Here is a 72,089-nt window from a genome sequence, read left to right on the forward strand (position 1 = left end):
AGAACCTGTCACCCCCTGTGCCAGAGTGAAGGCCGCCCGACCCCACTAGAGACCCTCTATTCATTCTCTATGGGCGGCGGACTCATCTCAGGAGCGCGCGCGCTGTCCCGGGACTGGCAGGAAAGGGGTAAGTATAAGGGTCTCTAGCGGTGGAGGTGACAGGTCTCCTTTAAGGCATTGCCCCGCTTCTTGTTGTGTTAGGCAGGTGAGATTTATGGGAGGATTTACATTATACCTAGTCATGCTCCTTTAGTGAGTAAGCCCAACTATGTGCCCCCATATCGTACTAAGCCCCCTTTATGTCTCCAAATAGTGTTAGGCCTCTCTACACTGCCTTCACATAGTATTATGCCCCTTGTTACAGCAATAATATTAGGCCTCCCTGTTCAGCCCCAATATAGTACTAAGCCTTTCTGTGTAGTTTTCATTAAGTATTAGGTCCATTTGTGCAGCCCATATATAGTAATAGGCCCCTCCGTGTATGACCCATATAGTAAATATCCCCTCTGTGAAGCTCCAATACAGTATTAGACTCCTCTGTACAGCCCCCATAAAGTAGATAGCTCCACCTCTGTGGGGCTATATAGTAAAAGGCCCCTGTTTACAGACCCCATATAGCTAATGGCCCCTTGTGCGCATCCCCCATATAGTAGACGACCCCTATCTCTGTAGTGCTTCTTATAGTAGATACCCCCTCTATGTAGTACCTCTTACAGTATATGCTGCCCTCTGTGTAGTTCCCCTACAGTAGATGATCCCCCATGTGCGTCCTCTACAGTGGAGGGCCTTCCTCTGTGTAGTACCCCATAGTAGATACTCCCTTTTGTGCATCCCCCTCCCTCTGTCTTCTGGCACTGTCTATGTTGCACATTTTTATTGGTTTTTGTATATTTTAAATATAAATTAATAAAAGTGAACTTTTATTTTTTTGCATGTGTCTAAAATATTACCTGAAATGACAGTAACACTTCAACCACTCCCCTTTAAGTACTCCAAACGTGGCTGCTATTGACCGTGACATCTTGGGGGGACAAACAGCTGGGTATTAAGCTTTTTCCCTCCCTTGTATATATATTATATATTAGGAAGGGGTTACAGGGGTTATCCAGCGCTACAAAAACATGGCCACTTTCCCCCTACTGTTGTCTCCAGTTTGGGTGGGGTTTTGAAACTCCATTCCATTGAAGTAAATGGAGCTTCATTGCAAACTGCACCTGAACTTGAGACAACAGTAGGGGGAAAAGTGGCCATGTTTTTGTAGCGCTGGATAACCCTTTTAATACTGTATAAGCCTAGACTGGTCTGTGTGTCCTAATGAAAAAATGATAATAAAGAAAAAATGAATATTCAAGAACAATATCTCAGGCACTTCTGAGTTAACAAGCTATTGCCAACTACAAATCCACATAGGCCAGTCCCTCAGGAAAGAAATATGCAAGGCTGAAGTATATGTAATTATTATTACTATGTGTATGAAATCTTACCGATTATTATGGTTGGTCACGAGCAGAAGGGGCTGTGTAATCACTATCATTACATTCCCAATGTGACTAATATCCCACAGGACATAACCTTTTCCTTATACATATAGTTTGCTGTTTTATGGGAGTTTATTAACCTTTTGCTCTAAAAATGTTATTTATGTGATTGTACAAATGAATTCTGTATATTGTACATCAGTGCTATATCATATCAGTAAATATATATAAAAGAAAGTGAAGGCATTGCCTGTCCCGGTAAAGCTTTGGCACTATAACCAGGGACATATAAGGGAGGACTTGAAATTCTCCTCCCTACTGGATTCACCTATGTCTTTGTCTATGACACTGTAAAATAAAGCCAAAACATGTATGTAAAATAGGCATAAAAAGCGGTCTCTTGTTAATTTAATAATGTGTTCTATTAAAGTTTATGGAAAAGTGGCCATCGGTGCAGTCATTGCTGGGATTATGGGCCTGTTTTATACACTGGTAAACACTGGTGGCTGCTTTTTCATAGACTTTAAAAGAACACAAAATAGGATAAACTAAAAAGTCTATTTTTTTGCTTTTTTTGGCTTCCATTTTATGAACCTAACTTTATAATGAAACTAACAGTCTAAGGCTATGTTCACACAACGTATGTTTTCGTAAAAGTACGGCCGTTGTTGCTATCGGCAACAACGGCCGTACTTTGTACGAAAACATACGTTGCCTTGCCTTCCATGGGATGCTGGCCGGAGTGTATACACATAGTATACGCTGTGGCCGAGATCTCTCGCGGCACTGCAAAGAACTGACATGTCGCTATAACGGAACGGCCGGTCTCTTACAGAATGTGAACATGGCCTTAATAAGTAGGGACTAGAGATGAGCGAAGCGAATCTGGCAAACCAAATTCACTGCAAATCGGGGCGTGAATTTGCTTCGTTCTACAAAGTGAATTCCCGCCAATTCGTTAAGGAAATTCACAAAAAAACAAAATGGCGGCCGCACATGATGTCTGGAGCATCACTGGGCGGAAGAAAGGGATTAACCATAATACCTAGCACCGTCCAATCAGCTGCAGGCCCTCTGTGATATCAGCACCTCCCCGTTATATAAGAAGGTTCAGTAACAGAGGTGGCCAGTTGGCTGTGAGTGGAGGAGAGAGCAGGATGGCAACAGGCAGTTAGAGCAGAGCAGGGAGAGACTAACAGAGCGATATAGGGACAGAGAGGAGAGGAAAGGCGAGGATAGGATAGGTGTCCTGTTTACCAAGTTATTCAGTCCATATTATTTACTCACTGGGTACTGTAAGCTCCTATAGAGTTATACCAATTTACTGGCATCAGTGAATGGAGCGTGCACCTTCTGCAATGAAATCTGCTAAACTCAAGTGTAAAGGTTTACCTGTGAATGTCAACAAACTGATTCTCCTCTTTGCGTTTATGCAGATACTTCTTTTGGAAGTTGTCTTCAAGGTGGTTGGAACTGTCGTGGTTATCACATCTTATAGACATGTTACTTAATGTCTAATGTCATGTTGGTCGAGAGCCGGTACAATAATTGGCAATTTTTTTTCTATTCAAGGAAGATTCAATAATTGTTCATATATTTTGTATTATACAAAATGAAGCAACTAATTAAATAGTTTTTATTAAAAATGTCCTCTCAATCTGTTGCTATACAGTCTGTGCAATTTTTTTTCAGGGGCATAGCTAAATTCTGTGGACATCTTAATGGCAACACCGAGTATATAGCTATTTATCTGCCTTCTAATATTCTCAAGATGGGTTCCTCTCCTCTAGTACCCCAAAAAGAGGTGATAGGCACATTTTTTTTTATACTCCAGGTAAGCAGTGATTTATGTGGGTGTTGAAGAACCCACTATATTACCCCACATACCCAAGGGTGCAGTGCAGATACACCAGCGGAGGTCCACTGATCTCACAGGTTCGAGTTTGCAGGCACAGATGCTCACGTCACAAAGAAGATGTACAAGAGAATACACGTTTCAAAGTGTTACCTCTATTGATGAACCTGACGAAGAGGTAACACCTTGAAATGTGTTGTCCGTTCAATAAATTGCTTGTTACTTCTACTATGACTCACATCTTCATGATGTGAGCATCTGACTCAAGCTGTATCAGCACCTGCAAACCGAAACCTGTGACATCAGTGGACCTCCGCAGGTGTATCAACACTGCAATCTTCTTCTTCGTGACCCAGTGATTTAGAGGGCGGCGGACGGTTAACAACTCCATACCTGAGGCACTTTGTGTTACCATTTGTGGAGCATGACCGCACCAGGTGAGCGGTATAATATCTCACCAATGCCTGTGACTCTACCCAAGGGTATTTCACAAGACGCTACCTTTTAGCCTTAAGGACCAGGGCCAGTCACTGACAATAGAAATTCTGCCAGTAAGTACAGCACAAGGCTAATGCTGGCATCATTGGGGCAATAAGGCAATAACAAAAAAAAAATCCTTAACCCCTAGACGACCCAGGACATAGAGTTACGTCATGGAAGTCTGTCACCAGACGACCCTGGACGTAACTCTACGTCCTGGGTGTTTCTCCGGATATGAAGCACGCTCTGGAGCGGAGCACGCTTCACAGCAGGTGGGGGCCGGCTGCAATCTGCAGCCGGGACCTCAACGGTAATGACACGCTGCAGCGATCGCGCTTCCGCATGTCATTAACCCCTTAAACGCGACCGCGGCGTTTAAGTGTAAGTGACAGGAAAAGTCCCCTGTCACTTACCGATCGGGACCCCCGATCGTTAAAATAGACCTCCGGAGGTCTCTCACCTTCCTCTTTGCGGTCCGATCAGCGATCTGCTGCACTAAGCCTGCACAGGCAGGCTCAATGAGCAGAGCGCCGATAACACTAATCAATGCTATGCCTATGGCATAGCAATGGTCAGTGTAGAAATCAAAGTATTGAATGTAAAAGTCCCTCAAAGGGACTTCAAATGTGTAAAAAAAGTTAAAAACACTATTACACTACCCCAAAATCCCTCCCCCAATAAAAGTTGAAATCACCCCCCTTTCCCATTATATAAATAAAACATATAAAAAGAAATAAACATATAATATACCGTAGGGTGCGTAATTGTCCGATCTATTAAAGTAGATCGGCTGTAGGTATGTAAGTTAACCCCCCCGGCAGCCAGAGCATACATTACCTGCTCCACACTCTGGCTTGCTTTGGGGGCTCCCAGCTGGACGTCCCGCTCAGCTCAGCGCACTGATTGGCTGAGTGGGATGACCAGATACCAGGAACCCCCGAAGCAAGCCGAAGCGCGGAGCAGGTAACGTATGCTCCGGCCGCCGGGGGGGGGGGGGGGTTAACTTACATACCTACAGCGGGATGTCAATCCCGCTCTGAGTATGTATTCTAATAGGGATGCACTGACACTGGATCCGCAGCGGATTTTGTTTAGAATCCGCAGCGTGAAATCCCCTGCGGATCGGGTGCGTGTGAAGGCACCATAAAGAATTAATCTAGAGGTATAATGAGCCTTTTGGTCCTACAGGTGCTTGAGGAAAGTATTCACCATTAGGTCATATAAAAGGGAAATTAGAAACTTTCTAATTAGGAAAACAATCAACGGTCAGCAGATTTCAATGAAGGGAGACACCTAGTGGACAAGATGTTTTTCTGGGATAAAGAGTCATTTTGAGTAAATGAAGTGATTTACAAATATGTTAGAAATCACATTGGCTATTGAATGGAGGAAAGTTGCTTAAAACAACATAAGATGGCATTAAAGTAGACTCTATCCTCATTGAGCAAAGGAATAATTGACCACCGTGCTAATAGTAGACCTAGGTATAAACTTTATATTTGAGCTTCGGAATACATTGAAATCCAAATTTATCCACACGTGCTGAAGGAAACAGTATAAATACAGCTACATCTGCCACTGGCAGCCCATGAAAACTGAAACCACGTCCTGGCATTAGTCAGGATAAAGCTGCCAAATGAAATTTAAGAACAAACAAGAACAATTGGCCACATCTTTGGAAAACCCACCAGCTCTTACATCTCAAGGTTTGTTCTTTGTCTTATTTTTGCACATCATTGATAATGTATAATTATTACATTATAGCTCATTGTATATATTATTTATTGTGTAGATGACCGCTCACAGGACACAACCCCATCGGTATACTTTTCCGAGGTATATTCTTATTATGTTGATGATTTGTCATGGAGTGTGTGAGCTCTCGCCGCCTTCTTGCCGACTTGGGATACTGAATCCTCAAAGACTCTTTTCCACAAAGGGAGATCTACTTGTTGGCGGGATTTTTGACATGCATATTTTTTATTCAAATGAAGCTCTGAACTTTACAATCCCACCTTATCAGCAAGTATGCCAGCTAAGGTAAGTGACCTTCTTACATTGCTATTACCTTCTGATAATACAGGTCAACCGAAATTCATTGTGATGTCTGTACATATCTGCATATATCAGAACCTGAGAATTATAGACACAGATAAGTGGTGCTGCTCCCTTTCAATAGTAGTACTGTATCACAGAATATGTTTAACACAGAAATCCAGATTTACAATTTTACTATTTAAAAAAAAAAATTAGGGCTGGCTTTTTCCTCCAAATTATGTCCCATGTTTTGCTGCCACCATTTGTGACACTTTGAAACCCAAACTGCAAAAAAGTTAAAGTTTTTAACAAAACAGATTTATTATTAAGAAATATAAGAAAAGAAAAATTACCTGTAATTTAAAAAAAAAAATGTTAAAGTGGTCAAAAAAATTAAAAAAAAAGTAGAAAAATCAAATTTTTTTATTATATATTTTTTCTGTTTTGATTTCCTTTTCTTTCTTTTACAGTTTATTTTTCTCCCTAAAAGGTTGTTGTTATTTTATTTTAGAGATTTTTTAAATATTTTTACAATTTTCATTTTTGGGGTTTTAAATTTTCCTATTCACATTCACATTTGCAGAGAAGTCATAGCTTTTTTTTTTTTTTATTTTTGCAGGACCAATTTCACTTATACATAGAAAATATATTTTGAATCCAAAAATCTTTTTTCTTTAGGTCAATACCATTACAATACCAATTTTTTTATGAAATAGTTTTAAAACGGTAACACTTTTCTTTCCATTTAATTTTTTATTTGAAAAAAATGGAAAAAGGGAGGTGAATAGAATTTTTACTATAGAGAGGCGTCTTTTTATATTTAAAAAATCTTTTAAATTCTTTTTAGAGCTACTGCTTGATTGTTCCATCAGATCTGTAGCAATATAGTGGTCTTGGCAGCCAGGGAGCCCTAGGGCAGAACCCGGGCTGCCTTAAAAATGGATCAGCTCCCGACGATCTTGTCTCCGGAAGTTGATCCATCCCAGTATACCACAAATGTTGCATCTTTACTGTGTTTAAAGACTGCTATCAGTTTTGACAGAGGCATATGCTATCAGTTTTGACAGAGGCATATAAAGGAGAAGTCCTTTTTTTTCAAATGCAGGGGGGAACAAAAAAAAAAAAAAACCCTCACCTCTCCCCCTGCCTCTCCAGTGATGGATTGCCCCTCCGGGACCTTCTCCCAGCCGACGTCATAACCTGGTTGATTGACTGTCTGCTCAGCCAATCAGTGACTGGGGCGGGACACCACTGCAGTCGTTGATTGGCTGAGCGGGCAATCCATCAGCCAGGAAGGCATTTTCCCTCTCGTTGTGACATAATCAGGACTCTGGGGAAAATGCCTTCCGGCATGGCGTGGGCACATGGAGAGGAAAGTTAGTGTTCTGTAATAACTCCCAGCTGCCCCAAGATAAAAATGGCCAGACTCCTTTAAACAATTAATAGCCTGCACAGAGACGTTGCTTCATGCTGGCTATTAGCCTTGGTTATCTGCTGCTGAAAGCAATGTATTGAGGAGCCAGGACCCCAAGACCTGCTTCATACACCCCTAATGGCTCCATGATGTACTGGTGCATCATGGTGACCTAAAGGGTTAATAGTTTACTAAAAACCTGGTCAGAGCATAACGCATCACCTTTTATTGGCAAATCCCAATTTTCCTGTGATCTGCACCAGATTAAAAAATCAGGTGGAAAGAAAACTAGTCAATAGGAATTCAAGCCATCTGAAAACTACAAGAGTAAATCTGGGCCATAGAAGACTTTTTTGGCAGCTGCCGTGTGTGTGTATGATACAGTAGTGTGTCCAAGCTGCCATGAAGTAACACACCTCCTGGATGTGGCAGCCATTCGGCAGACTGGGGAAGATCCCAGAGGTGAGATCCACACGTATGACACATTTATGAAATATACTGTGGATTCGCCATAAATGTCTGTGCTAGAAATGCCCCTTTAACAAACATTTCGCCAAAAATTGATTTAAAAAAAAAAAAAACACCATAAGTGGTTAACAAATAAAAGAAAAAAAAAGCTTGATTCCACTGTTTAGTTTTATCTGTTTACAATACAATAATAACATGAAATATGGTTGCCACAGGGTGGTCATCTAAATGTATCATAGTGCTCATGCACTAGACCAGCTCATGCACTAGACCAGGGATGAGGAACCTTCAGCCCCCAAGCTATTGCAAAACTACAATTCCAGCCTTTGGCTATAGAGGCATGATGGGAATTGTAGTTTTGCAATGACCGGAGGGGCTAACATTTCCCCACCCCTGCACTAGGAGAGCCATTACTTTCGAGTTATATCTAGCTTTAGTATACCATCCATCATAGAGGCTTATTGTGGTCTACAGCTTCACAGAATGCCTCTGATCCCTTATAGAAGCAACATAATTTTTAGTTGGTTATATTATACTCTACAACAAGTTGTGTTATATATAGAGGGCTGTATATATAATGGTATGCTGGGCTGTATAGCTAGAGGTATAACCAGTAGGAAGAGGGAGATTGTGATCCCGCTGTATAGAGCTCTGGTGAGACCACATCTGGAATACTGTGTCCAGTTCTGGAGACCGCACCTACAATAAGATATTGATAAAATAGAACGGGTCCAAAGACGGGCTACAAAAATGGTGGAGGGTGTGAGGTATAAACCATATCAGGAAAGACTTAAGGATTTGAATCTGTATAGTCTGGAGGAAAAAAGGAAAAAGGGAGGGAGATGATCGAAACCTTTAAGTATGTTAAAGGGCTAAATAAGGTTCAGGAGGGAAGTGTTTTTAGAAATAAAAACTGAGCTCAAGAACAAGAGGACACAGTGAGAGGTTATCTGGGGGAAAGATCAGAAGCAATGTGAGAAAATATGACTTTACTAAAAAAGTAGTAGATACTTGGAACAAACTTCCAGCAGAGGTGGTTGGTAAATCTACAATAACAGAATTTGAACCTGCCTGGGATAAACATATATCTATCCTAAGATAAAAAGAAGGGAAATAATATGAGAGTAGACTAGAAGTGGTGGTTTTTCTGCCAACAATCTTCTATGTTTCTATTCCTTTGTCTGCAGTAAAGCAGCATATGGCAGGAGAAGGAACGTCTACAGATCATAGTACACAGTGGCAGGAACTTCTGTACATCCATGCAGGCCTTGTAATTCTGCTGTGTACATGAGGCCTTTGACTTTCCTACCTATAATCCTTCTGCTTAGGATACATGGCAATGACTATGTAATTAGAATATTCTCTTACTGACTTATTTTTTGTTTCAGTATGCTCAATGAGGATAACTACAACTTTTTATCATTTGTTTTCACTTTGGATGAAATAAACAAGAATCCTGAGCTTTTGCCCAATACCTCGCTTGGTTATCACGTCTACGATTCATTTGTTGAAAGCATAAGAATTATCCAAAGTGTTTTTAAGCTTTTCTCAAGATCGCTCATCCCCATCCTCAACTACAACTGTCAGAAGTCTATTCTGGTCGGCATCGTTGAAGGACTGACACCTATGTTTTCAATTCAAGTAGCAAATATTTTACAAATATATAAATATCCTCAGGTAACTTCTGTATGCAATAGTGTAGCTACCATGGGGGCAAACCACGCAACTGCTATGGGGCCCGGGCCCCTATAGCAAAGCATGGCCTAGCTGCATGGTGCTGGCAGCCACATCCACAGGTGCTCTCAGGCCCCCAGCATATAAAAACCCCGCACAGCTTCAGAGCTGCCGCGGTGACCCGACCTGAGCGCCTGAAACCCCGCCCCATGTTAGAGGAGCCCTCCCCCCCCCCCCCCCCGCAGTGTCAGAGCGGGCCAGGCAGCTAGACACCCTGCCTCTCCCCTCTGCACAGTGTCAGGGCATCCCAGCAGCCCGCCACCCCAACAGCACAGACACACACACTGTGCCCCAGGGCCTTCATCTCCACCTGCCCCATCCCCCCAGACCTCAGTTATGATGTCCCCCTCATCACCATCCCTCCCCCGACCTGAGAAGAGCAGAGGAAGCCAGGTAAGATTACCCCCAGAGAACTACAACCCCGACCAGGTCCTGCTAACAGTTCATGGTGGCAGTTGTAGTTTTGCAGCCTGTAGCCATTCAGGTTGCAGAACGACAACCCCCATCATGCCCTCTAGCAGTTCATAATGGGAGTTGTAGTTCCACAACAGATTAGAGGATCACCCAGTAGGCGGGAAGCAATGGCACGGTACAACTACATCTCCCAGCAGGCTGTGTAGTAATATACACGACTAAATCTTTTAGCATGCTGTATAGGGTAAGTTGTAGAATTACATCCCAGCATGTTGTGTGGGGTAATATGCAGGATTACATCATATAATGGGGGTAGGGAAACCTGTATTGGACATGGATCTTGGAAAACAGGGATTGGGACCTCCACACTCCTTGATTGCCAGAGGTATAAAATGTACCTCTGTACACTCCAATCTTTGATATTCTCATAGAGTCTGCCTCAGGCAGACTCTTTGACACTGTTACTTACAAAATGAAGGGAGAGTAAAGGGGGGGGGGGGTGACAATATCACATTAAGGTTTTATTTTCCATACACGTAGTTGTTTTGCATTGTGCCAATTTTCATGAATAGGCATCCATATAGTACACACCCAAGTGCAAGTCTGCCAGACTGGGAAGAGCCCTTTCTTAGCTGCTCTCCACTAATCGTTGGGGATCCAAAATACTGACTCCATTTATAATGTCTGTATGCCCTAACAGGGGATATGGAAATATGGCTACATGCTTTCTATAACAGGATTGTCATTGAAATGTCAACTCTTTGGGCTGACAGCGGAATCCGCCTGAGCATAGAATGGAGTCTATGGGACGGGCAGAGATTCAAGCAGGAGTGAGTGGCGAAATCTGCAGGAAGGTATCCGCGTAGATTCCATAGTGTGCACATGCCCTTAGTCAGGACGTGCTGCAGCCAAGCTTTTGCTTAACACTTATGTACTGAAGTGTGTAAGTGACTCAATGTTGTAAAGACAAGGGGGGGGGGGATTTATGAGGCGTACGCCAGGGAGAGGGTGCAGATTCGCCCCTTCTCCCTGGCGCACGCCTCCAATACGCCCGATGGAGCTTGCGGGGGCGCAATAAGGCGGGGAGGAGGCGAGGCCTCCTCTCGCGCCTCATTTACCATGATTTACGCCTGCTCGCTGGTGTAAAACATGATCAAAATCTACACCTGCTGGAAGCAAGTGTAGATTTTCTACACCGGGCGCAGATTCAGGCGCCTGGCCAGCCGGATTCACTAAGAGGCGTGCGGGGCCTAATATAAGACAGGCGTACTTGTACAACGGTCTTCGTAAATCCCCCCTATGAGCTCTCTGCTTTACTACTGGTGCACTGATAACCCCTGACCTCTGCACATTTTCCTACTTGATTTTGGCAGGCAGAAAAATTAGAGGTCAGGGGTTATCAGTGTAGTGAAGCAGAGATCTCTTTGTCTTCTGCTTGTTAACCCTTATTGTTTGTGTTGCAGAATGTAGGTAAACACTGGGTCACTTACACACTGCAGAACATAGGGGGTTAAGCAGAAGGTCACAGGATGGCTCTTACCTTCTCCCCCAAGCCCCCCTCCTGCACGGACCCCATAGCAGCTGCCTACCCTGCCTCTATGGTAGCTACGCCACTGGCCCTAGTCTCTCTCCCCCTGGCATACTCACAGGACATCAGGACGTGGTGCAGCGGCGCATCGGGACGTGTGCACGGACGTGGGGGCCATGGAACAGTGTTGGTAGGATGGGGGGGGTGTCTTATTATATGAGAATGTTTTATTTTCAGGGAAACATGGTAATAGAAACCTATTACCAACATGTTTAGATTATGTGTATATATATATATATATATATATATATATATATATATATATATATATGTTAAGCTCGACTGGAGTATGGATGGATTATAATGAGGATTTCATATATGGTTAATCTATGTTAATCTAGGTTTAGAGTGCAGTACCTGGTTCTGCACCCTACATAACCTATAATAGACAAATTAGAAAAAAATTTGTAGAAAAAAAGCCTACCAAATTTCTATTTTTTCTAAGTTTAGATTATGGGTGTGGATTCAAAAGGGTTATAGGTTTCTTAGGTGGAGTACCCACTTAAGTCTATATCTACACAGTGGATATAGCCACCACAATCATATATTAAGATTGAAAATAAAAAAGGGATTGCAGCCAAACAAATAGAAGTCCATGCATATGCCACAGTATAATGTGATATTTTCTTGTAGCAAATAATATTTTTGGGGTTTTTTAAAGATCAGTTTCACCTCACAAGGTTGTGAGAATTACCCTCATTTTTATCGAACTGCACCGAATGAACATTTCCTTCATCGAGGCATCTTAGAATTATTAGTACAGTTTGGCTGGCGATGGATAGGCATTATAACGCCAATAGATATCACCAGCATGATCTCGATAGAACAAATTAAAAATATGTTTCTGGAACATGGAATCTGCACTGAATTTATAGAAAAGGTGCCTTTTATTAATGACTACAGTTACAGGAGGATTATGAAAATTAAGAAGACGATAAGAAGGTCTACAACTAAAGTCGTCCTTTTGTACGGCACCAAAAATAGTATATTCTATCTCCAACAAAATGTTAATATCTTACACATGCCAGGAAAGGTTTGGATTAGTATAGTGGATACAAGTTTCAACATTCTATACAACAATGACAGCATAGTTACCAATGGGTCCTTGCACTTCATTGTGCGGAAGAGGGACATCCCATCATTTTTGAAATTTCTGAAAGAAGTGGATGCCAGAAAGTATCAGGAAGGAAAGACTTTCTCTACATGGTGGGATGAACTCTGTGCTAACCGATGTCCATTTGGAAAGAAGAGTCGGAAATGTCACGGTATTGAAAATAGCAGGCATATCCTAAATTCTCATTGCAATCTGAGATTCCAAGCCATGAGCTATAATGTATACAATGCTGTTTATGCACTGGCTAATGCAATCCATGACATGCTACTCTTCGAAAAGGACATTAAAAAAAGACTGCAAAAAAGAAGGAAAAAGAGTCCAAGAGTCCAAGACATTATACCTCGGAAGGTGAGCAAATGTCTTAATTGGTCAGCTGTAATTCATGCTTAAAACTGCTTATGCTGATAGATAGCTTTTAGGGCAAGGAGACACATGGTACCGTTCATATATCTGTCTGTGCTTCCATAGTGTTAAAAAAACAACACTTTCATTTTCCTCTGCCAAAGAGGCATTCCAAAGCCCTTGAAGTGCTAAGGGGTGTAACACCAGCTTCTCCAGCCATCAATCAAGGAATAGGAGGGGGAGGGAAGAGGAATTCCAGTCTGTATAATGCCCCTATTCCACGAGTCGTTCCACGGGACGAATATCGTTCGTAGCGGCCGTTATCGGCCGAATACGAACGATATTGCTCCTCTAAACGACCCGTGGAATAGGGCCTTAAGTTGGGGCCTGAACTGCTGAAGACTGGAATGCTTCCTACCTCCCCCTCTTGATTGTCAAGACTTTAAGCATAGTCCCAAGAATTCCTAGGAATGGGTGCAAGGAGATGTTACAGCCCTCAGCACTATAAGGGATTGGAAGCACCTTTTTGACTCTTTGCACAGAATAAAAGCATTTTTCATTGTGAAAAGTACAGACAGATGAATGAAAGGTACTATGTGTCTATTTTCCCTAACAGCTAACTAACAGTGTCAATAGTTTGGAACACGAATTGCATCTGACACTTACTTGAATATGAATGACGTTTTGGCGTGAATGGCGTTTTACTTTTTGTGCTACGTTACAAAGTTATATAACTTTGTAATGTATGTTAATAAGCTATCTAGCCCCGACCCCCCTCTCCCACCCCCCGGAAGTAAAAAAAAAAAACAAAAAAACCACATACATACCTAATAACTGTCAATATCATCCTCACTATGCCATCTTGTGTCAATGTCATCAGAGTGGGGGGCGGGCTGCCTGGTCTTCTTCCTCCTCGGTGTCTTCCTGCAGAAGGTAATGGGAGAGAAAGGGTACAGGTGCACTTGCGCACTAGCAGCCTTTTTATTGGCTGTAGTGCATCACATGGCTTCCAGCTAGCTCAGCCTTGGTTGGCGCATGTGCACCAGTAGCCTTTTCTCTCCCATTCCCTTCACTGCAACCCGGAAGTGGGGGAGTTCCGAAGACGCTGAAAGTCGCTCCTTCCCAGGTGCTGGGAAAAGATGGATCCAACTTCTCCCAATTTCCCAGAACTGGATCCATCTTTTTCCAGCACCTGGGGAGGAGCGGCAGGGAGTGGAGCAGACTTCAAAGCCCGCAGCCAGATAAGCAGAATGCAAATAGGAATGTCGTTCCCACTGTAGATTCACGCATCACTAATTTGAACACTTAGGGGGAGATTTATCAAGCATGGTGTAAAGTGAAACTGGCTCAGTTGCCCCTAGCAACCAATCAGATTCCACCTTTCATTTTCCAAAGAGTCTGAGGAATGAAAAGTTAAATCTGATTGGTTGCTAGGGGCAACTGAGCCAGTTTCACTTTACACCATGTTTGATAAATCTCCCCCTTAGACCCTGACTGATGAAAACTTTTGACCATTTAAATCCCAATATGTTGTTCATATTTTGCAGTTACACTATTTTTTACGAAAAGTTGACTTTGTTAACACTCTTGGGGAGAGAATACATTTTTATGACAATGATATGTCCACTCCATATGATATTTATAACTTGGTTTACTTCCCAAATAAAACTGTATTTCCTAATCTGGTTGGCAATTTTACCTACAATATTAAAGAAGGAAGTCGTCTAGTGCTCCTGAAGAATAGGATTATATGGGACAGCAATTTTACTGAGGTAAGCGATACTGCTCGTCTATAACAGGGGAGTACATTCTCCCACATATTAGGGTAAATGTCTTTTTTCCTTATTATACATATAAAAATATACCTAAAACATTTTTATGGAATTTGAATGTTATAAAGGAGTCCCCAAAATACTGTGTCTCCATTTTTTTAAATCCAACACTTACTTGTGGTTAGTATTAGATCCTCACATTTTAATTACTTTTCAATTTTTGCTCTTTCCTTATAGGATATAGACAGGATTAGAAAAACGTTTCCCCTCAAAACAACATCACACCTGTAGGTGAATACGACTCGTGCCACTGTATCTTAACAGCCAGAGATCAGCTCAGCAGTGAATGTCAGGGGGCAGTATCCCTACTGTAAGCGGGATAATATCTTAGCCCCAGTTAGGGATATCATCAATAAAGAAAAGTGTGTTGTAGCATTAAAATGCCTCACAAAAGGTTTATTATGCCCTTATGGAGGTGCAAAAAACATACAAATTGGAAACAAATGTGACAGTGGAAACAATTTAAAAAAAAAGTATTTTAGAAGCACATTGCACTATTAACACATAAAAGAAAAATATAAATAAAAACCTCATTTGCATTTTCATTACTTATTATAAAAAAAAATAATAAAAAAATGACCTAAAAATAAGCTTCACAGAACCACAAAAACGGTGCAAGAATTGTCTAACCCATTCAGGACCAAGGACGTCACTATATGTTAATTTTTGAGGTGCATTCCCACTCATGGACATACAGTTGCATCCAGGGGATGACACAGGCACAAAAGCTGTACCTGTGCCATTCACAGCTGGTCACTGTCCCGACTGTCAGTACCTGCCGCAACTGTCAGGACTGGAGCCACGCAGTACATATATTTGGAATAGCAGTGTAAAAAGCGACCCTGGTAAGAAAATGATTACATAATTTAACCCGCATAGCAAACGCAAAGTTTTCAAAAAAAGAGCTAATTTTGACATTTTTTAATTAAACATGGGCATTTGGGTATATACTAAAAAAAAAAAAAAATTATATATATATATATATATATATATATATATATATATATATATATACACACACACACTTTTTGTCAGGAAAGAAGGTGTAACAGTGGTCAATAAATGTGGTGAAATTTACTTTTCTATTATTATTAGATTCCACAATCCATTTGTAGCGAAGACTGCGGGCCTGGGTACTGGAAGTCTTACAGAACGGGACAGTCTATGTGCTGCTTTGACTGTTTTCAGTGTCCTGAAGGAAAATATTCAGTTAGGAATAGTGAGTATCATTTTAAAAAGAAGTTTGAATTTTCAGAAAAATTCTGAAAAATATATTGTTTCATCGCCATATTCTTTCTTCCATCTACCTAATTGTGTTAGTACTGTTTTTGCAGGGTCAGCTACATTTTTAATTGACTTTGAGGCAGATGTGACTTATTGATCCATGTTTCTTGGAAGACTGGATGACCAAAAACTAGACGTGTACATCCCCCCAAAAAAATTTGAAATGAGGGTAGAAAATTTATACAATAAAAAAAAATAATAGTATGTGAAATGTCGTGAAAGATCTAAAACAAAGTAAACAACCAAGAAAAACTTTTTTTTTCCTCCTTTTCTTCCATTTTCTCTAAATAAAGATTACAAAAATAAAAAGTAATGGTCTCTCCTTATTACTTATTCAAACTCTTGGTCACAAGGAAGGAGACTCAGTAGTTCAATGTTTGCTGTAACCCGGCCTATAATGTTTTAGAATAATTTTTTTTTCTTTCAGATTCTGAGGTGTGTCTCCTTTGTCCAAAGAACAAGTGGTCAAATGCGGAAAGAACAGACTGCATCCCAAAAGTGATAACATTTCTTTCATACCAAGAACCACTTGGCATTGTTTTGGCACTGGGAGCCATTGTGTTTGCCTTAATAACGGTTATTATCTTTGGGGTGTTTCTAAAATATCGAGACACACCGATAGTCAAAGCCAACAACAGGACTCTCAGTTTCATCCTCCTTTCCGCTCTTGCCATCTCATTTCTTGGGAGCTTGCTTTATATTGGACATCCGGGGAAGTGGACATGTTTTTTCCGTCAGTCTTTTTTTGGAATGACTTTTTCCATTTCTATGTCATCAATTCTTGCAAAAACTTTCACAGTGATAGTTGCCTTTAATGCCACTCGGAAAGGAGAAAACATACGAAAATTTATCGGATGTAAAACCCCTAGTTTAATTGTTTGTTTTGGTTCCGCTATCCAGTTTCTAATCTGTTTGCTTTGGTTCATCTTCTCTCCCCCATGGCCCCATTACCACAACACAGACTCGATAGAGATGATACTTCACTGCCATGAAGGGTCTATATTTTTTTATTTGGTGTTAGGATATCTATGTATTTTAGCTGGTATAAGCTTTATTGTGGCATTCTTAGCACGGTCACTGCCCGATACCTTTAATGAGGCCAAGCACATAACATTCAGCACGTTCATTTTTTTCTCTGTCTGGACGTCCTTCATGCCATGTTATCTGAGTTCCGAGGGGAAAGCTGTAGAGGCCCTGGAAATATTTGCAATTTTGGTTTCTAGCGCAGGCTTGCTGCTCTGCATTTTTTTCCCTAAAGTGAAAATCATAATCCTAAAACCCCATAAAAGATGCAACTTACAAATTCAGACAATAGTTTTGGAAAATTACAGCTCATAGGTGCAATATATGCATTAATTAACACCCATTATTACTTTTATGGCAGTCACTCATGGTGCGTTTACACGTTACGATTATCGTGCGAATTTGCGCGATAACGATCGAATTTGAACTATAAACGTATGTGTAAACGCAGAGCATGATCAAACGACGAACGATACATCGCTCATTTTGATCTTTTAACATGTTATCAAATCGTCGTTCGCAAAAAATTCGCAAATCGTTCCGTGTGAACAGTCGTTCGCCGATTTAACCAGTGTGAGAGATAAGCCTTCGCAAAACGATCGCAAAACAAATTTTCCGTTGAAAAAAAAATCGTTACTCCGACATCGTTAATCGTACGATCGGGCCAATTATCGTTTCGTGTAAACGCACCATAAGGGCTTTATGTTAGTCTTAGTTAGTCTTCTCTGTAGGAATCACAGGAACTCCAGCACTAAGTACTCATACACACTGAGCAATAGATAAGGAATTTCTGCTTGAAATTCCTCTTTGATTCTGCTCTGGCAGAATAGGAGCGGAATTCAATCAGAATTCTAAGCAGAATTCAAGCCCCACTGACTTCTACAGGATTATTTTTAGAGGATTTTGTCAAAAGTAGTAACATGTCACTTCTTTAGACGAAAAGCGGATCCGCGATGGAAAATTACGGGCGGAAATTTCGTTGTGTAAAAAGCACATCGTCCAAGCCCATTAAAAACAATTGAAAATCGCATTGCTCAATTTAATTTATGGGTGGAATTTCAAGCAGAATTTCACACAGAATCCGCCTCTTTTGCTCATAAATCCGCCTCTTTTGCTCAGTGTGCATGAGGCCTAACTGGGGGAACCTCCGATCCTAGCAAGTCAACCTGACACATGCTACAGTAAACTCTTGCCCATCCACATAAATACACCGTCTGGGTATGTTCACACTGAGGAATAGGTGAGTATTCAGCGAGGAATTGAAGAAGTCAGTTTTCTGCATGAAATTCCTTGCCTATTCAGCTCTGGCAGAATAGGAGCAGAATTTGAGTGGAAGTCGAGCAAAGCACTGATTAACTTGTATAGGATTCCTCTAGTGGGTTCACACTCCAGAATTCCCACGGATTCCGTCGATAGTACACGCTCACGGCCGCGCATCTTTTCGCTGGCTTCATAGACACCATTAAACAATGGGACATTGCTCTGTTCATATTTTACGGGAGGAATTTCAAGCAGAAATTAAGAGCCGATTCCTCTTCAATTCCTTGCCTATTCCTCAGTGTGCACATACCCTAATATATGAGTGACCACAGGTGAAAATCACTTTATGGAGCTACTTGAAAAAGAGAAAAAAAAGAGCTATATAAATATTTTGTATCACTATAACTATACTAAGCCAGAGAATAATTTTATTTATTTTTTTTACTGCATGGTGAATTTTTTTTTTTGCTATGTTTTGTAATGTGGCATCTGAAAATAAACTGAACATGTTAATTTACAATCCAATTCAATAAAATGATTCCAAGAAACAGTGTCATTCATGTTATATTTGTCATCTGCACTTCAGTTTGCAGTTTCTATAACGGATACATACAAAACACACAGAGTATAAAAATACAACATGGAAATATGTCAACATTACCAGATTTTCATTTTTTTTTTCTTTTTACATTTTTACCAATTTACCAAAACAGTGGATTTGGTAAAATATTTTAAAAAAATTGCATAAAAATTAAAAGCACCAAGCACCCAATGGGCTATGCACAACTGTAAACATGCCCTGCAAAAATTGTAAAATACACGATTGTTAAATAAAAGACATCATTCTCATGACTGGCTTGTGATGATCCTGGTTTAATGGGGCGAACCACTGAATGTCTGGGCTCATGCACATGAACGTATTACGGCTCCATAAATCCAAGAGTTCTAAACTGTATGGAACCTATAGACTTCTATGGGGCCCTGCTATATGGCTCTGCCATGTGTATATGGCGTAAGGTAGTTATTTACACCCAGGTGCAAATGCGTTATAAATCACAAAAGTCAATAGAACAATAAGGGGTAAACCAGAAACAGCACAGGGTGTGGTTTTGTACTTGAAGGGGTTATCCAACGTTAGAAAAACATAGCCACCTTTCTTCCAGAGAAAGCAAAAATTGCCTCCAGTTTGGGTGGGGTTTTGCAACTCCGTTCCATTGAAGTGAATGGACCTTAATTGCAACCCACACCGGAACTCGAGACAAGAGTCATGTTGTCTCTGGAAGTACGCAGTCGGCTTTTTTCTAATCCTAAATAACCCCTTTAAAACACACTTGATCCCTGACTGTATAGCACATAATACAATTTTTGATAAAAACTGGTTCTGAAGGTGCCCAAATATGCAAAGATCATAACTCGCATGATTGTACTGAACTTTGGAGATCAACAAGAAAACTGTGTAATACTAAGAACTGAATGGTCATCGATGTGATTGACCATCTTGATATCACAACACTGAATAACAATTGTACAGATCTTTGTGTGGAAAGACAACCCAATATCCCATGAAAACCTGGAGCTCGTGACCCTAACGAATGGTCCGTACTATCCGCAACTGCGGATCAACAAATCTGGTCTTTTCCTGAACATAAAACCATGATCGTTGGGTACAGGTTGCCTTGGTTAGTATCTGGTATGCCACAGCCAACCAAAAGTATCAGCACACCCTATGCTTTTTCCCCTCAACAGCCTGCTTCCAACCAATAATGTAGAGAAGCAGAGGAAACTGTAGTTCTGAATTTCATGTTTAATATCTCACAAAGAGGAAATAAAAAGTTAGCATTCTTGATGCTAGTCTAGAAATATTTTAAGAATCGGGAAGCCAAGCTTGGATGCAGGGCATGTAGGCAGTAGCCCCAGAGCAATGGAGCTGCCTGTAAGTGCAAAGTTTCTTTGTATAGGCAGTCAGTGTATGGCCTTATGGACCACTAGTCACCTAAACTGGTATTTAAATATGTAGACTCAATTGTGTTGTCTTGACTTACGTTGCATGCATGGACTAAGTCAGTCGATAAATACTGTAAAAACAATAATATAACAAACAAAACAAAAAAAAAGGGGGGGGGGGGGGTTGATTATCAGCCAACATTGCCCTGTGTGATAGGGCTAGCAATCAGCCAATGAATGAGCAAACAGCTATTAGCTGATCGGGCTGTTTGGACCCATTAAAAAAATACAGGTTTTGCAATTCAGACAACCCCATTAGGGGTATAACAGTAATAGGTCTGCATCCTACTTAGTGCATGAAATTAAAGTTCTTAAAAACACTGAAAACTAAATACAAATAGCATTAATCGGGACTAGAACACCTAGGAATACTAAAAAGACTAAATTTTGCATGTGGTCTCTTTACCTACACAAAGAAAAGACAATGCATATGAGCTCGGCAGTAACGGTCCCTCTCAATCAATGTAACACAAAGGTGGACTGGGTTTACGTATAGTATAGATATATGGGCTTATATCTACACCCATTGTAAAAAAAAAAAAAAGAATTAACCTTTATATATGTGAATATATGGATGATGTATGCACGTTTTACAAGAATAGAGCAAAAGACCTTTATTGGGGAACATTGTACAACTAAAAGGAGGCCCTATTACCCTGTAAGACGTCTCTAGCCTGGATACAAGATGACATACGGTTGGGCGTGAAGCATAAGGGTTTCGTATGGCATCCTGTGCCACATTTGCCCAATGATGTTGCAGCTGGGCCTGCAGACCCTGCATGCTTGCAGGTTGTTGAAGGCGGCTTCCCAGCTGATCCCTTAAATGCTTGATTAGAAATAAATCTGGCAGCCAATAAAGTGTTACCTTTGCTGTCTGTAGGCGACAATTACCCTGCTGAAAAATACCAGCTGGAAGACGTGAGAGGTAAAACATGTGGCCCCAGAATATCCTGTACATAGTGTCCGTCATATCACTACTGGGGGTGACCACTGTCATATGTGATGGCTCCATCACACCAGAAGGGGGCAGTGTGTGTCACTATACAGCAAAGGCAGGATTGAGACACTCATTATAAGGCTTCCATACCTAAACTCACCAGTCATCAGATCCAAAACAGAACATGGATTTTTTGCTAAAAAAAAAAAAAAAAAATAAAAATACAATTCCATAAATTTTTTTTTAAATACCTAGTGATATGTGAACTTGCCGAACGTTCGGGTTTGTCCAAAACTGGACTGGAGAAATTGGATGCTCAAATGAGCAAAAGTACAATAAAAAAAATTAAGCAATCGTTTTTACGGTATTCAGTTTCCCAGAACTGGAGCGGCACAGACTTCAAAGGCAGCCGACTCAAATGCTCTTAAGAGTTGCTTCGTTTTTACTGTAAATTCACTCATCTCTACTAGGAAGTCCTGAAAAACAAGTTTGCTCATCACTATTTATGACACCACTGCAAGTGTCAGTGATGCTGGCTGGCTGTCAATGGCAGGACACATACTGGGGACCGTGACATCAAATTTCCTTCTGATAAGTGCCTGTAAATGGTCTGGGTCCTAGACAGGGGTGAATACTGAAGGTGTCCGACCCCACCTGTAATCCAACATTTCTATCTGGGTGCATTACTGGTTTTCTTGTCAATAAGTGCATGTCGGATCTGTGTTCACCACATATGGATTTGACAAAAAAAAAAAAAAAGAAGTACAGCTGTGTATTGTGTATATAAAAAAAAATTTAAATAAAAAAAAAAAACACTACAAAACTAATGTTCCTTTTACACGGAATGATTTATCGTTCGAATTTGCACGATAACGATCTAATTCGAACGATAATCGTACGTGTAAACGCAGCGAACGATCAAACGACAAGCGATAAATCGTTCATTTTGATCTCAACATGTTCAGAAATCATCGTTGATCGTTCGCAAAAACTCGCAGATCGTTCAGTGTAAACAGTCTTTCAACGATTTCACCTATGTGTGAGATAGGCTTAAACGATCGCATAGCAAATTTTCCATACGATGTATCGTTCCGTCTAAACGCTGATCGTTATAAAAAAAAAAACAACATCGTTCATTCAAAACCGTTAATCGTGCGATCGGGCGAATTATCGCTCTGTGTAAAAGTACCATAACCTCCTGACCCAGCCCTGATTGAATTTATGTGGCCGTAATACACAGCTGTGCCGTCTCTGCCATCTGTCTATACAATTGACTGTGGCTGGGCAAAGCTCTAATAAAAAAAAAAAAAGTACAAGATGACATCTCTGTTTTAGAGCTAAAAGTTTTCACAAAAACAATAAAGACTGATAATCCTGCTTAATCCTTTGTACATGCTACTTTGAATGTAAAACATAAAAAACCTGCATAGTGCAAGTAAAAACATAACACTTTGTATTCTGAAATGCTGTAAAGCCTGTTATCCACCTACATGACCTTGTTTTTATTATATTTAATTTATATGCAGATTTCATATAGCTGCTGGTTTGATCCTGCAAGTAGAACTACTCCGCATTTGTCAAAGAATACTAGTAACAACAACGCGCCTCTAGGGCGCAATTTTTTTTTTTTTTCAACAATTTTTTTTTTAAACCAAAAACACTGAAAACGTTAAACTCACAAAAAAAAAAAAGTGGGAACACTGATTATTTCCTTGTAAACCCTGACAGGGGTAAAACAATAATACTTTCAGTGAGTTAGCAACACTTTCTAGAGTTTGACTCCTTAAATTGCATAAAAAGAGCTACATTAGATTTCAACATTTTAAATAATTTTTTTTTTTGGGTTGAAATCAGTCATTCCCAACCTTTTTTTTAAGGCTGAAACCCAATGTTTCAGCATCAGATTATCAAAGGACACCAAAAAGATGGCCTGTATTGACCGTATTGCATATCTATTAGCGGACGTCAAAAACAGACGCTGGTTGTCCACATTTGGTCTCGACCCATAGTGTTTTTTCCTCTTTTTTTAGAGGTCTAATACATATTCCCGTATGCAATTACAGTAAGGCAATTGCATAGTGGTTAGTGTTTTACAGAACGGCTAAGCTGCTCTTGTCAGGTGATTGAGAGGTCTTTTTTATGTTTCTCCTAGAACATTAAATATTTTTTCAAGTATTACCCTTTGGAAAACGCACTTTGTAAGATATCTTATGGATTGCAAAGAAAAATCTGCAGTTTTGTTCCCAAACACAGCACCGTAGCGTCTGGTTTTTTGTAGCTATGCCAAATTCAGGTGAACAAGGCTAAGCTGCAATACCATACACTGCCCAAAGACAAGAGAGGCGCTATTTCTGACAAAAAGCAAACCCTTTTTTTTCTAATCTCATACACCCACTTTCTCTAGTCTCTTAGCGTTCAAAGATACGTACATTTCTGAAGTGGCAGCATGCAAGCTGGTCAATGTAGAACACAATGGCCGTACCATATACTAGGTCTGCCGTTTGGGACCCAATTTAAAAATAGCAGACCTTTTTTTTTTTTATTGCTCATTTCCCAGAACCATTTTGACTCAGGTCTTTGTTATGGCCTAAAAAAGCGATTTCCATAAAAAAAAATCCCTGTATTTTGTTGTCCCTTTTCGACAACAACCTTATCTAGTGTGAGTTCTTTGGTGACGTATTAGACACGACTTCTGGCTGAAGCTTTTATTGCATTCGTCACATTTGAATGGTCTCTCTCCGGTGTGGATCCTTTGGTGTTGGATCAGCACGGAGTTCTGGATAAAGCTCTTGTCGCACTCGTTGCACTTATAAGGCCTCTCCCCCGTGTGTGTTCGCTGGTGGGTGATCAAGTGCGAGTTGCGGCTGAAGCTTTTGAAGCAAAGTGTGCACTTGTACGGCCTCTCCCCGGTGTGAATGCGGTGATGCTTGATCAGGTTAGATTTGACAGTAAAGCTTTTATCGCACTCTGAACACTTATAAGGTCTCAGTTCCAGAGACTTGCCCTGTTTTGATGACAAGTCGGTACAAGAGAGATTTTTTTCACAAAAGAACCATGTATACTGACTGTCCATCTGCTGCACCGTCGTGATGGGGCTTAAAGTTCTTTCGGCAGAACTGAGCGTAGAAAAACCATTGGATGACATATTTCTCGCTTTCCATTTGGATGCTGGAAATAGTTCACCGTTTACACTATCACCGAAACAGTGCGACAAAGTGTACGCCATAGAGAGCGGCTCCTGCTGGCCCTTCAGTTTGTCAATACCATCTTCTTCAATGCTTGTGATAATGGGAAGATCATCTGCCGAAACATAAAACATGTCATAGAGATGCTATAGAAGGAAGGTGCAAATTAAATCAAATGTCGGAAGGTGTCGGAAAACATTGCTGAGGGCATAACCATAGTAAACATCCACCACATCAATAAGTGATCCCTGCAGTCAACAGCCTAAAGCGTTGCGGTCATTTGTAATAACTTTTGACACGTGAAATGATGGCAATGATCCCTCTGTAGCTGTGCACTCTGAAAATTAAAGCTCCAATCAACTTGTTAGGTACTGCTGATATTTGGCTTGTTACCCTTATTAAAGGGAACCTGCCACAAAGACAATGTTATCTAATCTAACACCATGGGGTTATAGAGCAGAAAGAACTGAGCAGATTGATACATAACTTTGTGGGAAAAGATTCAGTATAACTTGATTAAAATCCCGGATCATTCTGTTATAAGGAGTCCAGTGGGCGGTGTCACTCAATGGACTGGACTCTTCACCATGGAAACATTAGAGATTTCAATCAATAAATTACAAGTTATACTGAATTTTTTCCCCATAAAAATATATATATCAAGCTGCTCAGCTCCTTCTGTTCTATAACATGATACTGATAGTTTAGGTAGCATTTTCATGGTGATGGGTTCCCTTTAACATGTGCTTTTAGCACATTCTTTTCTAGAGTTTGCAGTTTGGGGGGAACACTAGCAGTGCTCTCGACCCCCCCAGCCGGCCGAAGATCCAACTTTTTTGCCTCATGGACTATAAGGAAGCAAAGAAGTCGTCTCTGACTGACACCCAAGGAGAGACGTTTTGATCTGTAGGGGTCCCACTCTCACCAGGAGAAAAAGTGGGAAGAAGCCAGATTAATTTTCCCTATGTCAATCATCTCTGTCCAGTGGCCCCATCAACTTATAATGGAACTGCCTGGACAGAGACCGCTGCAAGTCCCGGAGTGAAATCCGCAGCAGCGGACGTCTCCCTGCTCGTTCTCCTGACTCCCACTGATAGAAACATCTTCCTGGGACAATTGTTTTTGACAGTGCCCATTTAAGTACATTGAGATGCACAAGCTTGGCTTGTTACAACAGACATCGATCAACAATAAAAAAGGTTGAATGGAAAACACTACTGATACAAGCACAATGTTTAAAAGTAAAAAAATGTGGATCAAAAGTTTAGTTGTCTCTACTTCTCGGGACACCGAAAAAATGGAAACAGACGGCGCAAGTACGAAGCTGGGGTACATGTGTGCTTCACCAATACTGGCGACTCTTTTGAAGATACAGTACGCTTCTGTACATTATTAAAACACAATATATAACACTAACGAAAAGGGCAAACATGATGTGAATCCAGCCATATTCTGCATGTCGGGCACAGTCATTTCTTACTCACATGAATTCAGGTACCCCTTCACGTGTCCTTGTGATTGCAGATCAACTTTTAAATAATGATCCTTGTCATTTTTTGATAAAACCCTGTTTTCCTCCTCATTGGTGCAGTCTAAAAGGAAATAATAGTTATGTATAATTTCAACAATAAGTTCAGTTGCAGGCAATGTTGCTTTAAGAACAACTCTAACCTGCTAATATATCTCTACTGCACAGGAGAGACGCCAAGGAGGAAGGTATGTGTCTCTTAGCTTCCTCCTATGCGTAGTTTCGATGCAGGTAGTCTTCTGTGCCACAATACGGTGAGAGCATTAGAAGCATTCCCCCACCCCCATCGAGCCGATCCGCCCCCAGCCCACCCCTTTCTACTGATAATGAATGGAGCGGGCCAGCCAGATCAGTGCTATGGGAGTGGGTCTCTCTTTGGGTACTCTTGTGGACAGACGATAAGTAGAGATGAGCGAAATGGACATGGTTCAGTTTTGTATAAACCTGAGCGATCAGCTTTTGATTCCTGCTGTCTGCCCGCTTCGTGGAGAAGGTGGATACAGCCGAGGAAAATCACCAGGAAAACATAGGTCATACACATGTTTTTCCAGGCAGTCCACAGGCTGCATCTACCTTCTCCACAGAAGGGGCAGACTGCAGGAATCAAAAGCTGATCGTTTCATACAAACCCGAACCCTGTCCGGTTCACTCATCTCTAGTGATAAGTGTTAATCAATAGATATTCCACAGCACTCCTTCGGAAGGTGCAAAGTTATTTATTTTTCAAAACATCTTCAGGTGAACAGCACAGCAAAGTTAAAGGGGTAGTGCGGCGCTCAGAAATTATTCACAGATAACACACATTACAAAGTTATACAACTTTGTAATGTATGTTATGTCTGTGAAACGCCCCGTTCCCAGTGTCCCACCACCCCCACCCGTGTACCCGGAAGTGTGGTGCATTATACATTACCTGATCCGTGTCGAGGGCCGTCCGCCATCTTGTGCCAAACGTCATCTTCAGACGGACGGCCGAGTCGCTGCCGCCCGTCCCCCCTCCGCCGCGATTGGCTGAGCACAGTTATGCTCAGCCAATCGCGGCTGAGCATCGGATGACGCTGCAGAGGGCGGCCGGCATTCGGGACAGTCGGAGCTGTTCGCCGTCCACCCGAAGAAGACGTCACTTGGTCAAGATAGAAGACTGGTGTCGGCACGTGACAGGTGAGTATAGCGCACCACACTTCCAGGTACACGGGTGGGGGTGGTGGGACATGGGGAAGGGGGCCATTCACAGACATAACATACATTACAAAGTTGTATAACTTTGTAATGTGTGTTAGTCTGAATAATTTTTTACTGCCGCACTAAAACTTTCATGCTTGAAAATGGCAGCAGTGGGCTGCCGAAACGTTGCATCCTGATTCACCTTTGCTGTTCTGTTCACTTAAAGATGTTTTGAAAAATAAATAATTTTGCACCTTCCGAAGGAGTGCTGTGGAATATCTATTGATTGAGATCCTTGAAAGTCCGTGGTCGAGACTATCTCCTGTGGTAGAGACCATGTTTTCCTGCTCCATTCAAACTCTATGAATCTGTCAAGATACAAGAGTGCTGGGATCCAAAACAGTCCCCTACCAGGTCACCTTGACTTAGGACTCGCCCCATCATCAGTGCAGGTCCCAGCAAATGGCGTAATGCTGGGCAGAGACCACCATCGCCACAACAGCAGCGTCCATAGAGGGAGCGGCCTAGTGGTCCAGAAACACCACTGCCACCAGACCTATGCCTCTGGGACTTCCTCACAACACCACATCAATGTGAACAGATAGATAAGCTTACCTGAGGATAGCTAGGTATGGACCCTTATACAGACTAATAAAACACTTAGGTGTAGGAGGAGCGCTGGTACCAAGAAAAAAAAAAAAAACATTGTTGCTGCGATGTGACGTGGCCCAGAGCCAGGGGAACAGGTCTGGTGACGGCATTATTGATGGACCAATGAGTTGCTCGTTCCACAGACTGTTGTTGTGGGGATGGTGTTCTCTCCCAGCACTACCCCATTCCGGTTAGGAACCCACACAAATCAGGAACTGTGATGTGGTGTGTGGGTTTATACACTTTGACAAAAATGTAAGCCAACTCTTGACGTTAGTATTGATTATGCTGAAAATATAATCAGTGTTTAGCACATGGATGTGTGGCCATAAAAGATGAGTGAACCTTGAGCTGCATCTATCAGTGGCTGAAGAAGTTGGATGCAGCCCTATGGCTGCCATAGGCTGTATCCATATTTTCTAGGACCCCCTAGGGCTGAGCCCATCTTCTTCAGCCACCGGTAATTAAATGCCTCACGCTCAGGTTTGGATGAACCTGAGCTTGCTCATCTCTAACATCTTGACATAAAATGTACCACCATGATAGGCAAGTCATTCAAACATAAGACTTAACTTACTCACCTGCCATGGGGCTTTCTGACTGCACCAAATCATTCGAAGAACACTGATCTGTATAGCGCATGATTTCTTCCTGCTTGATCTTCATTAATATGTTTGGATTGACTGTAGGGTAACCTGGCAAACAACACACACATACATAAATATATATACATATATATCTCTGATGTAAGCTGCTAAAACTTAGCAGACAGCAGATGAGTCACAAACTTTCGATCGTCCCTGCTGTATATCAAAAAAGTTTGGGGTTTTTTTTGTACCCATTTAAAGGGAATCTGTCACTATGTGTATGCTGCCTTAAATAAAGCCAGCATAAACTAGTGACAGAAATGCTGAACAGATTAGTGTATTATTTACATCACTCTGCTCTGCCGTTCTCCTAATATGCAGGAGAATAGGATTGTTGCCACACCCCTCCCCTTGCTGATTGACAGCTGACTGCTTATAAACAGTATGGATAGATAACTGCCAATCAGCAGCTGGTGGGTGGGGTTTTCTGCTTCTCATAAATATCCAGGACTACTGAGCTCATGGACATAATGGAGAGGACTAATTATTGTCCATGTTATTCAGGAGGAGATCTCTGGATCAGCTGCACAGAACAATGTAAGCAATATATCATTCTGTTCAGCTTCTCTGTCACTACTTTATGCTACCCTGAGATAGGACACCATAAACCTCTCAGCATATACTGCAATAATAAACGTGCACTTCTTACCAAGTGAGATTAAAGCTTCATAGTTCTCTTTCATCATGTTCTTGTAGAGTTCTCTCTGCCATTCCTCAAGCATTTCCCACTCCTCATCCGAGAAATAAACAGCTATTCGATTCAGCGTGGCTGGAGTCTGGAACAGACATATGATGCTTTTATTACTGTGGATGAGTTATACCATTCCATATGTTTCTAATTTAGTACTCACCAAGTTCTTCAGGACTTCTAGAGCACCACGAAAACAATAATGACCATTTTGACCTTCTTAGCTCTCCGAGAAAAAAGGATGAGTTGGGGTAAGGGGCTTCCCGGCGAGGAACCATAAGGGGGGTCTCTGCGACCACGACTGGGTGGTTGCTAGAGGGATTTGTGCATAGTGGGGATAGTAGTGGTTCAGCAACACGAGGGAGCTAAACATGGCTGCTGGAGTTAGTGTAGGGGGTGGGCTTAGCTGGGGGGCTTTGTGTAGAGACAAAGAAAATTAGCTAGGCGGCGGGAATACCTGTGGGAGGTATTTCAGGTGAGATAGGTGTTGGGGTTATAAGAATAAAAGGAGAGGGAGCTGGAGCTAGGACAAGCACTTTTTTACAGGTCCCACCTACACCGTTTGTTGAAAAGGTTTTTTGTACTACTGTGTTTGTTACGGTTTTTATATTTATTTTACTGCAGGTTCAATGTTTATGTAAGGCGGAAATAACGCTCCCCTTTTCATCCAGTTGGTTCCATTTAGTTAGGGGCCCCTTGGCTCGGTTTTGCTAGGCGGCAGGCCGTGGTCAATGGGGGGGGGGGGGATTGCCTAGGCGGGCCACCCTCACCTTGGTTCTTGGGGAAAAGGAGGGCGTGATTTGTGTCGGGCCTCCCCATGTGTAATTAAATTGTAATAAAATGCAGCATACGCTGCTAATTGTTGCCATAATGTGTGTGTCAGTGTTATTTACTTTTGTATCATGTAAGTTTTAGCTAAGGGAGGGAGTGGAGTTAGAAGTTTCCCCCCTTAAGAAGTTGGGCAGATAAAAATCCATCACCAGACTATCAGACCCTTATCTCCCCCATGCACCTTATACAGAAATCGTACTTTAGTACAAGGTGTATGGGGACCTTTAGACAATACTTGCCCATAGCATTTGTGTGTCTTGGGTACAAGAACAGGATATAAGTGATAAGACTTATGAGACAAGATGAGTTTATTATCTATAATCTAACTTACTATGAGCTATGCACAGTCTCTCACTAAATCATCTATCTTAAGGCTATGTTCACACGCTGTAAGAGACCAGCCGTTCCGTGGGTCATGGAACTGCAGGTCTGATTAAAGATCATCCCGGACGGATGATCTTTAGCGCCGCTTAGTTCTAATGCGGGCGCATCCGTGCACACCAGCATCAGAACTCTCCACTGCACGCTCGCTCCATAGTGTGCATTGACAGGGTTTTCTGTGGCCGCTATTCAATGAATAGCGATCGCAGAAAACTGACATGTCAGCTCTTTGCGGCGCTGCTAGAGATCCCGGCCGGAGCGTATACTATGTGTATATCCTCTGGCCAGGATTCCATAGACGGCAAGGCAGCGTATATTTTCGTATTATTCGTGGCCGCTGTTGCAAACAACGCCCATAGTTTTACGAAAATATACGTAGTGTGAACATAGCCTAATGTTGTCTGATAGGTCAAGGTGAGTTACTGGCACAAAATATAAGAAGTTATGGCAATTAAATAAAAAACAGCGGCCATACCTTTCTCTGCAGAGCTCGGGGAACTGGGCTGAATCTGTCCTTTAGGAACTGGGACTTCAGAGGAAGCAGTTTTCTTCTCCAGAGCTGGAGTTTTCTTGGACGTTCATTTACAGTGTCATCCTCCTGTATTAGAATAGAAAGGGAAGTTTTTCCCAGAAACAGATGTTACATCTTGTTTTATTACACCAGCAAAGCATAATTATCCTTAAAAAGTATGTGCACTTCCAGATAACCTTAAAGTGTACCTGTCATTTCAGGGTCATTTTTCTAAAAACAATAAATATCTATAGTGCAAGCAATTTTAAGAATGTTAAGTAGTGAGTGAGCACGGAGCAATCCTGCACAGCACAACACCCTGCAATCTTCTCTCAGCAAGTTCCTAGATAAGCACTGACCTTTCTGACCTCTGAATCCAGCGTTTTATGTGCCCAGACAGTCTACAAACAGCTGACCTTCATGTCTCCTCTTCCTGCTCACTCATCTCCCTCGGCCCCTCCCCCCTTCATAGGATATAATGAACCAAGCAGAACCAGTCTTAACTGGCTTCTCTGTAATGAAGAAATATTTGCCCAATAATGCACAGACAAGAAGTGAGGGGGGAGGCTGGGAAATTGCTTTTTTAATATAGAAAGAGGCCTTTTTGCCTAATAAAACCTATTATAGAGTTTCTTAAAATCGCTTACACTACTGATTTCAGCAAAAAATAATACAGTTACACTTTAAAGGGGTTTTCCAGCGCTACAAAAACATGGCTACTTTTCCCCCTCTCGTCTCCAGTTCAGGTGTGGCTTGCAATTAAGCTCCATTTACTTCAATGGAACTTAGTTCCAAACCTCACCCAATCTGGAGACAAGAGAGGGGAAAAAGTGGCCGTGTTTTTGTAACCCCTTTAAGGCTATGTTGACGTGTGTGTACATGAGGGGGCGGCAATATTTCTGGCCACTATATGAGCTTGTATATGGCTTTACTCACCAGTACCTTAACAGGATTTATTTCTAATTTTCAGCTGCCCCTGACTTGTGAGGGTGGGTAGAGGCTGTCCCTCTTTGATGTCTCTAATACAGTGCACATATAAAAGAGGTGATCCTACTCCCTTATATTTCTATAGCACACCATCAGAAGCAGAAGCAGCATGGAGGACAGAGAGGAGTGTAAAAGGTGAAGCGAGCACTGGGGTGAGATATAATGCTCCCTACAAGAAGCAAAGGCCTCTCCCCTTTCCTCTCCATGGACTTTGATGGAAAAATGTAGCCTGAAACAGTACTTCGTAAGCATATCCATTTTAAAACAGATTTGAGCAGATTTTGCAAAGTGAATGATAGGTTTAGGAAGGGGGAGGAGAGTATGGGAGGAGCCTTAAAGAAGATTAAGGGTCCTATTAGACTGGCTAATCAATAATGTGATCGAACGCTGATCTAATAGATCACCGCTCGTTTACTGGGCCCATTATATGGCTTGATTATCGTTTAGCAAGGGCTGCACGGACATAGTTTGTAATGTCTTTTCAGCCCTTGCCCTAAACCCTTAATACATTACCTCTCCAGGTGCTCCTGGTCTTCTCCTGCCCTCTGCTTCTTCCCCTGCACTGTGGCTGCAGCTTCAGAGCTTCAGCTTTAAAGCTACAGGAGAAGATTGGCAGCATGGAGAGGTAATGTATTCAATTGTAGCGTAACGTAGCGATGCGTGGTTGGCGTCACATGATTTTGGTGTCGGACCTAAAGACACGATCAGCCAATGATCATTGTCATTGGCTGATCATTGTCCCTATTACATTACGCTCTGTGTAATCGGGCCCTAAGGCCAATTTCACACATTGGTCACTTTGGTCAATGGACCTATTTATTTCTATGATCCCATACTCACGTTTGTATGTGTTGGGGCCAGGATCCGTGCAGTAAAAATACTGGCGAGCCATAATACGGCCCACTTTTGCGGCACAAATCCCCTTTTTTGATTGAAGGGGTCAGGTTGCGGGCGGCTGTGAGTCCACAGCTACAGACAGGACTACAGATGTGTGAATGTGACCTAAGAAGCATTTTCCTTTGATAGGATATAATACAAACTTTCTTCAACTAACACTTAGTTGGTGCAAAATGTGGTGACTACTTAGTCCAAAGCAACTGCACCTAATTCTTTATCCTTACACATAGTTGCAAACATCTCCGATAACCCTTCGTGAAACCATAAAATTAGACAAACCTGTGTCTGGCTGCAGCCATCACTATACAACGGGCTTACAATATTCGGGTTTATTTATAGAGGAAAAACATGACATAATTCTTCAGTATCCTACAGCATGTGTAAACAGTGTCTTACTTAGCGTGCAACATGAAATGTCATGAATAGTTCTCATGTACCGTCTGCTCTGCAGAGTCCTTGGATGTGGATGGACTGGTGGTCTGTTCTTCCTCTAGGCTGGGACGTTTCTGCTGCTCGAGAAGATTGTCCAAAAGCTGAGACGAAAGAGTCATTGCATATTACATCAAATACATGACGCACGCGTGTTCTACAGTGAAAGCAACGAGATAGCAACAAGCAGAAAACATAGCTGGTGTTAAAGGGGTAGTTCACCACAAAATTTTCTGTGATCTCAACTGGTGCCAGAAAGTCCCAGAGATTTCTAATTTACTTCTATTAAAAAATCTCCAATCTTCTAGTACTTATCAGCTGCTGTATGTCCTACAGGAAGTGGTGTATTTTTTCTAGTCTGAAGAGCAGGAGAGGTTTTCTATGGGGATTTGCAACTGCTCTAGACAGTTCCTGACATGGACAAAGGTGGCAGCAGAGAGCACAGACTGGAAGTGTCAGACTGGAAAGAATATACCACTTCCTGCAGGACATACAGTAGCTGATAAGTCCTGGAAGAAGTTAGATTTATTTTTTTTTTATAGACGTAAATGACAAATCTCTGGCACTTTCTGGCACCTGTTGAACTGAAAGAAATTTTTATTTTTATTTTTTGTGATCTAACTCTTTAAATATTGTAATATTGCCATACGTGCATATATGTCTACACTGGAAGTTCTGCACTGGCTCAAGTTGGGACTGTTCACTATACATGTCATGTAGTAAGTAGAAATGAGCTCAACCCGAGCATTCGGCACTTGATAAGCAGTGGCCGCAGATAGTGGATACCGCCCTGTAGCTGCCTGGAAAAAGATGGATGCAGCCATACTGTATCCATGTCTTCTAGGACTCCCTACGGCTGCACCCAACTTCTTCAGCCAGCACTAATCAAATGTCGCATGCTCAGGTTCAGACATACCCAAGCATGCTCAAGTTGCGCTCATCACTAGTAGTAAGTCAACTACTATAGGGAGAGTGTAGAGACAACCTATGGCAATGACATGATCCTTACCTGCTTTCTTTCATGAATCCTCAGGTGCTGAGCTGCTTGTCTACGTAGCTTAGGAGCACCGGTGGAGAACAGAGTTGGTACCGCATTTTCTTTTAATTTTCGCCTAGTTCTTTTGTGGTTCGGTTCGGATGGAATAAGTAGTGAATCGCCATTCATCTCAAACATGTCCTCTTCAAAGTGCTCCGAACAAAGAACAAAGTGCCCCGGGCTCTTCAGTAAAGTGCTCCGTACAAACTCCCGTATGTTACCTACGTCGGTGCGGCTATGGTGTACCCAGGTTTCTGCGAGAGGCAGCTCCTTGGGGAATGAGTGCATGGAGACCGCTGAGGGAAGCTTCCCGCTATGGTTGGTGCAGCCATAGGCAAAACAGTGCGGCATTTCCACCTAGGAGAGACATCGTAATTAGTAAATGAACTTGGACATGGAAATCAGCAAAATAATAATATTCTAAGATTAGAATAAAGAAAATAATATAAGGGCAGATTAGATGGACCAGGTCTTGCTGTGGCTGACAATGACATTTTATGGTAACAGGATATACGTATTCTTTTTGACCCAGCAGTCATGTGTAAGGGCCCATTCACACAGAGTAAAATAGGAATTGCACAGCGAGTCGTCCCATTGAAAGACATAGCAGGCAATTTTACTCCGTGTGTGAGCTGTCCCTTACCGCTGGTCATATTTCAAGGCTCTTTTACATTCACTCCCTCTGTGGCCTTTTCTGCAAATGTTCAGTAGAAAGGATAGGATTGGAATGGACTATTACTGCAGAATCTGACAACAGTGTTTAGTTGTAGTCTGTAACCATGGAGACCTACATATGAAATATTCTGATATAAATGGAGGAGCTCTCCAGCACACACCCTTCTACATCTCTTAAAGGGGCATTCCAAGTTGCATGAGCAACTCTTCGCTTCATTCAGAACAATGATTAAGAGACCTGTTCTTGTAATGGCGAGAGCTCCCAGCAATTATACCCCTTTGTGTTCCTGTGGATAGGGGTTAAAGGGTTTCTATGAAATCAACTTGTGTCAGAAAGTTATTATAGAATTGTAATTTACTTCTATTTAAAAATCTCAAACCTTCCACTACTTATCATCTGCTGAATGTCCTGCAGGTAGTGGTGTATTCTTTCCAATCTGACACCGTGCTCTCTGCTGCCACCTCTGTCCGTGACAGGAACTGCCCAAAACAGAAAAAGGTTTTCTATGGGGATTTAGTTCCCGTCACAGAGGTGGCAGCAGAGAGCACTGTGTCAGACTGGAATGAATACACCACTTCCTGTGGGACATACAGCAGCTGATAAGTACAAGAAGACTAGATATTTTTAAATAGATGATGTTATTATTAATAGTAAATTATAAATTATATAACTTTCTGAAAACAGTTAATGAAAAAATCTCCTGAGTACCCCTTAAAATGTTCTACCTTGGAATATGCATTTAAGATATATAGCTCTACTTATTCAGCCCTGTAGTGGTGCAAAATACCTATAAATGCCATTCTGGGCACTCTTAGTGGCAGAAATGGCAACCATCGCATGTGGTCAACATTTAAAAATCACAAAAGAGATAAAATTAAGAAATGGCTGAATAGGCTGAAAACATCATCAAGGGTAAAAATATATAAAAAAAAAAATGATATATTATCTCCTGATCCAAAAATATACCACATATACCAAAATGACATTCTCATAGTAACAGCTCTTGTTTTTCTTGTCAAGACTCCGGCGGCGGCGCTATGTGCCAGGTCGGACATTCCAGACGCGTTAGGTGTCCAGATCCTTCTCTTCCATGATGGCAGGGAACAAGCAGCTGGCAGAATGTATGGTGACGTGTCCAGAGGCAAAAATGTTAGATAAGCAAATTATCTGCATGCGTTGTGTGCTACAAGTGTTTCACATGGCTGAACTCCTGACACCGGGTCTCATGCTGTAGACAGACATTTCTCCCCAGGCCCAGCGCCGAGACATCACAGGACTCCGGAGGACGATGAGTCAGACAGCGAGGGACATCTCATGACCGGCAGGAGGAAATCATTTCACACACAACCAGATGAGGCGGCCAGATTACACACTGTTGTCGTTTTATGATATAAGTGCAATGTGAAGGGTGTTTACTGCTCTGTGTCTATAGGAGCAGCCAAACAGTGACCTTATACTTATAGGATGGGAAAATTGTCCAGCACTAGCAATGCAACATGCCGGCGTTCCAACTCCAACCAAATGCAGCTGTATCTTCATGCCTACGCGTACCACTGGACATCATGAGATAATAGAGTGATGGTAAATATTTATGGCTAATATTTGAGGTTGTATGAAAAGGATGAAAACTAATTCTGAATTCCATTTTGTTTTCCCCGAGGGGTATAGAAAAATGCCTGAAAAAAGCCAATAGACTGATCGAAGAGTGGGAAGTACTAGGGCGAAGTGAAAATTCAGTAAATGTGGTCAAACCCAAACCTAATACATCGGCTGGAAGCATAGAAGATTGTTGGCAGAAAAAGACCACTGGGTCCATCTAGTCTGCCCTATTAGTATTTCCATTCTTATTAACTTAGGATAAATATATGTATACACCAGGCAGGTTTACATTCTGTTATTGTAGATTTACCAACCACATCTGCTGGAAGATTGTTCCAAGCATCATCTCCTTTATTAAACAGCCATATATTTAGGAGCAAGGGAGCGGGAAAGAGCGGGGTGAGGGGGAAGGGGGCGTGGGGAGCTGCAGGAGGGGCTGCCCAGACGATCTTCAGATCCATATAGGATAGCAGACCATTGTGATTTTGGTTCATGATGAAAGACAACTATCAACCGACATTGTGCAGGAGCTATTACACCGAATGATTATTGCCCAGAGCAGCCAGTAATCGGCCAAGTACAGCTGATAATCGCTTTGTGTAATAGTACTCTTAGTACTTAGAAGATCTAAGGGGACTATTACACGGAACGATAACCGCCCGAATCGGCCCTATCCGGCCCATTATCGTTCTGTGTAATAAACACAACGATCAGCCGATGATCGTTGTCATCGGCTGATCGTTGATATAGGTTTGGACCTATAATTGTTGGCCACCAATCACGCACCGCCACGTATAATAGCGGTGCGCGGCCGGTGGCTGACGATTTACAAAGTAAATACATTACCTATCCATGGTCCAGGGCTCCTCTTGGGGTCCACTTCTCCCTGAGTCCCGCACGCTGCAGCAGCAGAGTGTCTTAGCTGACAGGCCGCTCAGCCAATCACAGGCCGCTCTAAAGCTGCAGTGCGCAGGACCTGGAGAGAAGTGCAACGCAAGAGGAGCCCTGGACCATGGATAGGTAATGTATGCCAGTTTAGCAAGGGCTGCAAGGACACCGGTAACGATGTCCCTGCAGCCCTTAATAAATGATTATCAGGCCGTGTAATAGGCCCAGTAAACGAGCGCCGATCTAGCAGATCGGCGCTCGTTTACAGTTATCGGGCCCTCATCAGCCCGTGTAATAGGACCCTAAGACTGTCATCCTGTACTTTTCCAGGCAACTGGAGCACTATAAAAGGGGCCTTTCTGCAGACTTAGGGCCCTTTACACAGCCTGACTGGCTGCAGATTATGAGCATCGATCTTGGTGATCAGTGCACGTTTGCAGGGTCTACACAAGGCTAGCTCAGCTGTGCGGTCGGACTGCATGAATAGCTGGCTCTTTTGTGCAGTCCATTTAAGGGGTACTCTGGTAGCTGAACACTTCTGCCGCTGTTTCTAAGATGGAAAAGTCAATCTTTGAAGTGGCAGCGGGATCTGTTAGCAAAAGACCTGAAACCACTGCAGGAGAACCTCAGGGAGCACAGTGAGGTAAGAATAGCATCTTCGGTATGTTCTACGAAAGGGCAGCAATATAAAAAGAGTATTCTATGGTCAGCGCACCCCTTTAAATTCATCACTGCCGCACATCGGCTGGTTACACAACTGTATACTGGTGATCCACCCAAGGGATAAGCATTTGCTCATTCTTCAGTTGATTGGCGTCCTTTTTACACAGGTCGTACCTAGGAACACTAATATGCCATGTAAAAGGAACCTTATGCAAACAAAGGCCGAGTTATAATGTCCAGCTGCACCTAAAGGAGTTATCCAGCAAGTTTAATATATTGCTGCACTCTTGGTAAACATAATAAACATGTTACGCTTACCTCTCCATGCTCCACCGGTGTCCTGATGCTGAGTCTCCGGTTTCCCCGGCTTACTGTAGCTCCGCAACCTCCAAGACCTCATCTTGGGAGCCAATCACTGGCCACGGTACTGTCCTATCTCAGCCAGTGATTAGCTGAGCGGGCTGTCACTCCTGAGACAAATTCTTCTCGGATGTAGCGGAGCTGCAGTCAGCCAGGAACACCAGAAAGTCCACATTGGAACACCGGAGGAACGCGGAGAGGTAAGCATTACATGTTTATTATGTTTCCCAAGAATGCAGTCATATATAAAAAAAATTTAAGCACTGGATAACCCCTTTAATAGAGTTTCCCTCCAAACATTCATACATATTTGTAAAGCTGGGTTCACACTACGTTTTTGAAATCTGTAGGTGTATCCGTTTTGATCCGTTTTCCATTGAATTCCATTATTAAAAAAACAAACAAAAAAAAAAACAACGGATCAAAAGGGATCTTTTTTTAATTTTTTTAACGGACACAAAAACGAGGTTGACTACGTTTTAGTGTTTGTTTAAAAAAAAAATGGAATTCAATGGAGTCTGAGAAGAGGAGAGGTGTTGTGATAGGTTGCTATGGACAACAGACAGTTTCCCTTTTAGGACAATGGTCTTTGTGGCCCATAGCAACCAATCAGAACTCTGCTTTCATTTTACCAGGGCAGTTCTATGAAAGCTCAGCCGTGACTGGTTGCTATGGGCAACAAGCCCAACCTAAGTGGGGGATAAGTGTTCAACTATCCTAAGGATCAGAACTGTATGAAGATCCTGGATTAAAAGGCCAGCAAGGAGCCATTTATTTCACCAGAAATCCTGGGCGAGGACAGGACAATGAGGCACTCTCCACGTTCCTATTATGACAGCTGCTGACCTCTTTCCTCCACCACCAACTGTGATAAGCTGTGGAGGAGATCAGAGGCGTCCCCGCCACGGCCACACCTCGGCCGCTCCATCTGTCAGCGCTGCAATCCTCTGTACATGTCTCATACACTTACTGGATTCCTATGGTGACTCATTCAATTACACCAAGGAAAAAAAAAAACACAATTAATACCGGTAATCTGCCCTCCGCAGCCGCCGCGGCTTCAGACACTTGAGAACTGCTCGAACCATAACAGATTGCCCAGAGGATAAGGGAATGCCTGCCGCAACCTGCTGAGCTATACGGGGGCGGATTAATCTCCATGCCTGCCCCCGAAATCACAGTCTTAGTACATTATTTAGTAACCTCTTTGTTGCTAGGAAAGACCTAGAAGTGTCTGCGTATGTAGGCCGGGTGCTACGAGAGTCCTTACTGTAGCCATGAAGGAATAGACTGGATCCTTCCGATGGATGATATTATTAATACCGTTCCTTTATATCAGGGGTAGGGAACCTGGGCTCTTCAGCTGTTGCAAAACTACAAGTCCTATCATGCCTGGACAGCCAAAGCTAAAGCTTTGGCTGTCCAAGCATGATGGGAGTTGTACTTTTGCAACAGCTGGAGAGCCAACGTTTCCCCATCCCTGCTGAACATGCTAAAACCTGAAACGCATCGGTACGAACCATCAATACCATCTGACAACTCTACAGGCCAGGGATAGGAAACCTAAGACCCTCCAGCTGTTGCACAACTACAACTCCCAGCATGCCTGGACAGCTAAAGCTTTCCTATCCCCGCTACAGGCACAACACAAGGGGCAAGTTGGATCCATAAAGCACAAGCTATATTCCAGCAGGTATATGAACACCGGTATAGCCCAAGCTACTGCAAAACTACAACTCCAATCAAGAACATACAGGAATAATGAGAGTTGTAGGTTGGCAGCCATTTGAGAGAAGCAGGTTAGGCATATTTGATATGACATCGGTAAGCCAGTACCAGGCATAATCTTGGCAATGCCAAAATCTCAAGAAGTCAAACCAGAATTACCCGTTTTGGGGCAACCTTTATGTGTATTTACAACCTTTGGGTAGGTTCACACTCAGGAACCCGAGCTGAGAATTGCCGCCGTATTCCGTAGCTCGTACCCGTTCACGGCCGCGCCTCTCCGCCCGCACCATAGAGACCATTCTATGCAGGGGCGGACATGTCCATTCTTTCGGAGGATAGCGGAATCAGGCCGCCCATAGAATGGTGTCTATGGAGCCGGCGGAAAGGCGCGCGGCCGTGAACGGGTACGAGCTACGGAATCCGTGGGCAATTCTCTGCTCAGGTTCCGTAGTGTGAACCTACCCTCAAGGAGGAATAGGGAACCTGCTGCCCACCAGCCGTTGCAAAACTACAATTCCCATCATGCCTACAGAGATAAAGCTTTGGCCTCAGCTGTCCTGGCATGATGGGAATTGTAGTTCTGCAATAGATGGAGGGCTGCCGGTTCTCTATTTCTGGTCAAAAGAGTAGGTGTGACACCCAAAGGCCATACATCTGCTGCAGACAGCTCCATTTCCCACTGTTACAGGCTGTTGGTATCCAATCAAAGCATCTTTAATACTATGGGATACCTTACAGATTAGTCTACAGCAGAAGTATCTAGCCAGCTGCTACAATACTACAACTCCCAGCATGCACTGACAGCCACAGTTTAAGAGCTGTCATTTTGCAGCAGCTATAGTTACCCAGTATTCATGTAGCATTATAAAATGCCACGACCTGGTGGCCACTCTTGTAGGACTACTGTTTCAGGTTATCTCCCATCACCTCCTGTTAGGGTGATTTAACACAGAGAGATTTATCTGACAGATATCTGAAGCCAAAGCCAGGAACAGACTATAAACAGAGAACAGGTCATAAAGGAAAGACTGAGATTTCTCCTCTTCTCAAATCCATTCCTGGCTTTGGCTTCTAAAATCTGTCAGATAAATCTGTCTGTGTAAACGCACCATAAATAGCCAACCATATTAAAATAAAAGGGGGAATATCAGCCTCCCCCCCCCTGTAATTTTGCTCAGTGGCTGTGACAGCAGTTATTCCCAACCACAGAATACGGTATAGTACTCCTACGTTTTCATGAATGTATCATGACTTTCGGTGTCTCATCTCATCACGAGTTCTGAGTCACGTCTGACCGGTCCTGCATCTGCTCCACTTCTGATGGGAATTGTAGTTTTGCAAAAGCTGAAGGGCTGAGGGTTCCCCATCCCTGTCCTAATGAATTACGTCTCCAGTGGTTGAAGAACTACAACTCCCATCATGTCCTGGCAGCCAAAGATAGACTATAGCAATGTTTATCAACCTGTGGCTCTCGAGGTATTGCAGGACTACAACTCTCATTATGCTCTGATAACCAAAGGCAGCAGTGTTCCCCAACCTGTGGCTGTCAGGGCATAAAGGTAATTTAAAGGGTTTATCCAGCGCTACAAAAACATGGCCACTTTCCCCCTCCTGTTGTCTCCAGTTTGGGTGCGGTTTTGAAACTCGGTTCCGTTGAAGTAAATGGAGTTTAATTGCAAACCGCACCTGAACTGGAGACAACAATAGGGGGAAAAGTGGCCATGTTTTTGTAGTGCTGGATAACCCCTTTAAGCTTTGCCACAGCAGGTGGGTCACCGATTGATACACATTGCTATAGGCTGTCTACAGCTGTCAGGGCATGATGGTACTTGTAGTTTCCCAATAGCTGGAGAGCCGCAGGTTGGAAATGGTGGAACAGAATATCAATCTTTCCCTACAGATCAGCTACAGAACCTTTCCAGCTGTTTAAGGTAAAGGTGGCCCCAGTGTGACTATCCGAGTTTGCAAAACTACAACTCCCATCATGCCCTGACAGCCAAAGACAACAGTGTGGCTCTCTACCCTCCAGCTGTCAGGACATGATGGTAATTGTAGTTTTCCCACAGTTAGATGGCTCCATGGAATAGGATTCTTGCCCTGCAGATCAGTCTACAGAAGTAGTACTTATCCAGCCGTTACGTAACTACAACTCCCAGCATGCCCTGACAGCCACAAGTAGTACTTATCCATCCATTATGTAACTACAACTCCCAGCATGCCCTGACAGCCAAAGACAACAGTGTGGCTCTCTACCCTCCAGCTGTCAGGACATGATGGTAATTGTAGTTTTCCCACAGTTAGATGGCTCCATGTTGGAAATGCACTTAAGGAATAGGATTCTTGCCCTGCAGATCAGTCAACAGAAGTAGTACTTATCCAGCCGTTACATAACTACAAGTCCCAGCATGCCCTGACAGCCACAAGTAGTACTTATCCGTCCATTGTGTAACTACAACTCCCAGCATGCCCTGACAGCCACAGGTCAGGCACCGCAATGCTGCACTAGCTGGATAAGTATACTCACCCAATGCAATTCATATACTTGGCACTTGCGTGCTGGGAGTTGTAGTTCTGCAAAAGCTGAAGACCACTGTGGTAGGACTACATGGTGAAGCATGCCCAAGGAAGACTTACTGGTGCAATGAATGGAAGAATCCTAAGATCCCAGTCGCTTTATAGCAGAGGGGCAATGTCACCAAAGGGTTAACCCAGCCCCCGCTCTCACCTGCTGGCTGCAGCCTCTCCTCTATACACCACGCTGGGACTGGTAGCAGGGGTGGAGGGTGGTGTCAGTGTCTGCAGCCTGTCATCACTGCTCGTGTGCCCAGTCCATAGCTGTAACTTCTCTATATACTGTATACTTGTGTAGCCCTGGGCTCAGCACAGCCCTATACACCAGTGAGAAGTTACAGCGCAGCCCGCAGCACAGCACGCCGGGGAGCCGCATCCATTGTTGCTCCCGTCTCTGGGACAGCCCCGCTGTCTCCTGCGATCTACCCTGTATTGTTGTTCCAAAGGGGACTCCAGACCGGAAACGGAAGCGGGAATTAAAAAAGTATCCAATGACAACAAAGAACCGATACGAGTGACAGATCGAAAGCAAATCACAATCAAGGGGCGGGTCAAGGCCGGCGACGCTGAGACTTGTGAAAGAGCAGCGCGCACTGCACACTCGAAATTGCTAGCCTGGGGCTGAATGTACTCAGCCAATCAGCGAGCCGCATGAAAAATACGTCACAATGGAAAGGCGGGGTTAAGGGGATGATTGACAAGAAAGGAGGAGGGGCATGTGGTGTTTTGATGTTGGTGAGGGGGGAGTTTTTGCACATGACACGGCTAATTAAAATACGACTCCGCCTATAAAATCTTCCAGATGTTAAAGACGCTGATTTTACTAGAACTGGAACAAAGGATTGTGGGCAGAGACGGGGCGTGACGTCACGTCACTAACAGGGGCTTTCCCGGCGGTTCCTGTGATATCATTATATGCAAATGTAAAAAAAAAAATTTAGAGGGGGAATTTATTCAGTGAGCTTGGGGGATTTTTCTCTCCCACATGTAGTCTGACTGTTTATTATTGCAACATCTGCGGAGTCACGTGTCACACGTTAACCCCTTCTTGTAGTGATTTTTAGTTTTTCAATCATTTTTTTTAATCTAAAATCCAGGGTGTACATTATTTTTATTGCAAGTTGTACTTTGTATCATTCTATTACTTATGCACTGTTTTATTGAGCCCCAGGCAGCCACAGAGACCCTTTAAGTGAGACGACTGCCATGATAACCCATCGCCACCCCAGGCCTACACCGCAGAGGTGACAGGAGGCGCGTCTCTCAAATATCTCCATAGATGTCGTGCAGTAAGACAGACATGTAATGATAACAGGTCTTATTACACTCTGGGTCTGGCCACAAGAGGGCGCAAAAGTGCTCCCTCCCCCCGGCCTATAAAAAAAAACGCTCTCAGAGGCTACTTATAGCTAGTGTTCCTCTGTACATGTCTTTACAACGCACCTGAAGACATTTTGTCCAGTTGACGGACTCTGAAAGGGGCGCATCAATGGAGTAAGAAGCAGGGTGGTCATTTAAAAAAAAAAAAAAGCAATTTATCTGATAGATTTTTGAAGCCAAAGCCAGAAATGGATGTGAAAAGAGGATAAATCTCAGTCTTTCCTTTATGAAGTGTTCCCTGTTTATAATCTGTTCCTGGCTTTGGCTTCAAAAATCTGTCACATAAACCTCTCTGTGTAAAGGCACCATTGCTTCTCAAGCTACCTGTAGTCTGTGTGCTGAGCACTGAAGCTCCGTAATCCACAAACCCTACAGCGTGTCAAGCTGTGCAGTGAACTTCCCGGTCAAATGTACCAATATAATGCCGGGAGAGACGAAAGTGTTTAAAGGGGTACTCCAGTGAAAATCTTTTTCTTTTAAATCAACTAGTTTCAGAAAGTTATATAGATTTGTAATTTATTTCTATTTAGGGTACGTTCACACTTACCGGATCCGCAGCAGATTTAATTTAAAAAGCTGAACACAGCATCAAATCTGCTCGGATCTGCTGCAGATCCTGTAGGTGTGAACGCACCCTAAAAGTGACTGTACCACCAGGTGCTTTATTTTTTTTACATGAACAGACCGGCACCAACGCAGGGATGCCGATACCAAGGCCTTTTGTCTGAACTGCAGCCCGATTCCTGCGCATCGCGCTGGTCTATTCCCAAGCCCCTGCTCATCCTGAAGCATGGGGGCAGGATCTCCCCTCCACTCTGTGACATGGCTCCATTGACACAGACTCGGGAATAGGCCAGTGCCGTGTGCTGGAACTAGGCAGCAGTTCAAAAAAAAAGGCAGCGTCATCGGCATCCCCGTGCCGGCGCCAGTCTGTTAAAGGGGTAGTGCAGCGTTTAACATTTATTCACTAAATAACACACTTTACAAAGTTATACAACTTTGTAATGTTTATTATTTAAGTGAATGGCCCCTTCCCCGTGTTCCCCCACCCCGGAAGTGTGGTGCATAATACTTACTCCATTGCTGTCGACCCCGGATGCCATCTTGGGTCGACACCGTCATCTTCGGGAGGCCGGCCGGACCGCTCCAGCCCTCCCTCATGCCGGCCCACCCTGCCGCGACATCAGCTGCTTAGCCGCAATTGGCTGAGCATAACTATGGGGGGGGGGGGGGGAACACGGGGAAGGGGGCCATTCACTTAAAGAATACAGGGGGAGATTTATCAAACATGGTGTAAAGTGAAACTGTCTCAGTTGCCCCTAGCAACCAATCAGATTCCACCTTTATTCCTCACAGATTCTTTGGAAAATGAAAGGTGGAATCTGATTGGTTGCTAGGGGCACTTTACAACATAATGAGTAATAATAGGGGACCATCAGTGTATGGTTGGATGCTATACAGTACATACACTGAGTGGAAATTGATATTAGACTAAATTTAGTTTTGAACCTTGTTCACACTATGTGCGTTTTTTCTGCGTTTTCTGATGCGTTTTCTGCGTTTTTTTGGTTAATGGGTAGCGCTTTTTGCGTTTATAAACTACACAATATACTTATGTTCTTTTCAATCGTTAAGTATTTGTAGTATTAAATTTTTGGTACATGTCCGTTTTTTGAGATAAGTTTTGGTATATGTGTGTGGTTATCTATCCACCATATACGTAGTAATCATTTTATGAGTCTAAGTATGAAGTTTGTATATGCAGTCAATTGTGAATCCTACCTTAAAGCCAGCGTTGCTGATTGTAAGCAATATCGGGTAGCGCCAGGTCACCGTAGCAACGGATGACGCGGTAGATGCCGAATCTGGAACCGGAAGTGGAGTGACGTCTTTCGCGTCACCGGATGTGACGCAGTGGCGTTCGCGCCATGCTGGGATTGCCGGCATCCTGTTTGGCGTTATCCGGATACCTTTATTAGACGCCCAGGAACTGAGTAGGGGAGAGGAGCCACTGCTGTACCTCCCGGAACTCCGCCAGTGAGAGTGGTGAGAGCCGGCATATATCTGATATGCAGACCACTGTCTGAATCAGTAGATACCCCTTTATTTAGAGGCTCACTAGCCCGGGTATAATTTTCTATTTATGTATGTTAATGTTTTTGGTTATAGTCCTGTTGTATTGCCTATAGATATTTCTCCCTGATGAATCCAGAGGTTGGAGGAAACGCGTTGGAGACCCTAGGGGCATTAGATTTTTTTCTTTAAGGGACTAATAGGGACCGACCAAGGGGTAGATCGGGGTAGGGGTCGCTCTTTTTAGGGCGAGTGCTCCATAGACCCTGTGGGAGTAGGCTTTAGATTCTACATTTACCTATGAGGGATTGATAGGGTTAAGTATTGTGCCCAACTGTCTCCATATGTTTTTTGTTTGTCACTAACCATTTGTCCTCTCCCTGTTAAAAACATCTGGAGTGATACTACATTTTATTCATCTAATAGGTAAGAAAGTTTGCAATACTCTTACCTTATATTATTGTATCACTTGTTTGCCTTACTTTGTGAGGAGGATACCATTTGATAGCGGGCTCCTTTTTTCTTTTGTTTGTTTTGTGGGGCTATGTTTTTTATAAGATATTTATTAAAAGTCAAGTTTTAGATAATACTATATACCCCTTCTGTGATTTTTTTGCACTTTACAACATGTTTGATAAATCTCCCCCACAATGTTCGAATTTCTCGGTCTGGTATTTCCTATCAGTGTTTTATGATGCCATAATTTTTTTTTTCCTTTCTCTCTTTTCTCATAGTAATATTCCATTGTTCTTAGTCTCTGCTAACGTCACAATTTGTAAAGAAAAATCAAAAACTTATTCCAGAAACATTTCCAATAAAAAAAGAATGTAATACAAAGATAATAAACAACATCTAGAGCCAAAGGGAAGAAGAAAAGCTAGATTCATTCGTTACAACAAGAACCTGATTTACTGGTCGACTTAATAGCATCGCCCGAAGCAGGAAAGTTGGTAACTACAGTAGTTAATAAAAAAAATAAAAAAAATAAAAAAACAGCTTAGGGTGCCTTTACAAAGTGAGATGTATCTGACAGATTTTTGAAGCCAAAGCCAGGAATGGATTTGAAAAGAGGAAAAATCTAAGTCTTTCCTTTATGACCTGTTCCCTGTTTATAGTCTGTTCCTGGCTTTGGCTTCAAAAATCTGTCAGATAAATCTCTGTGTAAAGGCACCCTTAGACATAGGGTGAGATTTATAAAACATGGTGTAAAGTGAAACTGGCAGATTCTACCTTTAATTCCTCACAGGCTCTATGGAAAATGAAAGGTGGAATCTGATTGGTTGCTAGGGGCAACTGAGCCAGTTTGACTTTACACCATGTTTAAAAATATCCCCCTATGTGCGCCCCTGGTGTTTTCTAATCTGTGCAATTTACATTCTTTTTTTTTTTTTTATTTACATGGCACTTCCTGTGTTTAGACTTTTTTTTTTCTTTCTTTAAAGAGCCTAAACACAGGAAGTCCCGTGTTTTCCAGGTCATTTGCGCTCACAGAGAAGGCAGTCATGTGATTGACGGACACATTGAGCCGCGACTGGCCAAGATTTCATGGCCCAGATTTATCAAAGGGTGTAAAATACACACTGGGGCAAACTGCCCACAGCAACCAATCATACTGTAGCTCAGCTTTCAGCTCTGGTAAAATGAAAGCTCAGCTGTGATTGGTTACTGTGGGCAGTTTGCACCAGTGTATATTTTACACCCTTTGATAAATTAACACCCAGCTTTGTATTACAGCATGATAACTAAAAAAAAAAAAATGTAAATGGCAAACTTGCTTTCCTCTGAAGTCAGCACTGACCTCTCTGACCTCTGAAAACCGGCTTTTACACAACTCCCACTGTGTAATCCTTTGTTCTCTGCTCTCTGCTCCCGACTAATCTCCCTTCTCCCCCCTCCCCTCTCCATAGATTAGACAGGGCTCGACTGATGTAAAAGAGTGGAAATTTCCTGATAATAAGCAGTGAATGAGAGAGAGGAGGGAGGGGGGACCTGGGGAAAGTCTTTTTGAATGCAGATAATGGCATTTTTGCCTAATAAACCCAATTACAAAATTTCTTAAAATCGCCTGGACTATTCATTTCTGCAAAAAAAAACAAAAAAAAAAAACGACAGTGACACTTTAAGGAAAAATGTTGTACCAGATATGCTTTCAATATTCTGTGTTCAGTATGACAGGGAAGGGGTTCTCTGCTTGAGATCTAATCTGTTTCTATCTTGTGAGACTGAAAACCCTGACCAGTATGGAGCCCTATTTTAATTTTTTGTTATGGGTCTTTTCGAGAGAGCGTCTAATGCTAACCAGTAACAAATTTACAATTCAAGGGTATGTTCACACTACGTAAATCTACGGCCGTAGCTCTCGCCGCAGAACTACAGCCTTAGATTTGCGGGGTGGAACATAGCATTATTTGCTATGGGATCCCAGCCGAAGCGTACACATGCTCCGGCCGGTTCCCATACGGCGCCGCAAACAACTGACAGGTCCATTGTTTGCGTACGGAATTCAATGAATTTTGCCCGCAGAAGGACCTGTCAGTTCACACATGAAGCAAGCGGCTCCGGCCGCTCGCTTCACTCTATGCTATGGGAAGCTCTGACGCGGGCGCGCGATGATGCGCCCGCATTAAAGCTCCATGGAGGAAAGATCATCCGGCCGGTACTTAAGTGATGATCCGGGCTGAGACCGGCCGTTCCGTGACCCGGCCGGAGTCACGGAACGGCCGATCTCATACGTAGTGTGAACATAGCCCAAAGGGGTCTTCTTATCTGCACAGAAATACTACAACAATTTTCTGCCCCACAACAAATGCTCACCACTAGGACCCACATCTATTCTGAAATCGAGGGCCCCCTCCAACCTGCTTATCCTGTATGGGAGTTATATAACTCTCATGCCCATTTGGTTGTGTCAGTAAGTAGACCGGAAGGGGTCAGGGGGCCCTTTGATCATGACATAGGTGCGAATTCCCTACGTTGGACCTGCATCTATCATGATATGCCGCAAATGTGCAGATGGGAATACCCCTTTAATATTTATCCATATTTAGCTTCTTTTTGGAAAACACAAAGCATCCGATGGTGCTCTTTGGCTTCATAACCTGTGAATCCAGATAGCTTTTTACACTACTAGCATCACTTTCTGATGTGGCCGGGCCAACTATTGTTTTTGGACGTCTTCTTTCAATCTTTTTGGAGCCAATTCTCCATATCTGAAGACACTGATTCCAGGGGTCCTTGGTCTCTTCTACTGATGAATCGGGGAACCATCTTTTCACCACGGATGTGTCCTTAGGCCAAACAGTTTTCCCCACCTGTTGTAGTTTCACATCTGCTACAAAGGAATTACCTCCAACATCTCTGGAAGGCAACAATTGCATTGCGTTAAGAGGGTACCTGCTTAGTGTAATGAGATAGCACAGTTTCTCGTAAAACAATTCAGTGCAGGAAAGTATGCTGGTGCTTGTAAGAAGTCGCCATAACTTAATGATGGTGGCATGGCACCTATGTCTAATGCTTGTGTTCATGAACTCAATGATGTAGCTGACCAGTGCTTCTCTGTTATTGACGATAAAGCTGGAATTCTGTGTATGGTGAAAATATCGGTCAGTGAAGAGATGGAATGGATGGGAACTTTTGTGGTTCACTCCATGTTGTCCTTGTTTATCTTCCTTGGCAATTAATATGGATTCTGCCGAACCTCTGCTCTTTGTATCATTTTGCTTCTTGCTAATAGCATTCAACATGCCTCTAAACCCATGGTGAGTGACTAATGGGTCTTCCCTGACATTCGGCCTATGGTAAGCCTTTACGTCAACATATGCTCCAGTCTTAATTTGGAAAACCAAGGTGCTCAGCAGAGATCTCAGCTGACCGTAGAGCTCAGTACGTACCATGTATTCATCTGCAAAAAAGTTGCTCCAAAGTTCCTCAAACAAGAAAAGAGCCTTGATGTCATTCAGAAGCCATTGACATGCCGCCAGAAGCACCGTCCTAAGCCCATCTTCATGTCGGGTGCATACACATTCCACAAGCTCCCTGGTATTGATGACCTCTGCCAGTCTGGTAGCCAGAGACCCCTCGGACAGAGCATATTCCATATCCTGTTGCATAGTAACCATCTCACCACCTCCTCGAGGACATTGAGTCTTGATGAGCATTGCCAACCCTCTGCAGGCATCGGACAGGATTTCTTTTTGGGTCACACATCCATCCTTCCAGATTCGAAGTTGTACAGTTTTCAAAAGATCTTCAGCCAGAGCTTGACAGGCCCCATGTAACACGTCTTTAGTACCATCCAGGGACAGCACCTCCTGCTGAAGACATTGCTGTATTATATTCTTCCCGAGGTTGGAGCAGGCTGACAGCAGTGAATCCTCCACAAGACGATACATTGTTTAAGATGTGACACAAATAACATTGGAGTTTATATGACGTTAAACAAGAAACAAGTGTTTTGCCCTGCAGTTTCGAAATAACCCATAATGCTTTGGGTTTTGGACAGATTCCACCTTCCTCTTTAATAACAATCTACACTCTTGTTCCTGACTACTGCTAAAGAAAAGACAAATACCTTGCATCTAATTGTCAATACAGCCAGTCATTGGATTGTGTATGAAGAATGATGAAAGTATCTGGGTGTTGGCTCAGCTTAGTTACTGCAGGGCGAATGACTACTGATAATACGTCTGTGCTGTATACGCTGGTGGCCTTAAATGGGTGATCCGTTGTTGCCCAGAAAAAAAAAAAGGTCATACATGGCTTTTATGGTCCGCAGCACTACCATGCAAGTGTGGTGTAAGCCTCCGGATGTGTTGTGTCGGAGCATTGGCCAGTCACTTGGTAGGTGGTGAAGTGTGACTCCACTCCGGTGGTGGTTGGCGGAAGGACAGCCAGACCTTAAGATGTGCCGGGTAGGCCTGCCATGGCTGCTACAGGGGTCCCTTGGGTTAGTGTAGTCCTGGATGGCCAGAGCGGTGTATTGACCCTCCCTGACTATCGGAACTGCCACCCACAGAAAGGGGAAGTGTCCCAAGGATGTGTTGAATACTGTATTGGTGTGGGATGAAGAATCACAAAGTCTCTTTATCATAAATAAACTTGGCTTTACTTGAAAGGTACTTGTGTGCAGCTACAGCTTTACTTGAACAAGATAAGTTACACTTGACAGTTCCCTTGATAAAGCACTTGATAAGACACTTGATAGTACAATAGCCAGATCTGCGACAGAATTAGAGTGAGGAGTACAGTCGTGCTGACTGACTAGCGTGTTGAGAGATACAAGAACCAGAGTAGCAGAGAGGAGGATGTTGTGAGAGTCCCAACCAAGTAGTACTGTGCTCTTCCCGGATGTTGGAGGATGAGGTAGAAGAATACTTAGAAGAAGTAGAAGAGAATACTTGTGCCCGTGTATTGACCTGTTAGTCTTCACACCACCTGATGCCCACTAGATTTGGCCGAACCGTCCTAGAGGGTGACACAAGGCCCCAGACCCTATTACCTGGGATGAGCGGAATGCTGAGGATTTCCTGCTGACAACCGCGCTGCAAGATAGAGTTCCTAGGCTTATCGCAACTTTGCTCTATCCGGATCAGTTCCTAGCTTACTGCTGTCTGTGGATACTGTCCTGCTCTGTGACTCTCCTAGTCCACGGCGTGGGTTGAGGTTGAGGGTGGGTTGAGGTCTCTGACTTGTCCTCTCTTGAAAGGGGTTTAACGCTGCATAGTGTAGTGTGGCCTTACTGAGAAGAAAACTAGAGAGCTGTCTAGCTTGCGTTCTTTCTCTACAATGTGCAACACAAAAGACCTATGCACCCATGTGACTTCCTTCCTTAGCGTACCTAAAGTGCGCTGTGAGTGGGTGAAGAGTGCAAACAGAAGAAGCAAAGAGAGAGGTGATAGGAGAGAAGAAGAACAGATACCCATAGGTTCGCAGATCCATGTGACACACAAACAGACAACAACCCTTTACATACTTCAGCCGTGCAGCATCTGAGCACACACACATAATACAGCGACATCTATTGGCGAAACTTTATCACTACTTTCATCACCACCTCTGCACAACAAGTACAGGCTTTTTCAAAGGGTGTAACCAATAGCAACACCCATGGTAGGACACCACACAATCATTTGCAGCTTCCATCTGCCCTGTTTTCTCACCCCGTGTCGGCCATTAGCACGCTCTGGTAATCGCTCCATTTCCAGGTTTTTGGGTCTCCTCTCATTTTCCCCCACGCTTCTTCTGTTCAGCACACTTTGGGGTGCCCGCCCAGCTTCTTGGCAAGTCCATTCTTCATGCACGCCCCCTTCCTACATCCTTCCAATAGCTGCAGGGTGATCTTTAGGAGATAGGCAGACCGACGCTCCTATTACGCGGAGTGATGGCCAGCAGACTGTCGTTATTGGTAAAGAAAATTTCAACATGTTGAAAGACAAGGATCAGTCAACATCATGTATGTTGGCTGATTGTTGCCTTTTAACAGTAGCTATAACACCAATTGATTATCGGCCGATAATCGCTCGGTGTAATAGGGCCTTAAAACATTCAGTCCTTGGCTGAATCAATCGTCATCTAAAGTTTAGCATACACCTTCAATAAATGTCGGCTGAACAATTGTTCAGCCATCTGTTATCTCTTCCATCCTCCCTATACACAGGAATGTTTGGCATGGCCGATAGTTCCTGTGTTTTCCATAAGAAGGGGTTAACGTGCCAGACAGTTCTGGCGGCATCCATGGGGTTGGAAAGTGATTTTCCATCATGCCCGATCCCTATCTCCACCCACGTCATCTGTCTGTGGCCATGTTTTTCTTTTTACTACAATCCAATATCATGCCAATGGAATAATTCTGCAGTAGATCTTCGGGGGAAGATTTCTTTTTTAAACTTGGTCACAGCACCAGACACCCACTAATCAAAACTTCCATCATGTCTCTATGATATGTTAGATGGACTAATAACCTGTATCATATGTCCTATGGATGAACTCGTGCCTCATATTTGACTGTAGGTAATAGACTACAGAACAGCACAATGTCAGTCAGCTGCTTTTAAGGCCAGCAGAATATTGTCATGAATCTAAACAGGCCTGGACTCTCAGAACAAGGACGTATTATTACTTCTTTAGAAAGCTCTAGTGCGCCCTCATCTGGTGGACACTATCCAGTTCTATGCACTGGTTCATAGAAAGGGCGTTCTGGAAATCAATCAGCCGTGAATTATTAACGTTATAATAGTCGCCTGCACAATTCCGTTAACGTAGGAAGATGTGTGGGTGACTAACAGTGATTTCAGTGCGCATACAAAGGATGCGATGAATGAGAGATTTCTTGTTTGTCGTTTAAGATACAAATTACAGATTTGGAATCGGCATCCTTTATCCTACTTACAGATGACTTTAGTTTATGGGAGGATTTGAGGAGGGTGGGTCTGAGGTGACAGAGTCCCTTTAAGTGTGAACATGAGTGACACTATTCAAGGAGCATGTGACTGCACAGAGGGCACGGTGGCTGACACTACTACATGAATAAGGGCTGATTTTAACATTTTTTTTTTACTACTTCATGGTTATTATTAAGTAGGTCAGCGTTACGTTTACATGCAGTATTATGTGCCCTGATGAAGAACATTACTGCCATCTAGTGTTCGTATTATAAATGACACAGGCTATTACCTCTCACAATCTTATATAGTATCCTCTTCATCTAATTTAGGCGAGTACTGTTCTGTTTACTTTTGATTATGGATAAAAATGCTGGAAATAATAGCAACAATGACCATAAAACGGTGTGGTTGGGGTGTTGCTTTGCTGTCTGGAGCACGGGCTGGATGTCATGGAGTCATAATTGAAACTCTATTATACTGGGGAAGGATGGTGGAGGAGAGAGGAGCAAGTAGGTTAAATAAGTTTAGAGTAAGTTATTGTTTTTGGCGCCGGTTTGGCAGGTTCTCTGATAAATTAAGTTCAAATAAATGAAGAAAAGTAGATCTCTCTTCTTGATTATGAATTGGTGTATTAAAGTGGTAGTGCGGCGGTAAAAGATTATTCACAGAATAACACACATTACAAAGCTATACAACTTTGTAATGTATGTTATGTCTGTGAACGGCCCCCTTCCCGGTGTACCACCACCCCCATCCGTGTACCCGGAAGTGTAGTGCATTATACATTACCTGATCCGTGTCGCGCCCGGCCGCCATCTTGTGCCAAACGTCATCCTCGGCCTGCCGGCCCGAACACCTCCGATCTTCCCGAGTGCCGGGCGCCCTCTGCCGCGTCATCAGCTGCTCAGCCGCGATTGGCTGAGCATAACTGTGCTCGGCCAATCGCGGCCGCGTCATCAGCCGCTGAGCCGCGATTGGCTGAGCACAGTTATGCTTCCGGGTACACGGGTGGGGGTGGTGGGACACGGGGAAGGGGGCCATTCACAGACATAACATACATTACAAAGTTGTATAACGTTGTAATGTGTGTTATTCTGTGAATAATTTTTTACCACCGCACTACCCCTTTAAGTTCTCGATGAATGAAACAGATCAGGTAAACAGTATTATGTTATAACTGTAACAGATTATATTGTTATTTTTATCCTGCTGTCTAATGTTGGTATTCTATATGTTTTTCTCTTTAATTTTGTATGGAAAAAAAATAATTAAATTAAAAATTAAAAAAAAATTAGGCGAGTGCTATACCCAAAGTTTGTGTGATGTAACCAGTGTCGGACTGGGGTACCTTTGGCCCACCAGGGAATATTTTATTCTAGGGGCCCACCCTACATACAACAGATATACCCAGCGCCAAACCTTTCACATTACTATAGTGACTTTGCACAGTGCTGTGTATGTAAACGGCAATGCTTGCTCACCGTTAGTAACTGTTTAGACACTCTATGCCAGGGATAAGGAACCTTCTGCCTTTTAGCTGTTGCAAAACTACAATTCCCATCATGCCTGGACAGCCTTCGGCTGTCCAGGCATGATTGGAGTTGTAGTTTTGCAACTGCTGGAGGGTTGAAGGTTCCCCATCCCTGCTGTATGCAAACAGCACAGCCGTCCACTTAAGTTTCTTGAAAAGTAAAGTCCCATGAAACTAACTGGGGGATTATATGTCATCCTGAAGCTGCTAAAAAGGGATGCAGACCTCCTGCTCAGGGGCCCACCAATGGGTAGGGCCCACCGGGGGATTCCCCTGCACCCCTGTGGGCCGGTCCGAGTCTGGATGTAACCCACAATGTTAGTGAATAGTGGCACATTGTCACAGCGCGACTGTGACGCAATATCACACTCTACCGACCTCAATGCAACTTTGACTTGCTTGCAACTTCTCTTCAACTTCAACTATTTAGATTTCAGCCAAGTTGTAATTATAATAAAGTTGCACAACAGCGAGTCGCCGATAAGTCACACAATGTTTTGTCACAGAACTAAAGTTGCTGTGAAGACCAAGCCCTAGGCAACAAACACTGCTTTATGGCAGTCTGTGTTCACACCCACAATGGAAGAAAGGGTCCTCAGTAACTTCACTTTTCAGACATAAAGCTAGTATAGAACGTCATGACATTGATGGAGCACATGGATGTTTGTAGGTTGACACCAATGCCGTGCCTGTGACAATGACGAGCAGCTGAACTAAGAAAACCCCTTTAAGGACTATGTGACTGGTAGAAAAACATCTGATATGCTAACAGAGACCTGCCCTGCATATAGCACACTTGGGGCACAGGTGAATGGTACAACCTGCCTGACAGAAGCCGGCTATGGCTGATTGTCCCTGACACGGCGCAGATCATGCATCCTGGGACAGCTGTCAGGTCACACTGACATCTGGCAGGTATGGGGGAAGAGATTGACAGGGGGTGTAAGTCCTGGGCTACACAATGATCTCTGCCACATGTCAGCGCATGGCAGGAGTCACTGTGACACAAAGGAAGACGTCTTAGGAGTGACGTCTTGTCTGTCTTATAGGAGACAGCTGTTAGAGCAGGAATGAGATAGGCAACTGGAGTCAAAAATGACACCAATACAGATCCCTGGGAGAGCTGGAGAGCAGAGAAGGTGTCTGCGGAGCCTAACACAATGCCTGGTATTACTGCTACATGTGCCGGCAGTGATGTGTGTGGCTGGGTAAGAGACAGATAGCTGTAGGCTAAATCCCTCTGTCCTGAGTGTTTGTTAGGGTATGTTCACACTGAGGAATAAGCGAGCATTTGGCGAGGAAAGTTTTCTGCTTGAAATTCCTCGCCTATTCATCTCTGGCAGAATAGGAGCAGATGTAGAGCAGGGGTAGGCAACCTTGGCTCTCCAGCTGTTGCAAAACTACAACTCCCATCATGCCAGGAGAGTTGTACTTTTGCAACAGCTGGAGAGCCAAGGTCCCCTACCCCTGATGTAGGTTTCTATTGGTTTTCATCTGATGGATATAAATAAAAATTTTCCCATTCACTGACTACAAAAATTCCATAACGTTATACAGTCATAGGCTAGGTTCACACTATGCAGGGGCGTAGCGAGGGGGGGGGGCAGCTGCCATGGGCGCAGAGACCAGGAGGGGGCACCATCACATGGAGCAGAGAGAGAAGGATCACAGTAAATGAGGCAGCCTGGAAGCGTCCTGGCCTCTTTCAGTGTGGGGAGGCAGGGGACGATTTTAACTTAATCAGCAGAGGTATTTCCCATATTGTCCTGTCTCCTGGCTGCTGTTTAGCTATAATTTGCGCAAAATCGCTGCGTTTTTACAGAGATTTTGCGCAAATCAGGGCTAAACAGCAGTCAGGAGACAGTACAGCAAAGTAACTGTGTAGAATAGATAGTAAAGGACCTTGACATGTTACTATGTTGTCACCACAGGTCCTGTATGTAAACTGCACTATGGAGGAGGAAGAAAGAATTACAGGTGTGTGGGAAGGGGAGGACAATCAGGGGTGCACAGTCTGGGGGGCGAGGTTGAAGGGTGCCCAGTCTGGGGAGGAGGGTGAAGGGTGCCCAGTGTGGGGAGGAAGGTGAAGGGTGCCCAGTCTGGAGTGAGTTGGGGGACATGGGTGTATAGGGTGACACCAGTCTGGGATGGGGGAGACACACAAGAGAGTGTCCAGTGTCTATTTAGGGGTCTGGTTGTACAGTATTCTATACTTAACCCCTTAATAACTGCCCTCTCCAAATATATATCACATTTACATAAACCTTACCTAGTATCTGCAGGGGTAGGGAAGCTTGGCTCTCCAGCTGTTGCAGAACTACAACTCCCATCATGTCTGGACAGCCAAAGTTTTAGCTTTGACTGTCCATGTATGATGGGAGTTGTAGTTTTGCAACAGCTGGTGAGGCAAGCTTCCCTACGCCAATCTATAAAGCACCTGTATCTGTATATACAGCGACCATGATGCAAGAGTCATATTTCTATTTAGAATTTTATGATGGAATACCTTATTGGAGGTATTGCTGCTGTTGTCTCCCCTGCTAAGTGGAGTTGATCGAACCTCGGGAAATCCTAGGTGCGATCGAACTCGAACATTCACAAACCTGCCGCATCAGATTGCTGATGCCTTCCCGGTCCGTGAAGAAAGAGGAGACAGCCCGGGTACCGCCTGGAATTCTGGGATTCAGCCTAGGTAATAGGCTGAATCCCGGAATTCCAGGCGGTACCCGGGCTGTCTCCATCCCCACGGACCGGGAAGGCATTGGGAATCAAATGTTTGAGTTCAATCGAACCTACTGCTGAGCGTACCTGTGCATTAGGAGAGGGCACCATATAATCACATTACACTGGGTGTCACACTGGAGATAGATCAGGAAGCTTTGCCTCCTAATTCACAGGTACAGAAAGCAGGGAGCGGAGACAACGGCGCCTCCTCAGGTACAGACAGCAGGGAGCGGAGACGACGGCGCCTCCTCAGGTACAGACAGCAGGGAGCGGAGACAACGGCGCCTCCTCAGGTACAGACAGCAGGGAGCGGAGACAACGGCGCCTCCTCAGGTACAGACAGCAGGGAGCGGAGACAACGGCGCCTCCTCAGGTACAGACAGCAGGGAGCAAAGACAACGGCGCCTCCTCAGGTACAGACAGCAGGGAGCGGAGACAACGGCGCCTCCTCAGGTACAGACAGCAGGGAGCGGAGACAACGGCGCCTTCACAGGTAGAGACAGCAGGGAGGGGAGACAATGGCGCCTCCTCAGGTAGAGACAGCAGGGAGCGGAGACAACGGCGCCTCCTCAGGTACAGACAGCAGGGAGCGGAGACAACAGCGCCTCCTCAGGTACAGACAGCAGGGAGCGGAGACAACGGCGCCTCCTCAGGTACAGACAGCAGGGAGCGGAGACAACGGCGCCTCCTCAGGTACAGACAGCAGGGAGCGGAGACAACGGCGCCTCCTCAGGTACAGACAGCAGGGAGCGGAGACAACGGCGCCTCCTCAGGTACAGACAGCAGGGAGCAAAGACAACGGCGCCTCCTCAGGTACAGACAGCAGGGAGCGGAGACAACGGCGCCTCCTCAGGTACAGACAGCAGGGAGCGGAGACAACGGCGCCTCCTCAGGTACAGACAGCAGGGAGCAAAGACAACGGCGCCTCCTCAGGTACAGACAGCAGGGAGCGGAGACAACGGCGCCTCCTCAGGTACAGACAGCAGGGAGCGGAGACAACGGCGCCTTCACAGGTAGAGACAGCAGGGAGGGGAGACAATGGCGCCTCCTCAGGTAGAGACAGCAGGGAGCGGAGACAACGGCGCCTCCTCAGGTACAGACAGCAGGGAGCGGAGACAACGGCGCCTCCTCAGGTACAGACAGCAGGGAGCGGAGACAACGGCGCCTCCTCAGGTACAGACAGCAGGGAGCGGAGACAACGGCGCCTCCTCAGGTACAGACAGCAGGGAGCGGAGACAACGGCGCCTCCTCAGGTAGAGACAGCAGGGAGCGGAGACAACGGCGCCTCCTCAGGTACAGACAGCAGGGAGCGGAGACAACGGCGCCTTCACAGGTAGAGACAGCAGGGAGGGGAGACAATGGCGCCTCCTCAGGTACAGACAACAGGGAGCGGAGACAACGGCGCCTCCGTTAAGGTACTTAGGGACCAAATTTTAAATGGGAAAAATGAAAGTACTTTAATAAAAAATGGTGATTGAGCCCAGAGCTGCCTGATAATCATTCTTCATAAAAACATTCCAGGTACACAGTAAATATGACATTATGTATCCCATATTGTGAACACCACACTAGTGCTGCCAGTAGAGATGAGCGAATCGCGCATCTAAACAACCGCTCATCTAAACTTCAAACATTCAAAAAAATTTTTTTTTATATATATATATATATATATCTCTATCTATCTATCAGCAGTGAAGGGACAACATGGGCCCCCCTGTGCTTACTGCTCACACAAGAGGGGGGGGAGGGGGGCGCCAAATTAACTATTTGCCCCGGGTGCAGAAGAACCTAGCTACACCTCTGCACTATGTAACATTGACGTCCGTCTTTCATAATATCGTCCGTCATTGTGCAAAGGTCGTCCGTTTTTTATTTATTTTAAATAATGGATGTTATTTGCACAATAGCAACCATTGTTATGAAAGACGGCCAGAATTTTTACATAGTGTGAACACAGCCTAAAAAAGGTTGTAGATGAGCCATGGTAACTAATTTTGGCAACCCATTAGGCATATTTAACAAATAGTGTGGATAGCCTCTGTTTAAGGGGCTGTCCCTAATAACTAATACAGTACTTCAATGTGTGAACAGACCCTTAATCACTAAAGTCTACTCCTGTCATTTTGATGGAGAGAGCATTTAAAGAGAACCCATCTGACCATACTTTATCCTTTCATGTCATGTACACTGTGTGGTAAAGACCACAGTAATCTTATATGACCCCTTTATGTAAGCCCACCATAGGCTGCCTACAAATGCCAGTGGTCTTATTTGTATTATACTTGATCCTGGGCTCCACCTACTGTTTACTCTGCCACCCTGGAGAATGTATACAGCAGGGTGAGTGTCACTCTCTTTACAGGGCGGCACCCAACAGGGCAGAGGGTCTCAGCTGTGAGGGGGGAGTAGAGTTGGGATCTTTGGCTTTTCTTTTACATGTGATTGGTAAATATTAACCCTTAGAAGACCAGGCCAATTGTCATTTTTGCACTTTAGTTTTTTCTTCCTCGAGCTTAAAAGGCCATAGCGTTTGCATTTCAGACCCACATGAGCCCTTATTTTTTGCGCCACTAATTGTACTTTACAATAACAGGCTTAATTTTTGCATAAAGTATGGTGTGGAACCAGAAAAAAATTATATGTGCAGTGAAATTGAAAATCAAATGTTTTTTTTTTTTATTATTTAAATTTTTTTGGGGGGGGCGGGGCTGTATTTACACCATTTGTTTTATAGTAAAACTTACTTGTTATACATTTTTCTCAAGTCAGTACGATTGAAACGACATGTAACTTGCATTAATTTTATTTTATTTGACAGCTTTTAAAAAATTAAAACTTCTTTTAAAAAATAGATGTTCCTTCAAATTGCTCTATGACCATGCTAATAGTGCTTTTATTTTTCGGTCTATGGGACTGTTGAGAAGCCATTTTTGCACCATGATGTGTACTTTCTATCGATACCCTTACTTGCGTATATGCGACTCTTTGATCACTTTTTATTAAAATTTTTTCTGGATTTGATACGAACAAAAATGCGCAATTTTGTACTTTGGAATTTATTTACGCTTACGCTGTTTACCGTATGAGATCAGAAATGTGATAATTTAATAGTTCGAGCGATTACGCATGCGGCAATACCAAATATTTTTATTTATTTATTTATTTTTACTTATAAAATTAGAAAAGTTGGGTGATTCAGACTTTTTTAGGGGAGGGGATTTTTTATTATTTAAAAAAACACTTTTTTTTCACACTATTAGTCTCCTTGGGGACTTCTAGGATAACTACATTGTTCTCTCATTGTGATCTATGCAGTATATATATATATACTGCATAGATCAATGAGATAGGCGATCTATTACTCTGGTTTGCTTCAGCCAGGAACAATAGATCGCCGAGCCGGGATCAGGGCCATTACGATGGTAACTATGTATTATAGTGAACGATTCCAGGTCGTTTGCAAAAGCGCTCGCTTGCAATTGTTAATCAATAATCGGAGAAAGTGCAAAAATCGCTTAATCTAATAAAACCCTGTCTTTGCACCAAAGATGTGCAACCCTGCAGTTCCCGATACAACCACTGGTGGTAGTAGAGGGGCCACTCTTACTATTGCCACACATGATATACACAAAAATGTGAAAAAATAAAATAGACAGTTTTAATTTTTTATCTCCTCGCCTTCTAAAAGCCATAAGTCTTGTATCATTTTACATTTATAGCCATATCAGGTCTTGTTTTTGCACAACCAATTGTTCTGGGGAATTAATCAATTTTGTTAATTTTGAGGGATTTCATTTTTTTGCACTGCACCTTTGTGGTAAAACAGACATGTTATCTGTATTCTGTAGGTGCATTATGATTGCAGCGATACCTTATGTAGCTCTCTTTTTATATTATTACTTATTATAAAGGAGAGGTCCAGCGAACATTTTTATTAAAGTATTGTACTGGCCCCCAAAAGTTATACAAATCCCCAATATACACTTATTACAGGAAATGCACATAAAAGGGGAGATTTCTCAAACTGGTGTAAAGTAAAATTGTCACAGTTGCCCCTAGCAACCAATCATATTCCACCTTTCATTCCTCACAGATTCTTTTAAAAATAAAAGGTGGAATCTGATTGGTTGCTAGGGGCAACTAAGACAATTCTACTTTAAACCAGTTTGAGAAATCTCCCCCCAAAGTGCTTTTTTTCCCTGCACTTACTACTGCATCAAGGCTTTACTTCCTGGATAACATGGTGATGTCACTTCCTGGATAAAATGGTGATGTCACGACCCGACTCCTAGAGCTGTGTGGGCTGTGACTGCTGGAGAGGATGATGGCAGAGGGATGCTCAGTGTCTCTCCAGTTCCCCTCAGTGTCCCCCTGCCATCATCCTCTCCAGCAGCCACAGCTCGCACAGCTCTGGGAGTCTGGCCGTGACATCACCATGTTATCCAGGAAGTGACATCACCATGTTATCCAGGAAGTAGCCAAAAGATAATACAAAAGAGAGAAATACAGCTCACCCTGAGTTGTGTTTTCACTGCAGCGGTCAAATAGTTAATAAAGGTGCACGAGCTCCTGAGCGTGGGCTAGGCGCCTCGATGCAAGGAGTAGCTGAGGATTATAGGTGGTGGAGCCAGCACCGTGGGACGTGAACTATAAAATATAACTTTTATTCATACATTAAAAGCGATGCTCCATGATATGACCTACGCGTTTCGCGCCAATGCGCTTAATCATGGTCTCATAATGTATGAATAAAAGTTATATTTTATAGTTCACGTCCCACGGTGCTGGCTCCACCACCTATAATCCTCAGCTTATCCAGGAAGTGACATCACCATGTTATCCAGGAAGTGACATCACCATGTTATCCAGGAAGTGACATCACCATGTTATCCAGGAAGTGAAGCCTTGATGCAGTAGTAAGTGCAGGGAAAAAAGCACTTTATGTGCATTTCCCGTAATAAGTCTATATTGGAGATTTATATAACTTTACAAAACTATACAATACTTTAATAAAAATTTTCGCCAGACTTCTCCTTTAATGAATAAATCATCCTTACGTTTTTATTTCTATTTTACGGGCCTGTCTGGGGCTTATTTTTTGTAATGTGACCTTCTTTTTTTTTTTTTGTTTCAGTCCAGTGTAGATTGGATATTATTTGGCCACTTTTATTCTATTTTTGAGGAAATGAAAAATCCTCAATTCTGGCTTTTATCATCTCTTCACTGTGTCGGATCAGTTTTCTAGATCAATGGGATCTATTTTAGTAGATTGGCCAATTCTGGATGTGGTTATACCAAATTAATGGGTGTTTTTTTGTTGTTTTTTGCATTTTTAAATAAAAAATGGCAAAAGGGGCAATTTTATTTTTTGTTGTGTGGGGGGGGGGGGGGGGGGGGGGGGAGGAGGGGCATAGGATATTCCACTATCTCAGAGGTTATATAGGCTATATGGTGATATATCATGACAAACCAGATATACCTTACTGTCAAAAAACACAACTGCAACAATACAGTGATACAAAGGACAGGGTGTAGTCAGCCTTATAGGAGAATAGACGTAAGGACAGGTGCAAGTGACAGCTGAGTCTGCTCTGTAGTTTTTCTAGACTCAAGTCCTATGAACTAAAGAGATTAGAGTGTAAGTATTGAGTGACTTAGGGCCCTATTACACGGGGCGATTATCGTGCAAAAAATCGTTATACTGTTCGAATTTAAATGATAATCGTTCTGTGTAATTGCAGGCAACGATTGAAAAATCATTCGTATGTGGTTGATCGTTGATTTAGATCTGAACCTAAAATTATTGTTAATCGTTCGCTAATCGTTCGCTGTAATTCCACATTCGTTCGCTCAAGTTCCGCATTTGTTCACTAATCGTTTAGTGTAATTGCACATTGTTCATTGTTTTCCTGGGATCAGATGGAGCAAACGATCATAGTAACGATCATAACTAACTAATCGTTCTGTGTAATATGGCGAACGATTTTAGGTTAACAGTTAACAATCTTGTTTGCTATCGTTTATCGTTAGTCGTTAATCGTTAAAAATCGCTCCGTGTAATAGGACCCTTATCCCTATAGAGATTCCCCACTGAATACCAAAACCAATAAGGTACGTAATAGACAGCCTGTCTGTAAGGCCGCATTCTCACATACCTAGGAACCTATGCAGCTGAGATCATGCAACTACTCGCCTGTCACATCTTAAAAGGGGATATTCAGTATTAGAAAAACATAGTACCGATAACAGCACCACATCTGTCCTCAGGCTATATGTGGTACTACATCCTGGCTCCAATCACTTTAATGGAACTGAGCTGCAGTACCACAAACTAAAGACAAGTGGCGCTGTTTGTGGAAGAAAGCAAGTTTTAATTTATTAATTATACTTGCAAAATTTGCAGTGCTAGTTATACTGCCAGATAACCAATCTCCAAGAATTTTCCCCTCTATGATAAGAAACTAACGGTTTACGACAAGCTATACCACAGAGGTTGGGGACAGATTCTATCATCTACCAATAGCAAAGATACAACCACACAATACTGAGTTTAAGTAACAAATCTATCTGTATTGTTAACATTAAAAATAACATATATTAAAACGGAGGGAAACCATACATTAAAAAGATAGTGGCAATCCTGGAGGGTATACATATATTATGTATGGTTTCCCTCCGTTTTAATATATGTTTTTTTTAATGTTAAAGGGATTATCCAGCGCTACAAAAACATGGCCACTTTCCCTCTACTGTTGTCTCCAGTTTGGGTGGGGTTTTGAAACTCAGTTCCATTGAAGTAAATGGAGATTAATTGCAAACCGCACCTGAACTGGAGACAACAGTAGGGGGAAAAGTGGCCATGTTTTTGTAGCGCTGGATAACCCCTTTAACAATAAAGATAGATTTGTTACTGAAAATCAGTATTGTGTGCTTGTATTTGAGGTAGAAGTCACTACAGTGCACATAACTTTGTGATTGATTTAGAATTTTCATATTATACATACGACAGCGAAGGTATTGTTAGTAAGGATGAGTAGTAAATCATTGTTCAGTCTTGTCGGCACCATTCAGGGCATCCCTTACCGCCAGCACCCCTTTGTGATGTCACGGGATGCGGGTATATAAACCCTCCACATCTATGGAAGCTAGCGAGTCGTCCTCTTGCCATTCTAGGTAATTATTGACTCTAAGAAAAGTGAATAAGTAGGGTACATGTGTGCCCATGTGGTTTTTATTACATAGGGAAGACCCATGCGCCCGCATCAGAACTCCCCACTGCACACAATTGGACGTGCGGCAGGAGCCGCTCACTCCACTTCAATGAATAGGCTAGGGATCGCGGCCGGAGTGTACACTATGGGGGAGATTTATCAAACATGGTGTAAAGTGAAACTGGCTCAGTTGCCCCTAGCAACCAATCAGATTCCACCTTTCATTTTCCAAAGAGTCTGTGAGGAATGAAAGGTGGAATCTGATTGGTTGCTAGGGGCAACTGAGCCAGTTTTAAATCTCCCCCTATGTGTATACACTCCGGCCGGGATTCCATAGGTAGCAACGTGTAACGTATATTTTCGTATTATTCACGGCTGTTGTTGCAATCTGCAACAACGGCCATAGTTTTGCAAAAATATACGTAGTGTGAACATAGCCTAAGGCAGCACAGACTATCTTCCAGTCCATTGGCTTCATACAATAAATTGATTGGTGCCAATATAAAATAATTGCAGCCAGGACAACCCCTGCACTGTTACGGCCTTATGGGCTGCAGACGACCCACAGGCTGAAGGAAAGACAGATGGTCACAGATCTATACCAGTATTCGGCTGTAAAACTGCATCTCATTTTCAATGTAACCAGATGTGGAGCAGAACAGAGGAGACTCCTCATATCAATAATAGTGTCAGGAATTGAGCTGTCCCTATTGTAGAGGATCAATGAATATGTATATCATTATCCTTATACTGATCAATGTCTGTCTGGAATTTGGTCCTTGAGACTGAAGTCACAGACATTGGGGGAGATTTATCAAACATGCTGTAAAGTGAAACTGGCTCAGTTGCCCCTAGCAACCAATCAGATTCCACCTTTCATTCCTCACAGACCCTTTGGAAAACGAAAGGTGGAATCTGATTGGTTGCTAGGGGCAACTGAGCCAGTTTCACTTTACATCATGTTAGATAAATCTCCCCCTATCTATGACTTAAAGGGAGGGTACAGAAAGGAGACGTTATTTCACATTTTATTTATTATATTGTATGTATTTCATATTTTATTTCTTATATGTGTATATGAAACAGAATGTATTCAGCCTATGTGCATATTTGAGTCCAGTGTATGGAGTGTGGAAGTACCAGAAGACCCTAGTAGGTATGGCATAGAGGGGTAATGTTTGCGTTCCTGGCACCATCAGAGCGACATGCGTCTCCAGGCGCTGTGCAGTATGATAAATTATATGGTGAATTGCTATGGCATGACAAGTATAGCATAGGAAGGCAGAGGTGAAGGAAAGTTTAAGAGACAATTAAGCTCCCACGTCTACAATTAACCTCTCTCCCCAGCAGCCATCTGCGTATATTACTAATAACCATTTTACTGCACAGAAGGCTGTGGCAGAGAAATGGCTGTCCGTTTAGTCAGGTGGCTGTTAGGGAGCGGCTAATTGTGGTATGCTCCTTACCTGGAGCAGCTGGCAATTCTGCATGGCTTCCATAGTGCCCTATACAATAGTCAGCCCCATATAGTAGTCACCCCCCCCCCTCAATAATGCCCCATATAGTACGCAGTATCTTCAATGGTGCCCCCTATGGTAGTAAGCCCCTCTAATGGTGCCCTATATAGTAGTCAGCCCCCCAATAATTCCTCACATAGTAGTCAGCTCCCCTAATATTTCCTCATATAGTAATCAAATCAGCCCCGCCCCCCAATGGCGTCCCACATAGTAGTCAGCCCCCCCAATAATTCCTCATATAGTAGTCAAATCAGCCCCCCCCCCAATGGCGTCCCACATAATAGTTAGCCCCCCAATAATTCCTCATATAGTAGTCAAATCAGCCCCCTCAATGGCATCCCACATAGTAGTCAGCCCCCCAATAATTCCTTATATAGTAGTCAAATCAGCCCCTCTATTGGCGCCCCACATAGTAGTCAGCCCCACCAATAATTCCTCATATAGTAGTAAAGTAAGCCCCTCAATGGTGCCCCACACAGTAGTCTGCCCCCCAAAAGTGCCCCACATAGTAGTCAGCCCCCCAATAATTCATCATATAGTAGAAAAATAAGCCCCCCAATGGTGCCCCACATAGTAGACATCCCCCCAAAAGTGCCCCACATAGTAGTCAACCCTCAAGAGTGTCCCACATAGTAGTCATCCCCCAAGTGCCCCACATAGTAGTCAGCCCCCCCAATAATTCCTCATATAGTAGTAAAATAAGCCCCCCAATGGTGCCCCACATAGTAGTCATCCCCCAATAGTGCCCCCCATAGTAGTCATCCCCCAAGAGTGCCCCACATAGTAGTCATCCCCCAAGAGTGCCCCACATAGTAGTCATCCCCCAAGAGTGCCCCACATAGTAGTCAGCCCTCTTATAGTGCCCACATAGTAGTCATCCCCCAAGAGTGCCCCACATAGTAGTCAGCCCTCTCATAGTGGCTAATATAGTCCCCCCCCCCCCAATAATTTTAACAAAACTAGGCAGGGTCTTATTTTTTATTTTAAATGACAGGTATATTTTATTAAATGATATAATGACTGATAGAGAAAATGCCAATCCCCCTATAATATGTGGTTGGCTCAGTTATTTCCCTATACACAATGGTAAATGGGAGACTGCTCTACAACTAGTCATCTTGATTTATTACTTGTGCAATAGGAGGCTTAGGAGGGTCTGACAGCCCCCAGAAGCATCACCATGCCTCAGCTGCTTTATGGGGCTCAGAGGGGGAAGAGGAAACATCTAATTTAACTAACTCTTCGCTTTGTAAAACAACACAGGAAGGAAAGATTATTTCCAGTCACTGACAGACTCACCGTATAGTATGTTACCAAATGTAGATGGAGAGGATGGTATATATTAAGCAGGTAGATAGACACAATATATATGAGTCAGCTATGTAAGATCAATATAGAGGAAGAGATCATAATGATTGCTAGCCAGATAGATAATAAAGTGACAGATAGATAGATAGATAGATAGATAGATAGATAGATAGATAGATAGATAGATAGACAGACAAAGAAGTGCAGCGGGTGCAGTTGGATGCAAATCCCTTGGCAGGGGGGATCCCCAAGTATCACACGAAAATCCAAAGCACTCCAGCATAAGGTGAAAAAAGGTGGTGGTTTATTACAAAAATGTGCAAAAACACAGGATGCAACGTTTCAGTTCTCTCACAGAAACATGCTATGGAAGATAGATAGATAGATAGATAGATAGATAGGAGATAGGGTCCATTTACACAGAAAGATTATCTGCCAAAGATTTGAAGCCAAAGCCAGGCATGGATTTGAAAAGAGCAGAAATCCCAGGCTTTCCTTTATGACCTCATCTCTGTTTATAGTCTGTTCCTGGCTTTGGCTTCAAATCTTTGTCAGATAATCTGTCAGATAATCTTTCTGTGTAAATGGACCCATAGATAGATAGATAGATAGATAGGAGATAGATAAATAGATAGATAGATAGATAGATAGATAGATAGATAGATAGATAGATAGATATCGGATAGATAGATAGATAGATAGATAGATAGATAGATAGATAGATATCGGATAGATAGATATCGGATAGATAGATAGATAGATAATACATGATATTGATTGATAGATATTTAGTGATAATGGTAATTGATAATAAAGTACCAGAGTAGATACTCCAGAACTAGTTATGTGACATCGATTGACATGAGATAAATGGATAAGAAACAATGATAGATAAATACTATATTTGCTGTCTTCTTCAAAGATTTCCAGACCTCTTGCTCTCCCTATACTGATATACATGCTTCAGTGCACACATGTCATATCCCCATCAGTCTTCAGTATGGAGGTAATATATAGTATATCCCCATCAGTCTTCAGTATGGAGGTAATATATAGTATATCCCCATCAGTCTTCAGTATGGAGGTAATATATAGTATATCCCCATCAGTCTTCAGTATAGAGATAATATATAGTATATCCCGATCAGTCTTCAGTATGGAGGTAATATATAGTATATCCCCATCAGTCTTCAGTATGGAGGTAATATATAGTATATCCCCATCAGTCTTCAGTATGGAGGTAATATATAGTATATCCCCATCAGTCTTCAGTATGGAGGTAATATATAGTATATCCCCATCAGTCTTCAGTATAGAGGTAATATATAGTATATCCCCATCAGTCTTCAGTATGGAGGTAATACATAGTATATCCCCATCAGTCTTCAGTATATAGTATATCCCGATCAGTCTTCAGTATGGAGGTAATATATAGTATATCCCCATCTGTCTTCAGTATAGAGGTAATATATAGTATATCCCCATCAGTCTTCAGTATAGAGGTAATATATAGTATATCCCCATCAGTCTTCACTATGGAGGTAATATATATTATATCCCCATCAGTCTTCAGTATGGAGGTAATATATAGTATATCCCCATCAGTCTTCAATATGGAGGTAATATATAGTATATCCCCATCAGTCTTCAGTATGGAGGTAATATACAGTATATCCCCATCAGTCTTCACTATGGAGGTAATATATAGTATATCCCCATCAGTCTTCAATATGGAGGTAATATATATTATATCCCCATCAGTCTTTAGTATGGAGGTAATATATAGTATATCCCCATCAGTCTTCAGTATAGAGGTAATATATAGTATATCCCCATCAGTCTTCAGTGTGTAGGTAATATATAGTATATCCCCATCAGTCTTCAGTGTGTAGGTAATATATAGTATATCCCCATCAGTCTTCAGTGTGTAGGTAATATATAGTATATCCCCATCAGTCTTCAATATGGAGGTAATATATATTATATCCCCATCAGTCTTTAGTATGGAGGTAATATATAGTATATCCCCATCAGTCTTCAGTATAGAGGTAATATATAGTATATCCCCATCAGTCTTCAGTATGTAGGTAATATATAGTATATCCCCATCAGTCTTCAGTATAGAGGTAATATATAGTATATGCTCTTACAGTGTTTGTCACTTGTCAGCTGCATCTGTCATTGCTCCATTGTGCACAGGGCAGGTCTGAGGCTGTGAAACCAGAAGGGGGGAAGACTCTGATAACCACTCCCATCATCATGACATAAGGAGAGCAGAGCAGAGAGCAGTCAGATGGAGGAGAGCAGGTGAAGAGGGGGGTGCCCACTATAGGCTTCCAGTCATCTGTGAGAAGATGTCAGGGTGAGGAGCAGCCTGGGATCACCCTCAGTGGTAAGCCAACCTTAATACACTGACTTCTGCTATATCTCTCATACTTCTACTGTGTGTTTTGTATCATTTGTTTTACTTAATGCTGCACAGTAGTAAAGAAAGTTTGTGAGAAAGTTATCTGTAAGAATGGAGATACTTAGATACAGAGAGAGAGAGAGAGAGAGAGAGAGAGAGAGAGAGATTGACAGATTATAGATAGTAGATAGATATATAGATAGATGATAGATAAATAATAGATAGATAGATCGATAGATCGATCGATCAATCGATAGATAGGAGATAGATAGATAATAGGAGATAGATAGATAGATAGATAGATAGATAGATAGATAGATAGATAGATAGGAGATAGATAGATGATAGATAGATAGGAGATAGATAGGAGATAGATAGGAGATAGATAGGAGATAGATAAATGATAGGAGATAGATAGATAGATAGATAGATAGATAGATAGATAGATAGATAGATAGAAAACGGCAAGAGTCTGCAGCACACCGGAGTAAAGGTGAATAGTGTTTATTCCATCATCAAGGTACATACAACGTTTCGATTCAATCCAGAATCATTATCAAGCCTGCTTTATAATGATTCTGAATTGAATCGAAACGTTGTATGTACTTTGATGATGGAATAAACACTATTCACCTTTACTCCGGTGTGCTGCAGACTCTTGCCGTTTTCTACATTGGGGATCCTACACCAAAGGACTTTCACTGCACAGCACCCATTGCTCTGGATTTGGATGTGTGGCTGCTACTCTGCTCTAGATAGATAGATAGATAGATAGATAGATAGATAGATAGATAGATAGGAGATAGATAGATAGATAGATAGATAGATAGATAGGAGATAGATAGATAGATAGATAGATAGATAGATAATAAATGGATAGGAGATAGATAGATAGATAGATAGATAGATAGATAGATAGATAGATAATTAGATAGATAGATAGAGATAGGCAGATCTGAGATAGAGCAAGATAAAAGATTGATGGATGGAGAGATATAGATAGATCAATAGATGGATGGATATGAGATGGATTATCTAATAGATATAGAGTTAAATGATAGATAAATAGATGACAATATAAAATACATAGCTAGTTTTGCAGTAAGAAAGATATTAGTACATTTCTGCTTCATTCAGAGTCTATAGTCCCTGCAGCTTTCCATGGCTTGGCATTAGTGCACTATATAAACAATAGACATACATACATATTGCCTACTCGAGTGCCAGCTTTCAGCTCGCAGTGATGATCAATAATATATTTGCATTTAATCAATAGTCAATTTCATACCCTTTATGAATGACCTATTAATGTTTAACCACTACATAGAGGAATAAACCACGCAGCATGTGCTCCTCCGCCACTCACTTCTAATTGATTGATTGGTTTTCTTATTCTAATGATGCTATAGTGTTACCCATTCGATGGGTTATCCAGGATGAGGAAAACGTGGCCACTTTCTTCCAGAAACAGCGCCATTCTTGTCCTTAGTGTGTTTTAAGTAAGTGAATGGAGTTGTAATACCGCATACAACCTCAGAACAGGTGTGGCGCTGTTTTTGGAAGGAAGTTGCTATGTTTTCCCATTTCTGTCTTTAAATATAGAGCATCCACATATTGAACAGCAGTGTACAAAGAGCGGACTCATATCAATGAGGTACTATTCTTAGAGACATATACTGTGTGGACAATTTATACCTTTTATAACAACTTCTAGTACAAATTACCCTCCTCCTTCCTACTCATACAAAAGCATGCCTTAATCTGGACTGGGGTCCATTCCTGCCATGACGGACAGAAGACTGGATTTCCTAAACACTGGTGGTAGCTATACACTAAATCACTATGGACTATAGATATGTAAACTAATGAAAG

The 72,089-nt window shown here is 42.8% G+C and overlaps 3 protein-coding genes across 3 annotated transcripts in view; 2 read left to right on the forward strand and 1 right to left on the reverse strand.

Annotated features, from left to right (window-relative positions):
• Window positions 1-14,430: 14,430 nt before the first annotated feature.
• Window positions 14,431-17,502, forward strand: LOC138766198 (vomeronasal type-2 receptor 26-like). Its single transcript, XM_069943596.1, has 3 exons — window positions 14,431-14,696; window positions 15,852-15,975; window positions 16,468-17,502. The coding sequence occupies exons 1-3, from the start codon at window positions 14,544-14,546 to the stop codon at window positions 17,376-17,378; spliced, it is 1,188 nt and encodes a 395-aa protein (XP_069799697.1). The 5' UTR covers window positions 14,431-14,543; the 3' UTR covers window positions 17,379-17,502.
• A 4,088-nt stretch (window positions 17,503-21,590) lies between these two features.
• LOC138766450 (zinc finger protein 75A-like) lies at window positions 21,591-42,660 on the reverse strand. Its single transcript, XM_069944043.1, has 8 exons — window positions 42,638-42,660; window positions 34,173-34,556; window positions 33,172-33,267; window positions 30,815-30,937; window positions 29,089-29,215; window positions 28,374-28,487; window positions 25,934-26,041; window positions 21,591-24,564 (listed from the first exon to the last, which is right to left on the reverse strand). Exons 2-8 carry the CDS (start codon window positions 34,548-34,550, stop codon window positions 23,915-23,917), a joined length of 1,596 nt encoding a protein of 531 aa, XP_069800144.1. The 5' UTR covers window positions 34,551-34,556; window positions 42,638-42,660; the 3' UTR covers window positions 21,591-23,914.
• Window positions 42,661-65,972: 23,312 nt separating this feature from the next.
• The window catches only part of LOC138803047 (probable G-protein coupled receptor 34), a 10,069-nt gene continuing 3,952 nt past the window's right edge, over window positions 65,973-72,089 (forward strand). The window contains exons 1-2 of the mRNA XM_069986873.1: window positions 65,973-66,027; window positions 70,010-70,202. The gene's annotated coding sequence lies outside the window, so the exon portion shown is untranslated. The remainder of the gene's footprint in view (window positions 66,028-70,009; window positions 70,203-72,089) is intronic.

This window comes from Dendropsophus ebraccatus, chromosome 10 (genome assembly GCF_027789765.1).
Source record: "Dendropsophus ebraccatus isolate aDenEbr1 chromosome 10, aDenEbr1.pat, whole genome shotgun sequence".
Classification (NCBI taxonomy): domain Eukaryota; kingdom Metazoa; phylum Chordata; class Amphibia; order Anura; family Hylidae; genus Dendropsophus; species Dendropsophus ebraccatus.

Coding starts and splice junctions, on each gene's coding strand:
- LOC138766198 (XM_069943596.1), top strand. CDS start 14,544: ATGTCCACTCCATATGATATTTATAACTTGGTTTACTTCCCAAATAAA. Junction 14,697..15,851: donor GGGACAGCAATTTTACTGAG/GTAAGCGATACT, acceptor TATTATTATTAG/ATTCCACAATCCATTTGTAG. Junction 15,976..16,467: donor AAAATATTCAGTTAGGAATA/GTGAGTATCATT, acceptor TTTTTCTTTCAG/ATTCTGAGGTGTGTCTCCTT.
- LOC138766450 (XM_069944043.1), bottom strand. CDS start 34,550: ATGCCGCACTGTTTTGCCTATGGCTGCACCAACCATAGCGGGAAGCTT. Junction 33,268..34,172: donor GGATTCATGAAAGAAAGCAG/GTAAGGATCATG, acceptor CTTTCGTCTCAG/CTTTTGGACAATCTTCTCGA. Junction 29,216..30,814: donor CCCGAGCTCTGCAGAGAAAG/GTATGGCCGCTG, acceptor TGTCTGTTCCAG/ACTCCAGCCACGCTGAATCG.